Here is a 72,089-nt window from a genome sequence, read left to right on the forward strand (position 1 = left end):
GGAGTGAATGAGTGAAACACTTTACCTCTTATACACTTGTGTGTTGAGTGAAACACTTTACCTAGTGAGGAAATATTCCATAAGCACATGAACATCCATGCTTAATTGATTGATCATTCATGAAAAATAGCATTTGTTGGAATTTAAATGACTTTGTGAACACTAAAGCATGTGCACATCTTGAATTAACTCTTGGTCATAAGTTTGAGTGAAGTTATTACTTATCTTGAAAAGAGGATTTTGAATGAGTGAACCATCATATGAATTGGTTGGAGATGGAGTTACATTTTTTGCTTGAGGACAAGCAAAGTTCTAAGTTTGGGGTTGTGATAACAGTTGAAAAACTGTTATTTTCATGCTTAAAAGTGATACTAAAAGCAACCTTTAGACTTAGAAACTAGCTTGAAATCATGCATTTTGTTTATATTTTCAGAAATAAGAGAGCTGGACAGGTTTATGCTTGATTTGAGTGTTTTTGTGCAGGTTTTGAGGTGAATTTGGTGAAAGAAGTGAAGAATAAGAGAGAGGACATTAGAAAAGACAAGAAAGAGTGCAAAAAGGAGAAGTCGAAGGCACCGCTCAGCGGCAAACTACCGCTGAGCGGCACTCAAGAGGTGCGTTGGAACCGCTGAGGGGCAAATGGCCGCTGAGGGGAAGAAAGAAGACGCGTAACCACCGCTGAGCGGTAAATGGCGCTGAGCGGCACTTTTTGGGCTTGGGCTTTTGTAATCTTTTGTAACTCTAGATTAGTATATAAGGGCTTGCACGTCCTTTAGTTAGGATCTTTGGCAGAAACGAGGCAAACACTCTCTCTTTCACCCCTTTGAAGGAGGATCTTGGATGCTCAGGCTACCTCTTCACCTTTATTGGGTTTATTCTTTCATACTTTCATTGTTATTCATCTAGGTTCACCATGAATATGGTGAACTAAACCTTGTATGTTTGTTGGGGAATCAATGTAATCTCTTGAAGCTCTCATATATGGATTTGTTGAATACATCTTTGAATTAAGACATATGCTTTCTTTCATCATTAGTTAGGGTTTTTCCTCTTTGCTCAATGCTTGCATTGTTTAACTCATTCTAATGCATGATTATTGGTTTTGTTGATACGGACACGTACGGGGAAATCTAGATCCGGGGAATTTCTCCCAATATTTTACTGACAACATTATATTGGTTGCCTTAAGCTCCTGCACTCATGAACTAATCATTAGGAATGCTAGGAATTGTATGAACTATTTGATTAGGGAGAAGCCATCTAGAATGGTACATTAGAGAGTGGCATTAACAATGATGATTTGAAAGAGGAATTCCTAAAATATATGAGAGTGGATGAGATGAAATTGACCCCCAACAACATATTCATTCATTTAATCCATTGAAAGTGTTTATCTTATGTCTTTGCCATTGATCAATTCATGCATACATGTTTATTTTCGTCTTGCATATTAAAATTTCAATTATTGTTTTCTTAAGTCTTAGCTAATCAAGAAATCACATAACTAAACTAGGCCGTGAGTCCTTTGGGAAGAACGATACTTGGTCTTACCAAGTTTTATTACTTGAACGATTCGGTCATACTTGCCGATTGTGAAACAAGTTTGTGACATCATATTTTGGTGCTTACAAATTTGTCCATCAAAGGGCTGGACAGATGGCACATGAGGGTTTAAAAACCTGTGGAGTTGAAAGAAAAAAAGGGGGTTGGACGTGTGAGGAGCTAGCCGCCACCTCGGGGAGATTTATTTTCGCATAGGGAATGAACCCGGAGGGAGGATCTTGATTACTTTTTCTTTTCTTGGAGAAAAGTGGTGCACAGTGATCTTTATTTTGGAAGAAGAAAATTTACTCTTTTGCATTGGAGAAGAAAGGTGTGTGCGCGATAATGGGAGAATGAGAACATAAGGAGATTCTTTTAGTGGAACGGTGCACATGGAGTCACGCTGGACATCCTGGAAGAAGTGCTCGGCCATTCATCCTTGTAGGAAGAAAGAGCACACACTGCCAACCACCCTTTTAAACTGTTTTAATTTGGCCTTTGGAGATATTTAATTGTTTTTGATTCCAACAATGTTACGTCCAGGGAAAGGGATCTCAGTTTTTCTTACTTTGTCTTGCACCAAAAGTCTTTTATATTATATATATAGGAATGCATTTGAGGTTAAAGTAGCTTACTTATTTAGTTTCATTCAGTTTATTATATTGTTCATGCGTTTCTTTTTAGCTTTTCTGTTATCAATAGGATTTCATTTCTTTAGTTTAAGTGTTCCAATTGAATAGCATGCTAAGTGTTTCTTTATTATTTGCTGTATTTTAATTAGTTCACACATCTTGATTAAGGATAGTTCAATTTACTGTTTTCATTAAATATGTTGTCTATTATGTTTGGTTTACTGTTTCCGTTCACTTTAATGACGTGTACTTTGTTCGACGTCTTTATCTTCTTGCATTTCCAATTTTCTCACTTGTTTTAGAAATCGTTCGGTCACAATGTAGGATCGTTTGGTCATCATGCTTTGTTAATTTATTTCAGTGTTTTCAATTATGTTTGGTTGAATTTAATTTCCAGTTTTGTTTTAGTTCATTTTGAATCACAAAAACACTTTCAAAAACCCCCCCACTTCGTGTTTGACCTAAGCCTCGAACCACATTTGGTCCTTGAGAGACGACCTAGGAGTCACTTCCTAGTACTATATTGCATTAATTTTGCAATCAATTTTTGTGTGAGGTGCGACCCTCTTATCAAAATGGCGCCGCTGCCGGGGACCAACGGTTCGGTTTTAGGTCTTTTGTTGTGTTAGTGTGTGTTGTGTTTTGTCTTGTGTTGTGATGTTCTGTTCTGTTTTTGTATGCGTGTCGTATGTGTTTTGTCTGTTAATTTAAAAAAAAATGTGTTGTGTTTTATTTATTTCGTAATTTTAGTATTTTTATTTTTCCATGTCTACTTATTCTAGTTTTGTGAATAGTGCTTATTCTGCCGATACTTATGATTCTCCTTCTGCATGGTACTCTAACTATTCTGCTGATTTCTATAAAGAGAACAATATTGCGCATCCTCTGGTGAGGGGCGTACATGATGATGTTGCCCAGTCTTTATCAGATTTTGAAAGCAAGTTGGAAGGCAAGATTGACTCTCTTGCGAAGTTGGTGACACAGTTCACTACCAACCAGAGATCTACATCTCCATATGCATCTATTGCACGACTATGTGATATTTGTCCTTCCAAAATGACCACTATACAGATGCATGTCCTTCTTTGCAGCAGCCTGCTGCCTTTGATGCACCTCAGGCTTATGCTACGAACATCTACAACAACAGGCAACAAAAACAGCAGCAACAACAACAGATGCAATTTTATGATGCTCCTGCTCAAATAGCTCCTCAGCCTTCTACTTCTAAACCTACATTGAAGGAGTTATTGGAGCAGATGACCATGCAAAATCTTCAGTTCAAGCAAGAAATCATGGAGTTTCAGCAGGAAACACAAGCTGTCATTCAGAGTTTGAATGATCAGATAGGGCAGACGACTACTCAGCTCAATCAAGAACAATCTCATGATTTAGAGGAATCACCATTTCAGACTGTTCAGATTCCTGATGATGATAGTGTCGTCCACATAGGAGATGGGGAGCAGAGTTATGAGCTTACCACTGAGCAACCTACTTTCCTACCTTTAGATGTCCATACTCTTGCACTTGAGGAGACTGATGAATATTTTGAGGAGCAGGCAAGAATAAGCAGTTTTCCTGAACCAGGTAGACCAACTTCATCTTCCCACACTCTAGCAAACTTCAAGGAAGTGGAGGTAAGCATACCTCAGTATGATTATGTCATTGATGATTATGTTCATGGTTATGTTGTTCATGATTATACTGTTGATGGGTATGTTACTGATGATTATAATGTTGATGAGCATGTTCTTAATTTTCCCTCTATGCATGATGAGAACCACTTTTTGATATCACATCCCAATGTTTATTCTCCATGCATTGAACATGAATCTGAGTCTGTTATTGATATTGCTTGTAATTTTGAAATTGACTCATGTTCTGAGGATGTATCTGAAGTTCAACCTGTTACACTAGGATTGGGTGTTATACCTCTGTATTGCACTAACCATGTTGTAGGAGGTACAAATGAATTTGATAAACAAACACCCACAGTGGAAAACAAAGGTGCTAACATACAAAACGACTTGAACATGAATAGACACCTGCTGAATCTGCTCATCAACAATAACTGCTTAGATCCAGTTGTGGAAGACATTTCCTTGCTAGATCAAATCTGGAGGATGAAGCAATTCTTCCTCAAAACTTCTATGCTGGATCCAATAGTGGAAGACATATCCCTGATAATCCAAAATTGGCAACTGCCACCATAACCCAAGGGAGTTTTCCTTTTCCCTCTTCCCTATTTTCCTACTTTTATTGCACTTGTCCATGATCTATTTACTGGTTTTAATTGCCGATCTTATGCTTAAAACACATTGAGGACACTGTGTAGTTTAAGTGTGGTCTATTGGGGGAGATTCTGATTTTTCTTTGTTAGTTTTTGTTTTGCGTGTTAAAATTTTTTCTGTTTTAAGTTGTTTTTGTCGTGTCTTGTGTGCAAATTTTACATGTTTCTCTTAATTTTTGGACTTTGTTTAGATTGTAGATGTGTCTTTCACTTCACTTGACTAATACTTATGGCTTGAAATCTTTGCTTTTCTTTGCGTGGGAAGATGATTATGATATTTGAGAGGTTGAATTGATTGTGACAATTACCCTGTGTGAGATTTGAGCCACTTTATGTTCTTTCTTGTGTGTGATATGTCTCTTGATTGCTTGCACATATGCCTTGGCTTGACTCTTGTTGATAATTCTTGATTGATATGCATGTTTGGAAGTGATAAAGGTAGTTTTGTTTTTGAGCCTCTCTAGCCAAATAAGCTTACCTTGTTCCGATCCTTTGATAACCCCTTTTGAGCCTATACTTTCCTCATTTCTTTGTTTAGAAGCTCATACACTAGCCCTAAGTGAAAAACCATGATTACCTTAACCTTAGGGAATTTTGGAGCTTTGGAAGTGTTTTGGGAACAAGTGTGATCTCCTTGGGGATTCTGATGAATTGGCTAGTTAGTTCCTCTTCTTGTTTTGTTGTTGTAAATATATGTGTATCTTGTCTTTTATAGTTTTGTTCTGAAAAGAGAGAAAAGAAAAATAGACAAGATGAGAAAAGAAAAAAGAAAATTTACAAAAAAATGAGAAAAAAAAATTGTGAATAATGGAGTCAAGAAGAGGATTGAATTAGAGGTTTTGGATGTGAGTTGACTGTGTTTACACTTGTTCCCCATTGCTCCTCTATTTCTTTTGGTTTGTAGCTTCTCATCCATATGTTATCCTCCCTTGTCCTTGGCCCCATTACAACCAGGAAAAGACCTTTTGATTTGAACATGCATATATTTTGAGTGTTGATATTAGAGGCTTGCCAAGTCTGTTGTTGCTTGCTTTCTTGAGTACATTGAGTTGAAACTGTTTATCCTAGACACTTGAGAGAAACACTGATAGTGCATGTGTGAGGTTTTGTTGCTTCTGATTCACCTCTTGAACTGATTGATTATTTTGCCATGCTTGGAAGTGCTTGGATAATTTCATGAGTATCTGTTTTCTTTGATTTTGTGTTGGATATTGTCTACTTCTTTTCTTTGTCCAAATTTATTGAGGACTATGTAATTTTGTTTGTTTCGGTCCTTGTGAGTCTTTGTTTTCTATGGGTTGAGTTTGTGTCGTACCCCTGATGTCCTCTTAACTATTCCTTGATCTGCATCTTGATTTTGCCCAGGAGTGCAAAAGACTAAGTGTGGTCTATTTTGATGAGTCAATATTTTATTGATTTCACTTAGTTTATTGTACCAGATTTAATCAGGGAATTGTGCTTAAATGTCCGGTATTTTTTCGTTTTTGCTAATTGTGCTTAATTTGACCAAAAATTCTTATTTTAATTAATTTGAATTATTTGAGCTAATTATTTTCATTATTAATTGTAGGAAAATTAGTGGATAACATTTGGGACATTTTGGAGGTCAAAAGAAAATGTGACATCAATTTTGTTTAAACTAAAAAGCAAAGAGGAGGTGGAGATTAAATTATATCTTGGACTTCACACACGGACTAGGCACTTGGCTTTTGGTCCAGCAGCTTGGATTTGAGCAGGTGTGTTTGGAGAGAATGGGAGGTGCAGCAAAAGGAGACAGCAGGCCTTCCAGTGGAGTCCAGCAGAGCGTCCAACACGTGGTAGCAGCTAGTCCAAAGAAGTGGAGGTGCACACCGAGAGAAGCACGGCCCAACATGTTTCTTCATGGTCCAGCAGCCACGTTGAGGAGAGAATTCCACGGTCCAGCAACACAGCAGCACGGAAGGAAGCAGCAGTTGCCACCTAAGGAGGAAGTAATCTTTCATTTAAGGCCTTCACACGTCCAGCAAGAAGCACACAAACGGCCCACAAATTGAAGTTTTGGTTTCTTTATTGCCTTCAAGTAGGAGCAGCTTTGGATATACACGTTTTGAAGAGGAACTCACGGGTCCAGCTGGCTGGGAAAGAGAATACCACGGCCCACAATGGCAGCACATCCAACAGCCCAGCAGAGGAAGTCTTCAGCCTTCACACAAGCAGGCGGCCCAGCAGCATGAGAAGGGGTGCACGATCTTCATGTCCAGCAGCAGCACACTCGTCCAGGGGGCTTCATTCACGTCCATACAGCAGGCCTTCACACGTTCACGCGGACAACAGCAGGGGTTCAAGGCATTCATCCATCATTAAATGCACATCTCGGTCCAACAGGCCTTGAAAGGGTGTGACAAGCAGAAATCAACACAGCCCAAGGCTGCCATGTTTTGAAAGCAAGGACACGGACAGCATTTTCTAGTAGCAAGCTGGCCCAGAAAAAGAGCTGACGCACGTCCAGCAGAGTGGAAGGCAGCGTCCATGCTGGATCAGTTGAAGAAAAGCAATGGAAGGTAGCATCCAACAAAGGGCTACACCACGAAACTTCATTTTCTGATTGGAGAAGCGTTGACAGTAGCTTGGTCCAGTAGAAGCCTTCAAGTTCAGCAGCTTGGAGGGAGCGTCCAGCTTTCCAGGAGCATCTCGGTCCAATCCAAGCAGCTCCCGGCCCAGCACAGCAACAAGAAGCAGCAGTCCAGCAGCTTGGCACAAGGGGCCCACGGACAGATTAATCTGGAGCAGCAAGCTTGGGGTGTGCACGGTGGAGAAGCAAGTCCAGCAACACACGTAAGGGCTGGACAGATGGCACATGAGGGTTTAAAAACCTGTGGAGTTGAAAGAAAAAAGGGGGCTGGACGTGTGAGGAGCCAGCCGCCACCTCGGGGAGATTTATTTTCGCGTAGGGAATGAACACGGAGGGAGGGATTTGATTACTTTTTCTTTTCTTGGAGAAAAGTGGTGCACGGTGATCTTTATTTTGGAAGAAGAAAATTTACTCTTTTGCATTGGAGAAGAAAGGTGTGTGGACGGTAATGGGAGAATGAGAACATACGGTGATTCATTTAGTGTAACGGTGCACATGGAGTCACGATGGACATCTTGGAAGAAGTGCTCGGCCATTCATCTTTGCAGGAAGAAAGAGCACACACTGCCAACCACCCTTTTAAACTGTTTTAATTTGGCTTTTGGAGATCTTTAAATGTTTTTTATTCCAACAATGTTACGTCCAGGGAAAGGGATCTCAGTTTTGCTTACTTTGTCTTGCACCAAAAGTCTTTTATATTATATATATAGGAATGCATTTGAGGTTAAAGTAGCTTACTCATTTAGTTTCATTCAGTTTATTATATTGTTCATGCGTTTCTTTTTAGCTTTTCTGTTATCAATAGGATTTCATTTCTTTAGTTTAAGTGTTCCAATTGAATAGCATGCTAAGTGTTTCTTTATTATCTGTTGTACTTTAATTAGTTCACACATCTTGATTACGGATAGTTCAATTTACTGTTTTCATTCACTATGTTGTCTATTATGTTTGGTTTACTGTTTCCGTTCACTTTAATGATGTCTATTATGTTCGACGTCTTTATCTTCTTGCATTTCCAATTTTCTCACTTGTTTTAGAAATCGTTCGGTCACAATGTAGGATCGTTTGGTCATCATGCTTTGTTAATTTATTTCAGTGTTTTCAATTATGTTCGGTTGAATTTAATTTCCAGTTTTGTTTTAGTTCATTTTGAATCACAAAAACACTTTCAAAAACCCCCCCCCCCACTTCGTGTTTGACCTAAGCCTCGAACCACATTTGGTCCTTGAGAGACGACCTAGGAGTCACTTCCTAGTACTATACTGCATTAATTTTGCAATCAATTTTTGTGTGAGGTGCGACCCTCTTATCACCTTCGCCAACAAATGTTCCCCGAGTCTCCTGCTCAACCAACTCATCCTAAACATAAAAAAACCAAGTTACTTAGAAGACATGCTATGATAAATACACAATCAAACAATGTTTAGAATTTGAACTTATAATTTTTTGTGAGATCAAGGCAGCGGAGGAAGACGTCATGTTCCCATCAGATTTAGTCCGAGCAGCCTTCCACAGCTCGTACCTAGCAAGTGGAGGTGTTAGGTCCGGTGACTGAAGCCCCAAGGCATCCGCTCGAGACTTCCTAATTTTCCTCTCCAATTTTGCATAACCACCTCGTGATAATAAGTGTGGTGCATCATTTATCCTTTGCCTTTTTTGGGCGGCTAACCTTTTACCCTGTGAAACCATGTATATTCATAAGTGTAAAATGAAAAGAAAACCCAATGAAAAATTTGTAGATGCTAAGAAACATGCCTTCCATTCCTCAGACTCTCTAGATGCACGAAACTGCATCCACTCCTCCTCTGTGAAGGTATAATGTTGAGATGGATTTTCATGTTGTCTTTCTCCAAAGACATATAGTCATGTCAACCTTGTCTTAAAATCCCTCCATCTTATCGCTATATGCGATAAGACTTTCTTTCTAATCTGTGCAGTGTTAGGAATATCATAATGTTGTTATTTAAAACAAAAAACATGTTAATGACATAATAAGATAAAAGAAATAAGTATATGACAATTCTTTTAAGTAAACATACCTTAATATCTTGCCATAAGAGGTTTTTCTCGACCTTTGGGACATCATCCCATGATGCATGAATGATAGAGACATGGCTTTTTGGTCTTTCAAATATGATCAAATTACATATAAAGTCATTACAAAAGATATCTCAACCTATTAAGATATTGGTTTCTCCCAGATCCCTTCATTATGATCACTACGAATTGCCTGGATGTCATCGACAACGTCATCAATTGAGTCTTCAATGGGTCTTGAAGCAACGGATGTTGTGTCAAATATATCAAGAGAATCTTCATCATCATATCCGTGCATGTTTTTTCCTTCTAAAACCACTGACCATTTTTTATTCGCTGGATCATTTACGTAGAATATTTGTCTTGCTTGACTAGCCATGATAAATGGTTCATCAGTGTAATTCATCTTGTTCAAGTCTACCAATGTGAAACCAAAGTCATCTGTCATGACACCAGAATTGATATCTGATAACAGTTGAAAAACTGTTATTTTCATGCTTGAAATTGATACTAAAAGCAACCTTTAACACTTAGAAACTAGCTTGAAATCATGCTTTTATTCATATTTTCATAAATAAGAGAGCTGGACAAGTTTATGCTTGATTTCAGTGTTTTTGTGCAGGTTTTAAGGTAAATTTGGTGAAAGAAGTGAAGAAGGAGAGAGATGAAATCAGAAAAGACATCAAAAAGTGCAAAAGGAGAAGCCGCAACTGCCGCTTAGTGGCAGGTTACCGCTGAGCGGCACTCAGAAGCTCACGGGGGATCCGCTGAGGGGCAAAATGGCCGCTAAGGGGAAGAAACCAACTCACGCACTTACCGCTGAGCGGTACTTTACCGCTGAGCGGCACACTTATGGGCTTGGGCCTAAATTTTCGATAATTTTAGAATAGTATATAAGCTTTAGGACGTCCTAGGGTTTGTATCTTTGGCAGAAACGAAGCAAACACTCTCTTTTCCACCCCTTGAAGGAAGATCTTGGATGCTCAGGCTACCTCTTTCTCTTTCTAGGGTTCTATCTTTCATTCTTTCATTATTATTCATCTAGTTTCACCATGAATATGGTGAACTAAACCTTGTATTGTTGTTAGGGAATCAACGTAGTCTTGTGAAACTCTCATATATGGAATTTGTTTTTACATCTTATATTTAAGACCTATGCTTTCTTTCATCATTAGTTAGGGTTTTTCCTCTTTGCGCAATGCTTGCTTTGTTTAACTCATTCAATGCATGATTATTGATTTTGTCGATACGGGAACGTACGAGGAAGTCTAGATCTGGGGAATTTCTCCCAATAGTATATTGGTTGCCGTTAAGCTCCTGCACTAAAAGAAATAATTATTAGGAATGCTAGGAATCGTATGAACTCGTAATTAGGGATAGGCCTTCTTGCAAGGTAATTTAGAGAGTGGCATTAACAATGATGAAAAGAATGTTGAATTCCTAAAGTATATGAGAGTGGATAAGATGAAATTGATAACCCCAACAACATACTCATCCATATATTCCATTGAAGTGTTTGTATTTTGTTTTAGCCATTGATCAAATTCATGCATACATGTTTATTTTCTGTTTTGCATATTAAACTCCACTTATTTCGTTCTTAAGTCTTAAATAATCAACGAATCACATAACTAAACTAGGCCGTGAGTCCTTTGGGAGAACGATACTTGGTCTTACCGAGTTTATTACTTGAAACGATTCGGTCACACTTGCCGATTGTTCAACAAGTTTGTGGCGCCGTTTTTCGGTTTCATAAATTTGCCATCAGAAAATGATACTTGGTTTTACCGAGTATACTACTTGATACGATTGGGTCACACTTGCCGAGGGTTAAACAAGTTTTTGGCATCGTTTATTCGGTGTTCATAAATTTGCCATCACCAAGCCATGTGTGGGCGTCTTTCTCAATAAGCCTTTAAATCGATCCCACGCTTGACATAATGTTTCATCCATGCCCTGGTTGAAAGAAGAAATTTCTTGTTTAGTTTGTTCACCTTTGACTGTGTGAAGTATTTGTTCAGAAACTTTGTAACCATGACTTCCCACTCAGTAAAACTATTCTCTGTAAAGGAGTTCAACCACATCTTAGCATTACTTCCCAAAGAGAAAGGAAACAAGCTCAGTCTAATAGCTTAATCTAGCATGCCATTGATCTTCACAATATTGCATATCTCTTTGAATGTAGTCAGATGCTTAGATGGATTTTCATGTGATAATCCATTGAATTGGTTGCTCTTCACCAATTGAATCAAAGCAGGCTTCATCTCCATATTTGCAGCATTAACCCTCAGCCTTGCGATGCTATTAAAATGATGAGGGCCAATGTATGTTGCATAAGCTGCCAGGGTACGTCTATCATTCTGCTCTTCCGCCATATTTTCTGTTTCCTGGTCAAATCTTTGAGGTGAAGGTTGTAAAAGAGTCTTAGGAGAAGGGAAAAGTTCTCTAGACGTCATGTTCCTCCTTTTTTCTTCTACTATTCTCCAGACCTACAAGAAGAGGTTCAGAAACTTTCGTGCTTCTAGTTCGAATTGTATCCTGCATACACTAGACAACGAACCACTAGAGCACCCAATTGATAAGAGTTGAAAATAAGAGATTTGGACATGTGTTATGCTTGATTTCTTTGTTTTTTGCAGGTTTTAAGAAGAATTGAGTGAAAAAAGTGAAGGAGCTAGGAGTTAGATTCAGAAAAGAAAGGAAAAGTGCATTAAAGGAAGAAGCCGCAAGCACCGCTCAGCGCCATTTACCGCTGAATGGCACTTTGAAGACCCGTAGTCACTGTTGAGGGGTAAAACTGCAGCTGAAGGGCAGAATAGAAGTCACGCACTTACCGCTGAGCAGTATTTACCGCTAAGCGGCATTCTTATGGGCTTAGGCTAATTTTTCTGTAATATTTAGAAGTCTATATAAGGCTTTAGTCTTCCTAGGGTTAGTATCTTTGGCTAGAACAAAGCAAAAACACACTTTTTCACCCCTTGGAGGAGGATTTTGGATGCTAGAACCCCTTTCTCACCTTTCTAGGGTTTTATCTTTCACTCTTTCATTGCATTTCATCTAGTTTCACCATGAATATGGTGAACTAAACTTCTTTTGTTGTTGGGGAATCAATGTAATCCTTTTGAAACTCTCATGTATTGAATTTGTTCTTTAATATATATGCTTTCTTTCATTAATTGTTAGGGTTTTTTTTCCTTTTCTTAATGCTTGCATTGTTTAACTCATTCATAGCATGATAATTGATTTTGTCAATATGGACACATACGAGGAAATCTAGATCTGGAGAATCTCTCCCAATAGTAGTATAAACCTAGACATAGGAATATGATGGTTGGTTGCCTTTAAGCTTCTGTACTTTATAGTGCATGAATAATTGCTAGGGAGACAAGACATTGTAAACTAGTGACTATGATTAGGCTTTCTTCGCCAAGACATCGGGTTTAAGGTAATTTAGAGAGTGGCATTAACATTAATGAAGAAAGATGAATTCTTGAATACATGAGAGTGGATAGGATGAAATTGATAAACCCCAACAACATATTCATCCATATATTTCAAAGCATGTGTTTTGTTTCTTCTTGCCCATTGATCAATACATGCATTCATATTTACTTTTCAGTATTTTGCATTTAAACCTACAAGAATTTGGTCACAAGTCTTAGATAATCAACAAATCAAATAACTATCTAGGTCGTGAGTCTTTTGGGAAAACGATACTTGGTCTTACCATGTTTATTACTTGATACGATTCGGTTACACTTATCGAAGGTTAAACAAGTTTTTGGCACCGTTGCTAGGGACTCGTGGTTTAACTAGTCTATTTGTGTGATTATTGAGTAACTTTGACTTGATTTATATTTTTTATTTTTTTGTCTTTGTATCTTTAAGTTTATCTTTTTGTCTTTTGTCTTTTTTATTTTATTTGTTTTATCTTTTTATCTTCTATTTTTTTATTTATCTTTTCTATCTTTTTGTGCTAACAATTGTTTCTAAGAACTTGTCTTCTTGTGTATGCAGGAAGCAATTCGGACGAGAACCAAGAAAAATTCAGAACCTCTTCTTGAAGGCTTGGACGAGAGTAGACGGAGGAGAAGAATCCGTACATCTAGAGAACTATTCCCTCCTCCAGAAACAATTTTACAACCTTCACCACAAAGGTTTAACCAAAGCACTGAAAATATGGCAAAGGACAATAATGGTAGACACACTCTTGCAGATTACACCACTGTGGTTGGCCCTCAACATTTTAACAGTATAGCAAGGTCGAGGGTCAATGCTGCAAACATGGAGGTGAAACCGGCGTTGATACAGTTGGTCAAGAGCAACCAATTTAATGGGCTATCGCATGAAAGTCCATATGAACATCTCACCACCTTCAATAAAATTTGCAACACTATGAACATTAATGGGGTGCCGGATGAAGCAATCAAGCTTAGCTTGTTTCCTTTCTCATTGGAAGGCAATGTTAAGTTATGGTTGAATTCTTTTCCAGAAGGTAGTTTTACTGAGCGGGAAGCAGTGGTTTCAAAGTTTTTAAATAAATACTTCCCACAATCTAAAGTCAACAAAGGGAAGCAAGAGATATCTTCTTTCAGACAAGGCATGGAGGAGACATTAGGTCAAGCATGCGATCAGTATAAAAGCTTGTTGAGAAAGACTCCCACACACGGCTTTGATGAAGCAGCAATAGTCCTACTTTTCCTTCGAGGTCTTGGTTCACAAACCAAGTTGATGTTAGATGCCTCAACTGGAGGTAATATCAAATGGATGACTCCAGAGGAACTAATCGAGTTAATAGAGAATATGGCCACTAATGATAACGAGTTGCACAGTGAAAGAGGAACTCCAATTCAACAGAAAGGGGTTCTACAATTGCAATCTAATGATGCCTTGCTCGCTCAGAATAAAATCATCACTCAAAAGTTGGAGAATTTAACAAAGACACTTACACAATTGCCAAAGGAGGTAAAGGCTGATACATCCTAGGAGATGTGGAGAAGCAGATCCGTGAGATTGGAGGTGCAGGGAGGCTTGAACAGCTTGCGGAAACCAATGGAACAGTAGCATGGGCAGCTGTAGACTTGGAGTTTTGTGAGCAGATTGATGAAGAGTTTTGGATGTGAAGCAGCGGATGTTTGGAGTTTAAGGTGAATGGATATGGAGGCTAGCTTGGAGAGGTGATTCACAACTCAGAAGGCTTCCTAGAGTGGAAGGAAGTTGCAATGGAAATCAAGCTAAGAAGTGACTCTTGGAGAAGGAATTTGCTATGCATTTCAGCAGAAATTCTTTAATACAATCCAAAAGTGATTTACAAGCTTTTCCTATGAGATTTTATAGATTAATCTCAAGGCTCTAAGCACTCAACTTTCACGTGGCAGATCTGAACCCATGTGCTACATGTATAGCGTCTAAAACACGTGAAAATCAAGTTTTATGTGAAGAAAAACAATTACTCATGCAGCCCCATAGAAGGATAAGTACACCCCTTTTGTATAGAAATGTCCTTTTTACCCTTCTCCATGTTTTGGCAGATTTGGCATATCTTCTTGTTCTCCAATTTTCCATCCAAAGATAGCAAATAGTACTTGACCTTGAGGAGAATATTCATCTTGGAGCTTTTTGGCCATTCCTCTTGTGATGGGTCCTATGGTGTTAGACCTTCTTGTATCATCCCCTCCCTCTTGAGAAGGATTTGCCCTCAAATCCAAAAGATCTTCATCTTCACTATCAAATCTTGCAAAAGGTTTAAGATCAGATACATTGAAGGTAGCATGAACACCATATTCAGGAGGAAGATCAAGTTGATATGCATTGTTATTAATCCTCCTGATCACTCTAAAGGGTCCATCTCCTCTAGGATTGAGTTTGGACTTTCTTAGTTGAGGAAATCTTTCCTTTCTAAGATGAATCCAAACTAAATCTCCTTCATTGAAGATTAACTCTTTCTTGCCCTTATTATGTTTCTTGGCATATTTCTCATTTTGTTGTTGAATTTGAATTTTAACCCTTTGATGTAAATCTTTAATAAATTTAGATTTAGATACCCCATCTTGATGAACAAAATCAATAGAATTTGGAAGGGGTATTAAATCCATGGGTGTCAAAGGATTAAAACCATAAACAACTTCAAAAGGAGACAATTTAGTAGTTCCATGAACTACTCTATTGTAGGCAAACTCAACATGAGGAAGATACTCATCCCAAGATTTGTGATTACCTTTTAGAACTACCCTTAGTAAAGTGGAAAGAGATCTATTTACTACCTCAGTTTGACCATCTGTTTGAGGATGGCAAGTAGTAGAAAAAGATAACTTAGTCCCTAATCTAGACCATAAGGTCCTCCAAAAGTGACTAAGAAATTTTGTATCTCTATCCGAAACTATTACCTTAGGTAGACCATGAAGTTTAACCACATCTCTAAAGAATAACTTTGCAATGTTGCTTGCATCATCTACTTTGTGGCAAGGTATAAAAGGAGCCATTTTGCTAAACCTATCTACCACCACAAAGATAGAATCAAAACCCCTAGAAGTTTTGGGAAGACCTAACACAAAATCCATACTTATCTCTTCCCAAGGGGTGGAAGCAACATTCAAAGGAGTATAAAGTCCATGAGGCATTGATTTAGATTTAGCTTCTAAACAAGTTATACACTTAAAACAATGCCTTTGAACATCCCTTCTCATGTGAGGCCAAAAGAATTTTTCTTTCAACGTGCCAAGGGTCTTTTCTACCCCAAAATGTCCCATTAATCCTCCCTCATGTGTCTCTTTAACAAGGAGTTTTCTATGTGAACCTTGGGGAATGCAAATTTTTCCTTCTTTAAAAAGATACCCCTCTTTCACATAGAATCCTCCTTGAGGCTTATTGAGACATTCCTCATAGATATGAGCAAAATCAAGATCTTGTGAATATAATTCAAGAATGTTATTAAATCCAAGAATTTGAGCTCCCAATGTAGCTAATAGATTAATTTTTCTTGACAAAGCATCAGCCACCACATTGGATTTTCCTTTCTTGTATTTAATAACATAAGTGAATTGTTCAATGAATTCCAACCACTTAGCATGCCTCTTTTGTAACTTGTGTTGACTCTTCAAATACTTAAGTGATTCATGATCACTATGAATGATAAACTCCTTGGCAACAAGGTAATGTTCCCAAGTTTGAAGAGCCCTCACAAGTGCATAGAGTTCTTTGTCATAGGTGGGATAATTACAAGAGGCACCATGAAGTTTTTCACTAAAGTATGCAATTGGGTGTCCTTCTTGTAATAATACTGCACCTATGCCAAATCCTGAAGCATCACATTCTAGCTCAAAAGTTTTGGAAAAATTTGGCAAAGCTAGAATGGGTGCTTGTGTGAGCTTCTCTTTGAGTAGCTCAAAAGCTTTTTGTTGTTTATCCCCCCAATGGAATGTAACATCTTTTTTCACCAACTCATTGAGGGGTGAAGCAAGACTAGAGAAGTTAGGAACAAATCTTCTGTAAAAGCTTGCCAACCCATGGAAGCTCCTTACTTCTCCTACATTCTTTGGAGGAGGCCAATCTTGGATGGCCTTTATTTTTTCTGGGTCCACATGAACCCCATTTTTGGTGACCACAAATCCAAGAAATATGACACTATCAACACAAAAGGTACACTTGTCAAAGTTTGCAAACAATTTGTGTGTTCTAAGAATTGTTAAAACAACTCTCAAATGTTTTTCATGAGTTTGCAAATTTTGACTATATACCAAGATGTCATCAAAGTAAACAACGACAAACTTCCCAATGCAATCCCTAAGGACATGATTCATAAGTCTCATGAATGTGCTTGGAGCATTTGTAAGACCAAAAGGCATAACTAGCCATTCATATAATCCAAACTTGGTCTTAAAGGCAGTTTTCCATTCATCACCTTCCTTAATTCTTATTTGGTGATAGCCACTTTTTAAATCTACCTTTGAAAATATTTGTGCTCCATGCAATTCATCCAACATATCATCAAGCCTAGGAATGGGATGTCTATACTTGATTGTGATGTTGTTGATAGCTCTACAATCACAACACATGCGCCACTTCCCATCTTTTTTTGGAACAAGCAACACTGGTACAGCACATGGACTTAGACTCTTTTGAACTAAGCCTTTATCTAGCAACTCTTCGACTTGTGTCTCAATCTCCTTAGTTTCTTGGGGGTTTGTCCTATAGGCTGGCCTGTTAGGAAGAACTGCCCCTGGAATGAAATCAATTTGATGTTCAATTCCTCTTATGGGTGGAAGCCCTTTTGGAATTTCTTGTGGGAATAGATCATCAAATTCTTTCAAAAGTTTTTGAATGGATGGAGAAAGAGTTGAAGTCTTTGAATCACTAGATGTGCATGTAAGTGTTCCTTGACAAAGAAGAAGATATGAAGGTTGCTCAACTTGAAGTGTATTGATTAAAGTCTTTTTGTTTAAAAGGACTTCATGTTGAGTGACCTTAGGTGGCACACTTGTTTCTATACCTCCCTTTCTTTTTGACTTTTTCTTTTGATCATGTTCTTGCTTTCTTAAAATCTTCATTTGTGCTTGATCCTTAGCTACTTGGGTAGGAGTCAAAGGATGAAGCACAAACTTCTTGTCCTTTTGATGGATAGTGATGGTATTGGTTAGACCATGATGGATAGTTTGATGATCAAATTGCCATGGTCTCCCCAATAACACATGACATGCTTCCATGGGAACTATATCACATAAAACTTCATCTTTGAAGTTCCCAATGGAAAATGCCAACTTCACTTGATTCTTGACTATTATATCCCCATCTTCATTTAGCCAATGAAGTTTATAAGGTTTTGGATGGGGTATAATATCAAGTTTCAACTTCTCAACCAACCTTGTGCTACAACAATTGCAACAAGACCCACTATCAACAATGAGAGAACAATGATTTTCTTGAATTTTACATCTTGTGTGAAAGATGTTCTCTCTTTGTGATATGTGTTCAAGACTTGGTTGGTTGCTAAGTATCCTTCTCACCATGAGAAGTTGTCCATCATCAGCATATATTTCCTCTTCCCTCTCTTCTTCCTCACTCTCACTTGTACTAGTTGGGGTGTCACTTTCACTACTATAAATGTCCTTACCTTTCAAAATAATGTTTCTTTTTGTAGGACATTGAGTAGCTACATGACCCCTTCCTAGACATTTGAAGCATTTGATTTCACTTGTTCTTGTGTGTGAGGGTGTCTCTTTCTTGGGTCTCTCTTCTATTTTGGCTAGAGGTTTAAATGGCTCTTTTTCTTTAAAAATTTTCTTTTCAAAAGTAGGTTGAACTTGAATTCTTTTAGAAGAAGATTTTCTCAAGTTTTGTTGTTCTACCTTTATACACATTTGAACAAGATCATTCAAATCTCTATAAGGTAGAAGTTCAACCCTATCTCTTATGTCAAAATTGAGCCCACTTAAAAATCTAGCTAAAGTAGTTTCTGGACCTTCTACTATGCCTGCCCTCATCATATACAACTCCATCTTTTGTCTATATTCCTCAACTGTCATAGACCTTTGTTGTAACCTTTGGAGTTTATCCATGAGCTCTCTATTGTAGTAGGAGGGAATGTGTCTCCTCCTAAGGGCAGACTTGAGATCATTGATGAGAGGGTCGCACCTCCCACAAAAGTTGTGCATAAAAGAATGCAGTATAGTACTAGGAAGTGACTCCTAGGTCGTCTCTCAAGGACCAACTTGGGTTCAGTCTCAGATCACACACGGAAAAAGGGGGGTTTTGTAAAGATTTTTTTTTTGTGATTAGGAACGAACTAAATTAAAATTGGAAATTAAACACGACCAAACATAATTGAAAACATTGACAGAAATGAACAAGGCATGAAAATAGAATGATCCTACATATAGAACGGTTCTACATTGAGACCGAACGATCTAAACACAGCAAAACCAGAATAACTACAGAATTCATCGGATTGAAAACAAAACGCTGGAACAGTAAACACGCAGAACACGTAACAACATCTTAATTGAAATGTACCAATTGAACTTAAACATTAAACGCAAAAGTAAAAGCATCAGTAAAAGCAAACCGAGATTGAAACAACACTTGAAAACAAGATGAAGAGTAAAACACAATGACAGAATGTAGCGATGCAGAAAATAATGAACAGTAAATTACAACAGATAATAAAAATAAAAACACTTAATTAAAAAAGAAGTCCATCAAGGATTCAACACTTAAATTAAAATAAAATGCATGAACAGTAAAGAAATCAACAATTGCAATCGGAGATGATATATCTATTAAAAATGTGTGACAGTAACATAAATTCAATGCAAAAGTGCTTTGGAGCTATCCTAAAATTCATCACCGAATGCACCTCTGCAGCCGTGACCCCACACCTTTCACCTAATCAATTTCTTAATTTCCTAAAGAAAAGAAATTCCAAAAGCTTAGCTACTTTCAGCTCACATTCCCGTGCTTCCACCTGTGCCTCATACATTGCTTCACCAAGCTACTCTTCTTTTCTAAAAGCTTCAACCACCGTGCACACCATTTCTCCCAGGACCCAACTAAATCAGCCGTGACACCACTCTACCTCTAGCCGTAGCCTTCCATTGCAAAAATAAAAATCTCCGTACTTGGTTGCGGCTGGAGCCCCCCCTATATCCTGCCTCTCCGTAACCTTTTCATTCTTCAAAGCTGGACGTGTTCCTCTCTTTCAGCCCATGCTGTATTTGCTTTTTGGACCGCTTGCTGGATGCTTCTCTGCTACTGTGGACAGGTGTTGCTGCTTTGGGCTGTGGACTTGCTTCTTTTCTTTCTCCTCCGTGGCAGCTGGATCGTGGAGCTTGACGTTGCTGGACTACATTCCATCCTGCACCCCCTGGGCCGTGACCGAGTGAAGAGTTGAATGGTACAGGCGGTCACACCACTTCCAGCTCAACGTGGAATCCGCAGCTGCCCGTGTTGCTAGGCGTTGCTGGACTGTGTTGGATGTGTATGTAACCCATGTGCAAGAAATCTGCTCGAACAGGCCAACTAATTTAGCACTTCTTTCACGTCTCATCTCTATGTGCACCCCCAAAAAATGAAATCCACACCCCCTCTCATTTCCAAGCTGCTGCCCATTCTCCGCGTGCTTCTCTTCATGTGGGCCGTGTATGGTTTCTTTCTTCCAGCACCTTGTTTTCACTTCTTTGCTGGACCGAAAACTGTGTGGGCCATGAACGTGAGTGTGCTGCTGGATGCACCCCTTTCTTCCCATGTGAAAGCTGCTGGACTGAGCTGTGCGTGATGTGCAACCGTGAGCTCCAAGGCTGCTGTGTGCTTCCAAAAATACGTGGCAGCACCTCCAGTTCATTTTCTTAGTTTAAAATAAAATTGATGTGGCATTTTCTTTTGACCTCCAAATGTCCCAAATAATATCCAACAATTTCACTACAATTAATAATGCAAATAATTAGTCCAAATAATTCAAATTAATTAAAATAAGAATTTTTAGTCAACTTAAGCACAATTAGCAAAAATGGGAAAATACTGGACAATTAAGCACAATTCCCTGATTAAATTCCGTACAATAAGCTAAGTGAAGTGAATAAAATATTGACTCATCAAAATAGACCACACTTAGTCTTTTGCACTCCTGGGCAAAATCAAGACGCAGATCAAGGAATAGTTCAAAGGACTTTTAGGAAGGTGACACAGACTCAGCATACAGAAAACAAAGACTCAACAAGGACAGAAACAGAATTACACAGTCCTCAAGAAATCTGGACAGAGAAAAGAAGTAGACAATTCCAACACAGAATGAATCAGAGAAAGCAGATACTCATGAAATCATCCAAGCAATTCAAGACATGGCAAAATGATCAATCAGCTCAAGAGGTGAATCAAAAGTAACAAAACCTCACAGATGCACTATCAGTGTTTCTCTCAAGTGTTTAAGGTAAATCAATGTCACTCAATGCACTCAAGAAAGCAAACACAAATAGACTTGGCAAGCCTCTAATATCAACACTCAAGCACATACGCATGTTCAAATCAAAAGGTCTTTTCATGGTTGTAATGGGGCCAAGGACAAGGCAGGATATATCTGGATAAGAAGCTACAAACCATAAGGAACAGAGGAGCAATGGGGAACAAGTGTAAACACATTCAAACACACCCACAACCTCTAATTCCATCCTCTTCTTGACTCCATTATTCACAATTATTGACCCACATTTTTTTTTTTCACTATTTTTCTGCTCTTCTTTTTTTTTTTTTTTTTTCATCCTGTCTCTTTTCTTTTCTCTCTTTTCAAAACCAAAACTGTAAAAGACAAGATACACATATATTTACCAAAACAAAACAAGAAGAGGAACCAACTAGCCAACTCATCAGAAACTCCAAGGAGACCACACTTGTTCCCAAAACACTTCCAAAGCTCCAAAATTCCCTAAGGTTAAGGTTATCATGGTTTTTCACTTAAGGGTGATTAATGAGCTTGAAAACAAAGAACAGGGGAAAAGTATAGGCTCAAGGGGGTTATCAAAGGATTACAACAAGGTCAGCTTATTTGGCTAGAGAGGCTCAAGAACAAAATTGCCTTTATCACTTCCAAACATGCATATCAATCAAGAATCATCAAAAAGAGTCAAGCCAAGGCATGTGTGCAAGCAATCAAGAGACATATCACACACAAGAAAGAACATTAAGTGGCTCAAATCTCACACAGGGTAATTGTCACAATCAATTCAACCTCTCAAACATCATAATCATCTTCCCAAGCAAAGAAAAGCAAGGATTTCAAACCAAGTATCAAGGAAGTGAAGATGAGTCTACAACCTAAACAAAGTCCAAAAGTCAAGAGAAACATGCAAACTGTACACAAGGCACGACAAAAACTACCTAGAAAAGAAAAAATTTAACCAAGAAAACAAAAACTAACAAAGAAAAATAAAAATCTCCCCCAATAGACCACACTTAAACTACACAGTGTCCTCAATGTGTCATAAGCATAAGATCAGAAATCAGAAAAATCAACACATCATGGAAAAGTGCAATAAAAGTAGGGAAAGGGGGAGAAGGGAAAAAGAAAACTCCCCCGGTCATGGTGGCAGTTGCCAATTTTGGACTTGTAGGGAGATGTCTTCCACCATTGGATCCAGCAAGGAAGTTTTGAGGAAGAATTTCTTCATCCTCCAAATTTGATCAAGCAGGGAAATGTCTTCCACAGCTGGATCTAAGAAGTGATTGTTGATGAGCGGGTTCAACAGGTGCCTATTGATCTTGAAGTTTTTGTGAATGTTAGCACCTTTGTTGTCCACTATGGGTGTTTGTTGATCAAATTCATTTGTACCTCCTGCAATGGGGTTAGTGCAATGTGGCTCTATAGAAATTTCATGCAGGGGTATAACACCCAATCCTAGTGTAACAAGCTGAACCTCAGATACATCCTCAGAACATGAATCAATTTCTAAATTACAAGTAATATCAATAACAGACTCAGATTCATGTTCAGTGCATGGAGAATAAACATTAGGATGTGATATCAAAAAGTGGTTCTCATCATGCACAGAGGAAGAATTAAAAACATGCTCAGCAACAATATGATCATCAACATACCTCTCAACAGCATAATCATTAAAAGCATAATCATCAACAGCATAATCAAATTCAGGTATGTTTTCCGCCACTTCCCTAAAGATTGGAAAAGTGGTGGCACATGAAAATGGTCTACCTGGTTCAAAATTACTGCTAATTTCTGCCTGGTCCTCAAGATTTTCATTAGTCTCCTCAGGTGCAAGAGTATGGACATCTGAAGGTAGGAAAGTAGGTTGCTCAGTGGTAAGCTCATAACTCTGTTCCCCATCTCCTATGTGGACGACACTATCATCATCAAGAATCTGAACAGTCTGAAATGGTGATTCCTCTAAGTCATGAGGTTGTTCCTGATTGAGCTGAGTAGCTGTCTGCCCTATCTGATCATTCAAACTCTGAATGACAGCTTCTGTTTCCTGCTGAAACTCCATTATTTCTTGCTTGAACAGAAGATTTTGCATGGTCATCTGCTCTAATAACTCCTTCAATGTAGGTTTAGAAGTAGAAGGCTGAGGAGCTATTTGAGCAGGAGCATCATAAAATTGTATCTGTTGTTGTTGCTGCTGTTTTTGTTGCCTGTTGTTGTAGATGTTTGTAGCATAAGCCTGAGGTGCATCAAAGGCAGCATGGTGTTGCAAAGAAGGACATGCATCTGTATAGTGGTCACTGGAAGGACAAATAGCACATAGTCGTGCAACAGATGCAGAATGAGATGCAGATCTTTGGTTGGTAGTGAACTGTGTCACCAACTTCGCAAGAGAGTCAATCTTTCCTTCCAACTTGCTTTCAAAATCTGATAAAGACTGGGCAACATCATCATGTACGCCCCTCACCAAAGGATGCGCAATATTGTTCTCCTTATAGAAATCAGCAGAATAATTAGAGTACCATGCAGAAGGAGAATCATAAGCATTGGCAGAATAAGCACTATTCACAAAACCAGAATAAGTAGACATGGAAAAATAAAAATACTAAAAATTACGAAACAAATAAAACACAACACATTTATACATGCAAAACGCACACAGAAAACAGAACATCACAACACAAGACAAAACACATACGACACGCATACAAAAACGCACATAACAGAAAACAACAAAAGACCCAAAACCGAACCTTTGGTCCCCGGCAACGGCGCCATTTTGATGAGAGGGTCGCACCTCCCACAAAAGTTGTGCATAAAAGAATGCAGTATAGTACTAGGAAGTGACTCCTAGGTCGTCTCTCAAGGACCAACTTGGGTTCAGTCTCAGATCACACACGGAAAAAGGGGGGTTTTGTAAAGATTTTTTTTTTGTGATTAGGAACGAACTAAATTAAAATTGGAAATTAAACACGACCAAACATAATTGAAAACATTGACAGAAATGAACAAGGCATGAAAATAGAATGATCCTACATATAGAACGGTTCTACATTGAGACCGAACGATCTAAACACAGCAAAACCAGAATAACTACAGAATTCATCGGATTGAAAACAAAACGCTGGAACAGTAAACACGCAGAACACGTAACAACATCTTAATTGAAATGTACCAATTGAACTTAAACATTAAACGCAAAAGTAAAAGCATCAGTAAAAGCAAACCGAGATTGAAACAACACTTGAAAACAAGATGAAGAGTAAAACACAATGACAGAATGTAGCGATGCAGAAAATAATGAACAGTAAATTACAACAGATAATAAAAATAAAAACACTTAATTAAAAATGAAGTCCATCAAGGATTCAACACTTAAATTAAAATAAAATGCATGAACAGTAAAGAAATCAACAATTGCAATCGGAGATGATATATCTATTAAAAATGTGTGACAGTAACATAAATTCAATGCAAAAGTGCTTTGGAGCTATCCTAAAATTCATCACCGAATGCACCTCTGCAGCCGTGACCCCACACCTTTCACCTAATCAATTTCTTAATTTCCTAAAGAAAAGAAATTCCAAAAGCTTAGCTACTTTCAGCTCACATTCCCGTGCTTCCACCTGTGCCTCATACATTGCTTCACCAAGCTACTCTTCTTTTCTAAAAGCTTCAACCACCGTGCACACCATTTCTCCCAGGACCCAACTAAATCAGCCGTGACACCACTCTACCTCTAGCCGTAGCCTTCCATTGCAAAAATAAAAATCTCCGTACTTGGTTGCGGCTGGAGCCCCCCCTATATCCTGCCTCTCCGTAACCTTTTCATTCTTCAAAGTTGGACGTGTTCCTCTCTTTCAGCCCATGCTGTATTTGCTTTTTGGACCGCTTGCTGGATGCTTCTCTGCTACTGTGGACAGGTGTTGCTGCTTTGGGCTGTGGACTTGCTTCTTTTCTTTCTCCTCCGTGGCAGCTGGATCGTGGAGCTTGACGTTGCTGGACTACATTCCATCCTGCACCCCCTGGGCCGTGACCGAGTGAAGAGTTGAATGGTACAGGCGGTCACACCACTTCCAGCTCAACGTGGAATCCGCAGCTGCCCGTGTTGCTAGGCGTTGCTGGACTGTGTTGGATGTGTATGTAACCCATGTGCAAGAAATCTGCTCGAACAGGCCAACTAATTTAGCACTTCTTTCACGTCTCATCTCTATGTGCACCCCCAAAAAATGAAATCCACACCCCCTCTCATTTCCAAGCTGCTGCCCATTCTCCGCGTGCTTCTCTTCATGTGGGCCGTGTATGGTTTCTTTCTTCCAGCACCTTGTTTTCACTTCTTTGCTGGACCGAAAACTGTGTGGGCCGTGAACGTGAGTGTGCTGCTGGATGCACCCCTTTCTTCCCATGTGAAAGCTGCTGGACTGAGCTGTGCGTGATGTGCAACCGTGAGCTCCAAGGCTGCTGTGTGCTTCCAAAAATACGTGGCAGCACCTCCAGTTCATTTTCTTAGTTTAAAATAAAATTGATGTGGCATTTTCTTTTGACCTCCAAATGTCCCAAATAATATCCAACAATTTCACTACAATTAATAATGCAAATAATTAGTCCAAATAATTCAAATTAATTAAAATAAGAATTTTTAGTCAACTTAAGCACAATTAGCAAAAATGGGAAAATACTGGACAATTAAGCACAATTCCCTGATTAAATTCCGTACAATAAGCTAAGTGAAGTGAATAAAATATTGACTCATCAATCATTCCAATAGTGGATGGGAGGGGCTTGATGTCTAAGCCTCTCTTGGACGAAGGCAGTCCACCAATACATTGCATACCCTTGAAAGCTTAGGGTAGCTAGATAGACCTTCCTCTCTTCACTCACTTGGTGGCATTCAAACAATTGTTCCACCTTCATCTCCCAATCAAGATAAGCCTCTACATTGTCCTTCCCATGGAAGTGAGGCAACACAACATTGACTTCTTTAGGGGGTGGGGGTGCATGAGAATTTCTCCTATGCCTCCTAGAAGTAGAAGGCTGATGAGGGTAATAATCACCCAGACTCAAAGACATCCCTCCCTCTTGAGAGTTTTCACTCTGACTTCCCCTAGACTTGCTTTTCCTTATCATTCTCAACTCATCTTGAATAACAGCATTTTGAAGCTCTCTATTGGCTTTCTCTTCATTCATTTCTCTTCTCATTTCCTTGAATTCATTAACTAAAGTTTGAAGAGAAAAATGTTCTTTTTCACTATCACTAATCCTAGGAGAATGCCTTCTAGACATTATGATGGACTTAAATGTTATTCTTGAAGTAAAGACTAGAGATTTTCACTTGAAGCAATATTCCAGGTAAGGGAGGTGATTCACTAGGAATGCTTAAGTACCAAGCCTTTTCCTTGCCAAATATGCTTCTTGCTACTTACTAGAGTCCTTAGATCAAAATCACTCTTAAATCCACTTAAGTCTTAAAGACAACAAAGAAAAACACAAAGCAAAGGAAGGACACAACCTAAACTCTAAATTCGGACCCCTAAGAGAGCTTCCTATTCGCACAAGATATATGTTATCTAGTCGAAAATTGGAAAAACCATTAAAGTGAGGTCTCCTAGGTGAGGCTTAGACTTTGGATCTAAGACACACTCACCGACTACTCAATTTTAGGTTGTGAGACTTCTTTGAGTCTAGTTACAAATGAGGGAAGAGCACTTGTGAACTCTAGCACCTCACTTGCTTGGATTTGGAACTTACAACCAAAGAAAAACAATGGAAGTTACAAAGAAATTTGGTAAATTGGAAAGGAAAAGTTAAAAATAGGCTAAGGGACAATGTATGCAGCTTTGGTTGCTCTCAAAGAACTTGAATCTACTGGATTCCAAACAATTCTCTCAGCTGCAAGGTGCCTAAACCAAGAAATTAATTTTCTGCAGTATAGAATGCTGCTGCAGTCACGGTTTTTCCTTCTTCAAGGTTCAACTTCATTCACTTTTCTTCACCAATTGAACTTCCTTTGATGCTTCCACTTGCAGTGAGCCATTTGAGTTATAGTTCACCTATCCAATAAACCAATTAGTCACAGAAACTACCACCACAATTGCCAGCAAAATCACATCCAAGTGACAGCAACACCAGGACTTTTGTCAAACAGATGGTGTGCAGAGTGTTCAAAATTCAGAAAGCAAGCAATTAAGTGGCTATCAATCACGGTGGCACATCAAAATGATCTTAGGAATGGCTCTAGAACAGAATTAAAACGCAATAAAAGACTTTAAATCAGAATCACACACGAATTGGCTATGCATTGAAAATTGACAAAACTGTTTGATGAAATGCCTGAATGAGTTGCACCAGATTTTTGCACCAGATTTCTGCACCAAATTTTTATACAATTCAAACTTCGAAACTGATGATGCAATGGTCCTAAGTGCCTTTTAACATTTGTAATATCTCTTTTGAATTGTTATCTTAATATTTTAAATGGACCATGGCTTTTACTGCATCTAAAAATGATGAATCAAACAAAGTAATGCAGTGCAGAATTTGACAGAAAAACCAGCATAATATTGCAGCAGAGTCAATTTTTTTTCAATGCAGAAAAATAGACCAAATGAACAGTACTGCACCTAGTTATTTTCCAATGATTCAAACATGTTTTGATGATGATTTATGACTTGTTGGAACTAATTGGATACATCAAAACTATATAAAACAGAAAATCACTACTGCAGTACCATATTTCAGCTAAATTTACCAACTAGCATGGTCAAATTTTGATTCAAAAGTAATTCTGACTTGAAAACAGCAAGGAGGAGTTAGAAATGGTATTTGAAATTTGCACAAATGCAGAAATTCAGTGTTGATGATGATTAGCAATGATCTAATACTAACCACACACAATTAAGCAAAATTGACTCAAGGAAACTCATGCATCTCGGCCAAATGCTTGGACACTCTTGCCACATGACAAACTATTTGGAATCAACTCATTTCATCTTCCAAATGGTTCAGACAATGGATCAACCAACTGCTGTTCAATAGAACAGTAAATGACCATAAAAACAGTGGCAATGCAGCACAAAAACAGAACTGAAATGCTGTCAGGATTTTAAAAAAAAACTGCACAGATTTTGAGTTTGAATGATAGATCTAAACACCTGAGCTCATTTCTGAAGTATTCATTGCTCTTACTTGGTGTAGCCACATTCAAACAACTCAGATTTTTGGTAAAACTTGGTAGAAAAACCAGATTTGATAACAAAACAGCAAAGTAACTAACAAGACTTAAGACAAAAACAGAAATGATGTTTAAATGGTAAAATAGACTCAAACAATTAATAACAGCCGAATAAAATGAAGGAAAACTCAAACAACGACAGCTAGTAGCCAATGAAATTAAGAGTAGATCCTAAACAAAGCAATGATTGATGAAACATTGCAGAATTTTTCAGAAAACAGCAAGACAACCAGGAAATTTTTTGACAGCAGATAAATGGAAGAAAATCTGGACTTATCTCACGGTTCTAGTTAGAACCTTGCTCTGAATACCACTTGATACATCCTAGGAGATGTGGAGAAGCAGATCCGTGAGATTGGAGGTGCAGGGAGGCTTGAACAGCTTGCGGAAACCAATGGAACAGTAGCATGGGCAGCTGTAGACTTGGAGTTTTGTGAGCAGATTGATGAAGAGTTTTGGATGTGAAGCAGCGGATGTTTGGAGTTTAAGGTGAATGGATATGGAGGCTAGCTTGGAGAGGTGATTCACAACTCAGAAGGCTTCCTAGAGTGGAAGGAAGTTGCAATGGAAATCAAGCTAAGAAGTGACTCTTGGAGAAGGAATTTGCTATGCATTTCAGCAGAAATTCTTTAATGCAATCCAAAAGTGATTTACAAGCTTTTCCTATGAGATTTTATAGATTAATCTCAAGGCTCTAAGCACTCAACTTTCACGTGGCAGATCTGAACCCATGTGCTACATGTATAGCGTCTAAAACACGTGAAAATCAAGTTTTATGTGAAGAAAAACAATTACTCATGCAGCCCCATAGAAGGATAAGTACACCCCTTTTGTATAGAAATGTCCTTTTTACCCTTCTCCATGTTTTGGCTGATTTGGCATATCTTCTTATTCTCCAATTTTCCATCCAAAGATAGCAAATAGTACTTGACCTTGAGGAGAATATTCATCTTGGAGCTTTTTGGCCATTCCTCTTGTGATGGGTCCTATGGTGTTAGACCTTCTTGTATCAAAGGCAGTTGCAAAGGTGATGACAAATTTATGAACACCGAAAAACGGCGCCAAAAATTTGTTTAACTCTCGGCAAGTGTGACCGAATCATATCAAGCAATAAACTCGGTAAGACCAAGTATCGTTCTCCCAAAGGACTCATGGCCTAGTTAGTTATATGATTTCTTGATTAGTTAAGACTTGTGAACAAATTCTTGAGGTTTCAAATGCAAAAGACAGTAAGTAAACTGATAACGGTTGAAAAACCGTTATTTTTATGCTTAAATTTGATACCAAAAGCAACCTTTAAGACTTAGAAACTAGCTTGAATTCATATTTTTTCTTTAGTTTTGAGAATAAGAGAGTTGAAAGTGAATTTAATGGTTTTGTGCAAGATTCCCTTGATTTTGTAGGCTAATTGAATGATTTGAAAGAAGAATTGAAATACCGAAAGATTGGAGTGCTGAAAAGTCAACCAGAAACCAGAAAAGTCAACCAGTCAACCAGAAAAGTCAACCAGTCAACCAGAAAAGTCAACCAGTCAACCAGAATGCTGGAAAACCAACCAGAACGCAGAAAAAGTCTGACCGAGTGGCGCTGAGCGGAAAAATACCGCTGAGCGGCACTTTTTGGGTGCCGAAATCACCGCTGAGGGGCAAAACAGCAGCTGGGGGGCAAAATGGATCATGCGCTAGTACCGCTCAGCGGTAAAATACCGCTGAGCGCCATTCTAAGTGGGCTTGGACTGGTTTTCTTTTGTTTTTATGGGCTTGGACTTGTTTTATGTTATTGTTATGCCCTATTTAAGGACTTGCACGTCCTAGGGTTTGTATCTTTGGCTGGGAGGAAGTAGAAACACACTTTTCACCCCTTGGGGGTAGATTGGGAGATGGTGACGGCTCTCCTCTTCTCTTTCTCGGGTTTTTCTATCTCTTTCATTCTTTCATTGTTATTCATCTAGGTTCATCATGAATATGGTGAACTAAACTCTGTATGTTTGTTGGGGAATCAATGTAATCTTTTGAAGCTCTCATATATGGAATCTGTTTTTACATCTTTTAATTAAGACTTATGCTTTCTTTTCATCATTAGTTAGGGTTTTTCCTCTTTGCTTAATGCTTGCATTGTTTAACTCATTCGATGCATGATTATTGGTTTTGTCGATACGGGCACGTACGGGGAAGTCTAGATCCGGGGAATTTCTCCCAATATGATATTGGTTGTCGTTAAGCTCCTGCACTTATGAACTGATCATTAGGAATGCTAGGAATTGTATGAACTCGTGATTAGGGAGAAGCCTTCTAGAAAGGTACTTTAGAGAGTGGCATTAACAATGATGATTTGAATGTTGAATTCCTAAAATATATGAGAGTGGATAAGATGAAATTGACCCCCAACAACATATTCATACATTAATATCATTGAAAGTGTTTATCTTTTGCTTTTTGCCATTGATCAAAATTCATGCATACATGTTTATTTTCTGTCTTGCATATTAAACCCCAAATATTTCGTTTGTAAGTCTTAGTTAATCAAGAAACCACATAACTAAACTAGGCCGTGAGTCCTTTGGGAAGAACGATACTTGGTCTAACCAAGTTTATTACTTGAACGATTCGGTCATACTTGCCGATTGAAAACAAGTTTATGACATCATAATTTGGTGTTCATAAATTTGTCCATCAAGTTTTTGGCGCCGTTGCCGGGGACTCGTGGTTTAACTGGTTAATTTGTGTGATTATTGATTATCTTTGAGTTATTTTTTTTATTTTATTTTTAAATTTCGAATTTTTTTTATTTTATTTTATTTTTCTGTTTTCTATTTTTCTGTTTTCTATTTTATTCTGTTTTCTGTTTTTATTTTATTTTATTTTTATTTGATTTCATTTTATTTGATTTGATTTTATTTTGATTTTATTTGATTTTATTTTATTTTATTTTCTGTTTTTATTTTTTGGTTATTATTTTTTTTTCTATTTTTTTTATTTTCTGTTTTTTTTGTTTTTATTTTCATTTTTTTTTGTTTTGTTATATTTTTTTCGTTTTCTGTTTTTAATTTTTTCGTTTTCTGTTTTTATTTATTTTTATTTTTTTTCTGTTTTCTGTTTTCATTTTTCTATTTTATGTTTTTATCTTCTATCTTGCTATCTTTTATCTTCTTATCATTTATTCTTTGTATCTTCTCTATCTTTTTGTGCTAACAAATATTTTCTAGAGTTTTGTGCCTAATGCTTGCAGGATGCAATTCGGACAAGAATTTAACTATATGGGCACTCAATTCTTCAAGGTCAACAAAGGAAAGCAAGATATTTCTTCATTCAGGCAGGGCATGGAAGAATCACTGGGTCATGCATGGGATAGATACAAAAGCTTGCTACGAAAAACACCCACGCATGGATTCGATGAAGTGGAAGTAGTCCTTACCTTCCTTGGAGGTCTTGGTTCATGATAACAGTTGAAAAACTGTTATTTTCATGCTTAAAGTTGATACTAAAAGCAACCTTTAGACTTAGAAACTAGCTTGAAATCATGCCTTTTGTTTATATTTTCAGAAATAAGAGAGCTGGACAGGTTTATGCTTGATTTAAGTGTTCTTGTGCAGGTTTTGAGGTGAATTTGGTGAAAGAAGTGAAGAATAAGAGAGAGGACATTAGAAAAGACAAGAAAGAGTGCAAAAAGGAGAAGTTGAAGGCACCGCTCAGCGGCAAACTACCGCTGAGCGGCACTCAAGAGGTGACGTTGGAACCGCTGAGGGGCAAAATGGCCGCTGAGGGGAAGAAAGAAGACGCGCAATCACCGCTGAGCGGTAAATACCGCTGAGCGACACTTTTTGGGCTTGGACTTTTGTAATCTTTTGTAACTCTAGATTAGTATATAAGGGCTTGCACGTCCTATAGTTAGGATCTTTGGCAGAAACGAGGCAAACACTCTCTCTTTCACCCCTTTGAAGGAGGATCTTGGATGCTCAGGCTACCTCTTCACCTTTATTGGGTTTATTCTTTCATACTTTCATTGTAATTCATCTAGGTTCACCATGAATATGGTGAACTAAACCTTGTATGTTTGTTGGGGAGTCAAAGTAATCTCTTGAAGCTCTCATATATGGATTTGTTGAGTACATCTTTGAATTAAGACATATGCTTTCTTTCATCATTAGTTAGGGTTTTTCCTCTTTGCTCAATGCTTGCATTGTTTAACTCATTCTAATGCATGATTATTGGTTTTGTTGATACGGACACGTACGGGGAAATCTAGATCCGGGGAATTTCTCCCAATATTATACTGACAATATTATATTGGTTGCCTTTAAGCTCCTGCACTCATGAACTAATCATTAGGAATGCTAGGAATTGTATGAACTATTTGATTAGGGAGAAGCCATCTAGAATGGTACATTAGAGAGTGGCATTAACAATGATGATTTGAATGTTGAATTCCTAAAATATATGAGAGTGGATGAGATGAAATTGACCCCCAACAACATATTCATTCATATATTTCCTTGAAAGTGTTTATCTTTTGTCTTTGTCATTGATCAATTCATGCATACATATTTAATTTTCGTCTTTGCATATTAAACTTCAATTATTGTGTTCTTAAGTCTTAGCTAATCAACAAATCACATAACTAAACTAGGCCGTGAGTCCTTTGGGAGAACGATACTTGGTCTTACCAAGTTTATTACTTGAAACGATTCGGTCATACTTGCCGATTGTGAAACAAGTTTGTGACATCATATTTTGGTGCTTACAAATTTGTCCATCAATCACCAATCTTCTTTGCATTGGTGTAGAATTCTTTCACCACAGCTATGTTGGCAGGTGATGGATAAGTGGCTAGCTTCCCCCAATCATTCCCTAACACTTGCTCTCCAAATTGAGGAGCAAAGTTAGGTATCATTCCAACCTTTCTCTCCATTAGAAGTCTCCTGTCCTGAACCACCCTAAAGTGCTTCTCATGTTTCCTAGAGAGGAACCTGCCATTATGGGGCTGCTCTGGTTCCTTTTCCTTTCTCTTGGTTGCCATGGTTTTCAATCTCTTTCCTGAAGAGGATGCCATTCCTGCATTCAAACATAAATCCAAAACCACAGAACATGATGTTAATCATTAGTAAACACAAAACAAAACTCCTTTTGAAGCTAAACCACCGCTGAGGGCCAGAATTTCCCCTCAGCGCCACCAGTGCCACATTCAAACACGCAACAAACCAGAAAAAGCAAATCTGGCAGAGTGCCGCTCAGCGGTAAATGCCGCTCAGCGGTGATCTGCAGATTTTTGCAAATCTCGTTTTTAAACTGTCCTAACTCCACCCAAATGCAATTTTCAGTTTTCCAGTTCATAATCAAGCAGTTTAATCGGTTCAAACATCAAATATATCATCAAATCATGCATAGAAATCAAAACCCCTAAATATTCATGCTTTGACAATCACAGTCAATTTCAAGAACCCTAGAATGAACAAAATGCATTTTACTTACTTGGGTGGAGATGCTAGATGATATGAGAATGCTTCCAAACTAGAATGCTCTCTTCCAACCCCAAACTTTGATAGCACACTAGTGTAAAAGTGAGTGGAAGAGAAATTTTCTAAAGAGGGAAGAGTAAAAAGATGTGGGAAACCTAAGAGGAGATATGTGGGAGTCTTAGTGCAGAGAAGAGCTTGAAAGAATATAAAAACGCGCAGCTTAGGGTTTAAAAATACCCCAATGGGCTCGGGTTCCGCTAAGGGGAACTTAAGCCCATCTGCGATAGTACCGCTCAGCGGTAATTGCCGCTCAGCGGCACTTTCGTGATGTGCCCTTCTCCTTCTTTTCTTGACCTACGTGCCTTCCTAGCATACCCCTCATAGGTTCCCTGCAATTCAATGTTAAAAATGCTTATGCAAATCCTAAAAATAAACAAACAGAAAACAATCAATCAACTGGGTTGCCTCCCAGGTAGCGCTTGTTTAACGTCACGAGCCTGACCCAAAATCCACCAACACCCATCAGTAGGTGTTTCAAACTTACCAGCACCCATCAGTAGGTGCAAAATCTTCTCACCAACACCCATCAGTAGGTGTTACAAACTTAGTATCCTTCAGTAGATACTTAACCACCTAGCATCCTTCAGTAGATGCTAAATCCAACAAAATAATGTCCAGAATAATGTTCACAAATTACAAATTATAAAACAAAATCAAAAGTTTCACTAGTGGAAAAATACCTTTCTATAACGAAGCTATTATAACGTATAAAAATTATCCGTCATACTAGGTTGACCGGTGGCAAGATGGTAATAAAAATAGGACATATTATAACGTAGTTTTGTAAATCAGTTATAATATGAAACGCGGTGGCAAACTTGTAAATAAGTGTCAAACATATTATAACGTAGTTTTAAAAATCCGTTATAATATAAAATGCGGTGATAAACTTGTAAATAAGTTCAAAACCTATTATTGATGTATTATAACGGAGTTTTAGAAATCAGTTATAATATCTCTTCCTCTTTAATTTTTCACATTTCCCTCTCGCTAGATTTCATTCAAGTTCACTCTCATTCTTTTCTTCCGCTATTCGTCTCATCCCCCTCACTTGCATTTCTCGGCATCTCCGTCATCAGCCACATCATTTTCAGAACTTCAGCCACGTTGTGGAGCGTATTCCTTCGCTCGCTGTCACGCTTGGAGGTCTCATTTCATTTCCTCTCGCGCATTCGAGAGAGCACTTTCATTTCTCACATCAGAGAGCCTCACTCTCATTTCTCTCCATTTCGGTTTCCTGGCGTCTTCCTTCTCGAGAGACATCTCCTCGTCGCACGTCGTTCATCATCACGGCAAGGCTTCTTCACTCACAGAATCATCTCTATTTCCTCTATCCTTCATTTTTCACCGAATCATTCATAGAGCTAAACCCTCTATTGGGGTTTCTTCTCCTTTTCACCATTTCCCTTCGATTCCACCGATTAAAACCTTGTTTTCACCATTAGAAACATTTTCCACCGATTCAACTTTGATTTACACCGATCAATCGGTCCAGAATAGGTTTCCTTCTTCTTCTAGGGTTTCTATCAAGTTTAATCCTTTGTTTCATGTTCTTCTTCGAGTTTTTGTCATATTTTCGCTACGTCTTCTCTTTGGAAGAAGCTTCGAGGATTCGCGTCGCACCTACAGTCATCTTCTCAGAGCTGCTCTTCCAACCGTAGTTATAGTTCACATTCTTCTCTGTAACACTTTTCCCCTCTTTACCCTGTTAATTTAGTTTTCATATTTATAGAAATTTTAATAAAACATGTTTTCTTTTATTATCATATTATGTAAAGTAATGAATGCTATTTTCACTGTTTTTATCTTTGTTTTAATTTTTCCATCATTTGCAGACCCCTACTTGAACACTGATGCGGGGACAATGTCTCCTTTCGAGCATGCGGAGGTTTTCGTCTTAGATGATAGCGGAGAGGTAAGCAAATGAAAATTTTCTACAACAAGATGACAGTCATTAGATTTTTTATTTCCTTCTAAATTCAATGGAAGGTTGAGGTTGTATGTTATGTTATACTTTCCCCTGCTCTTTTCATTTTCTCATTTTACTTCATAAGTGCAAGCTAAAACTTTTTGAGTCGTAGTAAAAGAGGATATCTGCAGTTTGTTTTCCTCTGAAGTTTTAGATTGCCATTTTCATTATTTTTTTTGTTTGTGGAAGCTTGAACTTGATCTTGGGAACTACGAACGATTTTTGGACATTAAATTAACTGGCGACAATAACATCACTACTAGAAAAATGTATCAGGTGAGCCAGATGTTTCTAATTGTTTTGTTTTGGATGTTTATAGTTTGTTATTGAGAAGGAGAGAAGAGGAGATTATGAAAGAGGAGAGGTCAAGCTCGGGCAGCCTTGGGGGAGTTTGTTGAGGTGGGGTGGCTTACTCGATCTTAGTATTTGTAAATTTTTTTGAAGTTTACCCAATTCGCATTGCTGATTGGAATTTATTTATTTATTTTTTAACCTGGGTATTTTAGTTAATCAATGCTTCATGTTAGGTATGTCCCATTGACACCCACCCTTAATGAAATGGATCTCTTCTGGTACAGAAAATGAAATGATCTTGAAATCTGGTTTTTACTTATGTTTGATTTGACTTATAAGGAGTAGAAACTTGATTTGGTTTAGGCATTAACACTTGGGTCAAATATGTATTGTTTAAGCAAAACTAGTGCAGTTGTCAAGACTTATGTAGAGCCATGTTAAGGAACTGTTTGACTAGTGATCTTATTATATATATAGTTGAAAAGAAGGTGATTGAAATTTTCAGTTACTTAAGTAAGATCTCACTTGAATCACTTTTTATTATAAATGATTTTCTTGCACACATAACACTTAAGTAAGATCTCACTTGAATCGCTTTATTATTTTTCTGAGTAAACACTTTCTTTTACAGGGTTTAGCATTATCTTCAATTGGTGAATATAAGAAAGTTGAGGATGCACATCTAAAATCACTTCAAATTGATAGAAATTTTCTTGAAGCATGGGCACACTTGACTCAGGTATCTATCAACCTTATTGTACTGATAGATTGTTGGAACATTTAGTTATTAACTTAGCTGAAAGCTTTTTCTGAAAATCCTGAGTCATCTGTGTGCATATTATTTTATGGTTTGAAATGTAATCTATTGTATCAATGGATTCTCTTTGGTCTCTAATAGTATCTTTCCTCACTTCTTTCATTCATAACATTTCTTTCCCGTATACTACTAACTCATTCTACTTGAATTAAAGTTTTCATTTAATGTCAGCCAAGTAACTTAGTTTACATTTGCATTTTTCCTTTAGTAACTTGTAGGTTTAACTCTACAAAACAGGTTTCGTCTTTCATGCCTTTTAATGGTGGCTTTTCTGTTTGATGACTTTGTTACTAACCCTGTTCTGAATGTGTGATGGTAGTTGATCAGGATCTATCAGTGTGTGATTTATAAAATTATCTATTAACTATGGGACAGAGTATTTGGCCTTTCATTTTATGTTATAGGAAAAGCTTTTTTTTAAATTATTTTGGCTGCTAGATTTAATATTATATTTCGATATCCATTCAATTATTCTAAATTAAGATATAACTTTTTCAATATTATATTTCTATATCCATTCAATTTTTTCCCATATTTAATTCTAAAGATTATGGGTTAGATGGAAATTGAAAACTAAAAATTAAAAATGAATTATACTTAGCAAACAGTGGGAGAAAATAATATTCATATCCATATTTTTAATACTATATTCTAAGGCAACCACCAAGTTTCTTCTCACTTGGTGGTGGGATCGGCTATATTTTAAAGCAACTAATTTACAATGACTTTTCTTTCATGCAGGGGATATTGAGTCCATGCCTTTTATTGAAGCACTGCTGGAACCGTATTTATGTAGTTTAATTTGTTAATTTCATGGTTTTGATGGTTTTCTTTTTTTCTTTTTTCTTTTAAAATTGAATTTCATACTTTTGCATTTTAAGTGGTTTAAGTTCATGCAATATCCTAAACCTTTTGCTTTGAATTTATCCTAAAGTGTTTGGATATAAAATATATTGCAACCCTCTGACGATTGATTAAAATATATTGCTGCAGGATCCTGAGGCATATAAAGTTGCATGGAATCTTTTAAAGGTATTCCTACTATTTAGACTAAACATATTTATTCCATTTTCAGATCTTTAATATTGATATATATGTTAAAATCTCATATAGTGATATATTATTTATTGGTTTTCTGTAATTGGACTTATTTTGCAGGGCATTGATGGTGTTCTAGTTTCAAGAGGTTTTGGTGATGGAGGAATGCAAGGGAAAATTCTTGCGACTAAGTATGCCCGAGAACATAGTGTTCCATTTCTGGGCATTTGTTTGGGGATGCAAATTGTTGTCAATGAGTAGAGATTTGTTCATGGGTAGACGATGTGAATCAACTACTACTGAATCATTTAACACAAGTGTATATGAATCATTTAAATATGTATAATATAAATGATGTATTAAATATTACACTATTTAATGTTTGAAATGAATTTTATTTTGTTAGTTTCATTAAATATTTTTATTTGAAGCTATATTAACTATAAATTGATGGAATAAGATGATAATACAAGTATATTATTATAATTTTTAAATGTAATAATTAATTTTTTTTTTAAAAAAAACATATATTATAACGTACTAAACCATGTACGTCATGATACGTTGATCACATATTATAACGTACAAAAATATATACGTAATAATAAATCACATATTATAACGTACAAAAATTTCTACGTCATGTTACCTTCCACTTATTATAACGGACAAACGAAAATTTGTCATAATAAACTACGCATATTATGACGGATTTTAGAAACTACGTTATAATATGTTCAACATATTATAACGTAAATTTCTGCTACGTTATAAAATGCGCAGACTTACTATATCGCCCAGAACTATGTCCCCAGTAACTACGTTATAAAAGATCATTTTTGTACGTTATAAAATGTCATTTTTCCACTAGTGTTTGTAAATCTACTGGGTTGCCTCCCAGCAAGCGCTCTTTTAACGTCATTAGCTTGACCCAGTAAAGTTCAAGTTCCTTCTTCTTTTTCTTCTTTCTACTGAACTTCTTCAAAAATTTGATCAAACCAGGAACCTGTTGCAGTGTCACAATCATAGGAACTTTAATCTCCAATTTCTTGAAGATTTCCATAAAGCACTTGAATTTCTTTTCCTTCCTATGATTCTTCTTTAGATAAGGATGTGATTTTTCATATGATTTCTTCTTCTTTCCTCTCATCTTCTTTTTCTTCCTTTTTCTCTCCCTAAATTTTCTCTTTTTCTTTTCTTTTATTTTTTTCTTCCCTTTTCTTTTTCTCCTCAACTTCTTTATTTTCACACAAATTTTCTTTCTCTCTTCTCTCTCAACCACTTCTTTTTCTTTTTCTTCATCTTTATCTTTCTCACTCAACTCTTCTTTCTCTTTTCTCTCTACCCTTTCCTCATCTTCCTCTAATTTTTCTTCATCAAGAATCTTGTCACTTTCAGTGATAATGACTTGCCCTTCCTCTTTAAGGTTAACTTCAATATTAACATCATCATTTAATCTCTGACTAATGTGACGAAGTTGTATCTCCATTCTTTTACATGATTCTTCAATGCTTTTCTGAGTAGAGTCGGAATTTTTCAAAAATCGTTGAAGGGTGTCCTCCAACCTATCCAAACTTCTTGATAGAAAGGGTTGTTGCTGCCATTGCTGTTGTGGTTGGTTCTCAAATTGTCCAGCAGCTTGCCAAAATTGGCTTTGATCCATGCTTGAGTGAGGTTCCCACCAGTGGTTGAGATTACTTTGGTGGAATTGAGTGCCCATATAGTTAAATTCTTGACCAAATTGCATTCTGCAGACATTAGGCACAAAACCCTAAAAACAATTGTTAGCACAAAAAGATAGAGAAAAAAAAAATCAAAGGATATAATTGAAAAGATAAGAAGATAGGAAATAAAAACAAAAAAATAAAATAAAATAAAATAAAAACAGAAAAATAAAATAACATAAAATAAAATAAAAACAGAAAATAAAATAAAATAAAATAAAATCTAATCTAAAAAGATAAAAAGATAAAATCTAATAAATAAAATAAAATCTAACCTAAAAAGATAAAAAGATAAAATACAATAAAAACAGAAAAATAAAAACAAAAATTCAAATTAAAGTCAAAGATAATCAATAATCACACAAATTAACCAGTTAAACCATGAATCCCCGGCAACGGCGCCAAAAACTTGATGGACAAATTTGTAAGCACCAAAATATGATGTCACAAACTTGTTTCACAATCGGCAAGTATGACCGAATCGTTTCAAGTAATAAACTTGGTAAGACCAAGTATCGTTCTCCCAAAGGACTCACGGCCTAGTTTAGTTATGTGATTTGTTGATTAGCTAAGACTTAAGAACACAATAATTGAAGTTTAATATGCAAAGACGAAAATTAAATATGTATGCATGAATTGATCAATGACAAAGACAAAAGATAAACACTTTCAAGGAAATATATGAATGAATATGTTGTTGGGGGTCAATTTCATCTCATCCACTCTCATATATTTTAGGAATTCAACATTCAAATCATCATTGTTAATGCCACTCTCTAATGTACCATTCTAGATGGCTTCTCCCTAATCAAATAGTTCATACAATTCCTAGCATTCCTAATGATTAGTTCATGAGTGCAGGAGCTTAAAGGCAACCAATATAATATTGTCAGTATAATATTGGGAGAAATTCCCCGGATCTAGATTTCCCCGTACGTGTCCGTATCAACAAAACCAATAATCATGCATTAGAATGAGTTAAACAATGCAAGCATTGAGCAAAGAGGAAAAACCCTAACTAATGATGAAAGAAAGCATATGTCTTAATTCAAAGATGTACTCAACAAATCCATATATGAGAGCTTCAAGAGATTACTTTGACTCCCCAACAAACATACAAGGTTTAGTTCACCATATTCATGGTGAACCTAGATGAATTACAATGAAAGTATGAAAGAATAAACCCAATAAAGGTGAAGAGGTAGCCTGAGCATCCAAGATCCTCCTTCAAAGGGGTGAAAGAGAGAGTGTTTGCCTCGTTTCTGCCAAAGATGCCTAACTATAGGACGTGCAAGCCCTTATATACTAATCTAGAGTTACAAAAGATTACAAAAGTCCAAGCCCAAAAAGTGCCGCTCAGCGGTATTTACCGCTCAGCGGTGATTGCGCGTCTTCTTTCTTCCCCTCAGCGGCCATTTTGCCCCTCAGCGGTTCCAACGTCACCTCTTGAGTGCCGCTCAGCGGTAGTTTGCCGCTGAGCGGTGCCCTCGACTTCTCCTTTTTGCACTCTTTCTTGTCTTTTCTAATGTCCTCTCTCTTATTCTTCACTTCTTTCACCAAATTCACCTCAAAACCTGCACAAGAACACTTAAATCAAGCATAAACCTGTCCAGCTCTCTTATTTCTGAAAATATAAACAAAAGGCATGATTTCAAGCTAGTTTCTAAGTCTAAAGGTTGCTTTTAGTATCAACTTTAAGCATGAAAATAACAGTTTTTCAACTGTTATCAGTGATTATCCAGCTGAGAATTATTTGGGCTATGTTAGAGGCCATGCTATCAGGTATGATCCTGACTCCATCAATAACTTTCTGGATACTGTGTGGGCTGGTGAGCAATGCCAGTTTGCTCTTAGCATGGAGGAAGGTGCTGACTTTGAGGATGTTGAGAGAGTATTGTGCATACCTGGAGGACACTTCCAAAGGAATAGATCTGGCTCAGTGGTTAATATTAGGAGGACAGATTTGACTCCTCTTGCAAAGTATTGGATGGCATTTTCTCATGCCAACATTCAGCCATGTTCACATGTGTCAGATATTACTCTCAGCAGGGCACTCTTCATCTACTGTGCTATCAGAAACTTGAATGTTAATATTGGGCAGGTGATAGCTGATGAGATTAGTGTGTGTGCTAACACCTCAAACAACAAAGCACCACTGGGACATCCTTCTTTGATCACTCACCTTTGCAAGCTAGCTGGGGTGGACACTTCTGTTCCACCATTTGAGAGGCCAAGAAAAGCTATAGATGAGGCCTATTACAGACAGTACTGTGGAGGTGAGGAGGCAGCCCAGCCAGTGCCACCACGCCAGGCTCGTAGAGAGAGAAGGCCAGCACAGAGCAGGACTTCTGCTGATACTCATGAGGCAGAACCATTCCAGATGAGGGACATGTATATGTCTCTTATAGGTGCTCAGTTGTAGTCCATCCACAGAGGGCAGGTGGCCACGGCTGAGATGATAGTGGGGATGTATGATACCCCTCCAGCACACAGGTGGACTATGGATGAATTCCATAATGTGGTAGCTTGGCCAGAAGAACCATGGCATGGAGGAGCTGAAGCAGCTGAAGCTTCAGCCCGAGACATGGATGAAGATGAAGCTGAGGAGGAGGATGCATTTGATGAAGATGATGATGAAGAGGAAGAGGAAGATACAGAGAGCTCGGACTGATGAGGAGCTGAGATAGCATTTACTAATGAATGCTATCATATGATTATGCTTTTGTGGTTTAAGTTTTCTGAACTTATTTGTTTTTGTTTTTAGATTAGGGTTTGATGTACTCTATTGAAAACCTGGTTCCTTATGATGGTTTGCTATTAACTGTGATTGTGTGATAAGTAATGATTGAATGATGCTTATTGATTGATTAATGTTGAGATGATGTGCACATTAAAATGCTTATACAGGTGATTCACAAGCTTTGTGAACAAATGCAGGGTATCATGATTGTGATTGTGAAATTAAGCAGGATGTGTATGTCAAATGTGAATGAGCTTATATGTGAGGTTTTGAGCTCCAGAGTTGTTATTGTTGAATGCTATTACTTTGAAAGCATGAATGACTTTGCCCAGGTTTTCTATGAGTGAATCAATTGCTTATTTTGCATCATATGATCAAAGGCCGTGTTTTTGAAACCCTTTTTATTGGCCAAATTCATAAAGTTAGCCTTCTAAAAGAGAACACGTTGTGTTCTATCCTTTGAACCCTTAGCCTTAAATATACACTGAACACCCTTGATTGAAAATCTTTACCTTGAGTTAAGTAGAAGATCTTGTGTGGTATTGTTAAATGTTCAAGTTTGGGGTTATTGGGGAAACATGAAAAAGGAAAAAGCATTGAGCTAACAGCTAAAAAGTAAGAATATGCAAAGAAAAGAAAAGAAAAAGAAGCAAAGCTCAATGCAAATGCAAAAGCAAAGGCAAAAGAAAGTTGGGAATGAATAAGAAGATTGTGTTGTTATGATTCTCTTAACTCAAGGATTTTGTGATCCAGAAAAACCAATTTTCTTGTTAGCCCAGCCACATTATAAGCCATTGAAAAGTCCTTGTGATGATGCATGCTTGTGAATGTATTTGATTGTGGTTAAATGAAAGGCAAAGTTGATTCATGTGACATTGTGATAGTGGAGTGAATGAGTGAAACACTTTACCTCTTATACACTTGTGTGTTGAGTGAAACACTTTACCTAGTGAGGAAATATTCCATAAGCACATGAACATCCATGCTTAATTGATTGATCATTCATGAAAAATAGCATTTGTTGGAATTTAAATGACTTTGTGAACACTAAAGCATGTGCACATCTTGATTGAACTCTTGGTTTTAAGTTTGAGTGAAGTTATTACTTATCTTGAAAAGAGGATTTTGAATGAGTGAACCATCATATGAATTGGTTGGAGATGGAGTTACATTTTATTTGCTTGAGGGCAAGCAAAGTTCTAAGTTTGGGGTTGTCATAACAGTTGAAAAACTGTTATTTTCATGCTTAAAGTTGATACTAAAAGCAACCTTTAGACTTAGAAACTAGCTTGAAATCATGCCTTTTGTTTATATTTTCAGAAATAAGAGAGCTGGACAGGTTTATGCTTGATTTAAGTGTTCTTGTGCAGGTTTTGAGGTGAATTTGGTGAAAGAAGTGAAGAATAAGAGAGAGGACATTAGAAAAGACAAGAAAGAGTGCAAAAAGGAGAAGTTGAAGGCACCGCTCAGCGGCAAACTACCGCTGAGCGGCACTCAAGAGGTGGCGTTGGAACCGCTGAGGGGCAAAATGGCCGCTGAGGGGAAGAAAGAAGACGCGCAATCACCGCTGAGCGGTAAATACCGCTGAGCGGCACTTTTTGGGCTTGGACTTTTGTAATCTTTTGTAACTCTAGATTAGTATATAAGGGCTTGCACATCCTATAGTTAGGATCTTTGGCAGAAACGAGGCAAACACTCTCTCTTTCACCCCTTTGAAGGAGGATCTTGGATGCTCAGGCTACCTCTTCACCTTTATTGGGTTTATTCTTTCATACTTTCATTGTAATTCATCTAGGTTCACCATGAATATGGTGAACTAAACCTTGTATGTTTGTTGGGGAGTCAAAGTAATCTCTTGAAGCTCTCATATATGGATTTGTTGAGTACATCTTTGAATTAAGACATATGCTTTCTTTCATCATTAGTTAGGGTTTTTCCTCTTTGCTCAATGCTTGCATTGTTTAACTCATTCTAATGCATGATTATTGGTTTTGTTGATACGGACACGTACGGGGAAATCTAGATCCGGGGAATTTCTCCCAATATTATACTGACAATATTATATTGGTTGCCTTTAAGCTCCTGCACTCATGAACTAATCATTAGGAATGCTAGGAATTGTATGAACTATTTGATTAGGGAGAAGCCATCTAGAATGGTACATTAGAGAGTGGCATTAACAATGATGATTTGAATGTTGAATTCCTAAAATATATGAGAGTGGATGAGATGAAATTGACCCCCAACAACATATTCATTCATATATTTCCTTGAAAGTGTTTATCTTTTGTCTTTGTCATTGATCAATTCATGCATACATATTTAATTTTCGTCTTTGCATATTAAACTTCAATTATTGTGTTCTTAAGTCTTAGCTAATCAACAAATCACATAACTAAACTAGGCCGTGAGTCCTTTGGGAGAACGATACTTGGTCTTACCAAGTTTATTACTTGAAACGATTCGGTCATACTTGCCGATTGTGAAACAAGTTTGTGACATCATATTTTGGTGCTTACAAATTTGTCCATCAGTTCACAAACCAAGATGATGCTTGATGCCTCAGCAGGAGGAAACATTAAATGGAAAACTCCAGAGGAAGCAACAGAAATTATTGAAAATATGGCTACTAGTGATAATGAGCTCAACAGTGAAAGAGGAGCTCCTATGCAACAGAAAGGAGTTCTACAGTTACAAACCAATGATGCCTTGCTTGCACAGAACAAGATACTAACTCAACAATTGGAGAATCTCACAAAGATACTTGCACAACTGCCAAAAGAGTTAAAGACTGTTGCACAGGTTCAACCACAGATGTGTGAATTATGTGGTGATGACCACATAAATGGTCAATGCGCCTTTCCAGTGGAAGCTTTAGAGGATGTTAACTTCATGGCCAATCAATTTCCATGCTGTCAGGGGAACTTCAATCAAGGGTGGAAACCACACCTAAGTATTGGTCAAGGACAAAGTAGGAAAGCTGGACAATCAGGGCCATTTCACAAGCAACAACCGACCTTATGGCAACAAATGTCTACACTTAATGAAAGATCAACAAGGTTGGAAGAAACTCTTCAGCAATTCATACAGAAAACTGAATCTTCTCAAAAGAGCACTGAAGCCGCTATTAAGAACTTGGAGATTCAAATGGGTCAGATTACCAAGCAATTGGAAGAAAGGCCTGACAAAAATTTTGGGGCTAATACTGAGGTTAACCCTAGGGAAGAGTGTGAAGTGCTAGTGATTGTAAATGTTGAAAAAGTTGAGTTGGAAAAAGAAGAGAGAGAAGAGAGAAAAGAGAGAGAAGAGAAAGAAGAAGAGAAAATTTGTGTGAAGATTGAGAAAGTGAGTAGAAAAAGAAAAGAAAAAAAGAAAGTGAGAGAAAAGAAAAAGAGGACGAGAGAAAAAAAGAAAGAATCATATGAAAAACCTCTTCCTCATCCAAAGAAGTATCATAGGAAGGAAAAGAAATTTAAGTGCTTCATGGAAATCTTCAAGAAATTGGAGATTAAAGTTCCTATGATTGAGACACTGCAACAGGTTCCTGGTTTGATCAAATTTCTGAAGAAGTTCAGTAGAAAGAAGAAAAAGAAGATGGAACATGAGCTTTATTGGGTCAAGCTAGTGACGTTAAAAGAGCGCTTGCTGGGAGGCAACCCAGTGATTTAAGAACTTTTAATTTTTGGTTTGGTGATGTAATTTTGAACTTTTGGTTATTTTTGTTTTTGTTATAAGTTTGTTACAGGGTTTACATCTACTGATGGATGTTAGGCGGAAGAGTATCTACTGAAGGATACTATGTTTGTATACACCTACTGATGGGTGTTGGTAAGAAAGATTTGCATCTACTGAAGGGTGCTGGAGGATTTTGGGTCAGGCTCGTGACGTTAAACAAGCGCTACCTGGGAGGCAACCCAGTTGATTGATTTTATCTGTATTATTTGTTTTGATTCTGCTTTAGTTGCATGATAGGGATTGAATGTTTGAGTGATTTGAGAAATTAATTGCAGGGAGCAAGTGAGGGGCATGAGTAGAAGGCACCTAGGGTAAGCTAGGAAGAAGAAAAGCACAACACGAAAGTGCCGCTGAGCGGTGGTATCATAAAAGGGGCTTAGGTTGCCCCTTAGCGGAACCCGAGCCCATTAGGGTATTTTTATACCCTAAGTCACGCTTTGGCCTTTATTTTTAGATTCTTCTCTGCACACACACTCCTAAACATTTTTCCAAAGGTTCTCTACATTTTTCCTTTCATTCCTCTTTAGAAAATCTCCCTTCCACTCACTTTCTCACTAGTTTTCCATCTAAGTTTGGGGTTGGGAGAGAGCATCATTGATGGGGCTGAGTTTTTCAAAGCACTAAAGTAGGATTTGTTTTATCAATCACTTTTGTTTTTAGAATAGGATTTGATGTACTCAATTGGAAACTTTGTCTGTTATGATGGTTTGCTTATGATTGTTGTTTGATAAGTCATGCCTGATGATGCTTTGATATTGATTGATGTTGAGAATGTGCACATTATATGCTTATACAGGTGGTTCACAAGCATTGTGAACAAATGCAAGATGTTATGATTGTGATTATGATTCTAAGCAGGATGTTATATGTGGAATGTGAATGAGCTTATATGTGAGGTTTTGAGCTCTAGAGTTGTTATTGTTGAATACTATTACTGTGAAAGCATGAATGACTTTGCCCAGGTTTTCTATGATTGAATTACTTGCTTGTTTGCATCATATGATCAAGGCCATTTGTTGATAACCCTTCTATTAGCCAAATTCATAAATTGAGCCCACTAAAAGAGAACACTATGTGTTATATCCTTTGAACCTCTAGCCTTAAACATGATTTGAAAACCCTTGTTGAAAAGCTTTACCTTGAGTTAAGTAGAAAATATTTTGTGGTATTGACAAATGTTCAAGTTTGGGGTTGTTGGAAAATAGAAAGGGAAATTGAAAGCATTGAGCTAAGAGCTAAGAATTAAGTATGTGAAAAGAAAAAGAAAAAGAGAAAGAAAAGAAAAGAAAAAGCAAAGCTCAATGCAAAAGAAAGTTGGGAATAAATAAGAATGATTGTGTTTATATGTTTCTCTTAACTCAAGGGTTTTGTGATCTTGAAAAACCAATTTTCTTGTTAGCCCAGCCACGTTATAAGCCATAGAAAAGTCCTTGTGATGATGCTTGCTGATAAGTGTTTTTGATTGTGGTTAAATGAAAGGCAAAGTTGATTCATGTGATATTGTAATAGTAGAGTGAATGAGTGAATATCTCCTATACACTTGTGTGTTTGAGTGAAACACTTTATCTAGTGAGGATACATTCCATGAACACATAAGAACATCTTTTCTTAGTTAATTGATCATTCATGAAAATAGCATTTGTTGGATAGTATGTGTTGAGTGATCACTAAAAGCATGTGCACATCTTGATTGAAGTCTTGATGATGAGCTAAATTGAGTATTTACTTGTCTTGAAAGAAGGATTTTTGAATGTGGTGAACCATTATATGGATTGATGGAAGATTGAGTTACATCTTGTTTGCTTGAGGACAAGCAAAGTTTTAAGTTTGGGGTTGTGATAACGGTTGAAAAACCGTTATTTTTATGCTTAAATTTGATACCAAAAGCAACCTTTAAGACTTAGAAACTAGCTTGAATTCATATTTTTTCTTTAGTTTTGAGAATAAGAGAGTTGAAAGTGAATTTAATGGTTTTGTGCAAGATTCCCTTGATTTTGTAGGCTAATTGAATGATTTGAAAGAAGAATTGAAATACCGAAAGATTGGAGTGCTGAAAAGTCAACCAGTCAACCAGAAAAGTCAACCAGTCAACCAGAATGCTGAAAAACCAACCAGAACGCAGAAAAAGTCTGACCGAGTGGCGCTGAGCGGCACTTTTCGGGTGCCGAAATCACCGCTGAGGGGCAAAACAGCAGCTGGGGGGCAAAATGGATCATGCGCTAGTACCGCTCAGCGGTAAAATACCGCGGAGCGCCATTCTAAGTGGGCTTGGACCGGTTTTCTTTTGTTTTTATGGGCTTGGACTTGTTTTATGTTATTGTTATGCCCTATTTAAGGACTTGCACGTCCTAGGGTTTGTATCTTTGGCTGGGAGGAAGTAGAAACACACTTTTCACCCCTTGGGGGTAGATTGGGAGATGGTGACGGCTCTCCTCTTCTCTTTCTCGGGTTTTTCTATCTCTTTCATTCTTTCATTGTTATTCATCTAGGTTCATCATGAATATGGTGAACTAAACTCTGTATGTTTGTTGGGGAATCAATGTAATCTTTTGAAGCTCTCATATATGGAATCTGTTTTTACATCTTTTAATTAAGACTTATGCTTTCTTTTCATCATTAGTTAGGGTTTTTCCTCTTTGCTTAATGCTTGCATTGTTTAACTCATTCGATGCATGATTATTGGTTTTGTCGATACGGGCACGTACGGGGAAGTCTAGATCCGGGGAATTTCTCCCAATATGATATTGGTTGTCGTTAAGCTCCTGCACTTATGAACTGATCATTAGGAATGCTAGGAATTGTATGAACTCGTGATTAGGGAGAAGCCTTCTAGAAAGGTACTTTAGAGAGTGGCATTAACAATGATGATTTGAATGTTGAATTCCTAAAATATATGAGAGTGGATAAGATGAAATTGACCCCCAACAACATATTCGTACATTAATATCATTGAAAGTGTTTATCTTTTGCTTTTTGCCATTGATCAAAATTCATGCATACATGTTTATTTTCTGTCTTGCATATTAAACCCCAAATATTTCGTTTGTAAGTCTTAGTTAATCAAGAAACCACATAACTAAACTAGGCCGTGAGTCCTTTGGGAAGAACGATACTTGGTCTAACCAAGTTTATTACTTGAACGATTCGGTCATACTTGCCGATTGAAAACAAGTTTATGACATCATAATTTGGTGTTCATAAATTTGTCCATCATAAACATGTATGCATGAGTTTTGATCAATGGAAAAGAGGAACAACCCTAACTCATGATGAAAGAAAGCATGTATCTCAAATAAGATGTTTAAACACAAGTTCCATATATGAGAGCTTCAAAAGGTTACATTGATTCCCCAACAACAATACAAAGTTTAGTTCACCATATTCATGGTGAAACTAGATGAACAATAATGAAAGAATGAAAGATAGAACCCTAGAAAGATGAGTAGGTAGCCTAAGCATCCAAGATCTTCCTCCAAGGGGTGGAAAAGTCAGTGTTTGCTTCGTCTTCAGCTAAAGATACAAACCCTAGGACGTCCTAAAGCTTATATACTATTCGAAATATTACAGAAAAGTGGGCCTAAGCCCAAAAGACCACCGCTCAGCGGTACCAGCGCTTAGTAAATTCTCCCCTCAACTGCACTTTCACCCCTCAGCGGAGCCAACGGGTGTTCCTGAGTGCCGCTCAACGGTAAACTGGCACTGATCGGTACTTGCGGCTTCTCTTCTTTTGCACTTTTTGTGTCCTTTTCTGATTCCATCTCTATCCTTCTTCACTTCTTTCACCAAATTCACCATAAAACTTGCATAAAACACTGAAATCAAGCATAAACCTGTCCAGCTCTCTTATTTCCAAAAATATGAACAAAAGCATGATTCCAAGCTAGTTTTTGAGTGTTAAAGGTTGCTTTTGGTATCAATTTTAAGCATGAAAATAACAGTTTTTCAACTGTTATCACAACCCCAAACTTAGAACTTTGCTTGTCCTCAAGCAAACAAGATGTAACTCAATCTTCTACCAATCAATACAATGGTTCACTCCATTCAAAAATCCTCTTTTCAAGATAAGTAAGTACTTCAATTAAGCTCATAACAAAGACTTCAATCAAGACATGCACATGCTTTAGTGTTCACAAAATCACCTAATATCCCACAAATGCTATTTTTCATGAATGATCAATCAATTAAGAAGGGATGTTCATGTGCTCATGGAATCTTTCCTCACTAGGTAAAGTGTTTCACTCAAACACACAAGTGTATAAGAGGTAATCACTCATTCACTCTACTATCACCATGTCACATGAATTGACTTTGCCTTTCATTTAACCATAATCAAATACATTCACAAGCATGCATCATCACAAGGACTTTTCAATGGCTTATAATGTGGCTGGGCTAATAAGAAAATTGGTTTTTCTAGATCACAAAACCCTTGAGTTAAGAGAATCATATAGACACAATCATTCTTATCTATTCCCAACTTTCTTTTGCATTGAGCTTTGCTTTTTCTTCTTTTCTTTCTTTATTCTTTTTCTTTCCTTTTTTTCACAGATTTAAGCTCTTAGCTCAATGCTTTCAATTTTCCTTTCATAACTTCCCAACAACCCCAAACTTGAACATTTATCAATAGCACAAAATATTTTCTACTTAACTCAAAGTAAAGCTTTTCACAAGGTGTTTTCAAATCATATTCAAGGCTAAGGGTTCAAAGGATAGAACACATAGTGCTCTCTTTTGTGGGCTAAACATGCATTTGGCTAATAAAAGGGTTACCAACAAATGGCCTTGATCATATGATGCAAACAAGAAATTGATTCAATCATAGAAAATCTGGGCAAAATCATTCATGCTTTCAAAGTAATAACATTCAATCACAAAAAATCTAGAGCTCAAAACCTCACATATAAGCTATTCACATTCGACTTACACATCCTGCTTAGTATCATAATCACAATCACAACATCATGCATTTGTTCACAAAGCTTGTGAATCACCTGTATAAGCATGTAATGTGCACATCTCAACATCAATCAATATCAAAGCATCATCAGGCATTACTTATCAAACAACAATCAACAATCATAAGCAAACCATCATAACAGATAGAGTTTCCAATTGAATACATCAAACCCTATTCTAAAAACAAAAACAAATAAGTCCAGAAATATAAAACCACACAGAAACATAACTCCTGCTCTAGTGCTGACAGCATTCATCAGTAAATGCTATCTCAGCTCCTAATCAGTCTGAGCTGTCATTTGTATCCTCCTCTTCTTCCTCATCTTCAACATCCTCAAATTCGTCATCTTCATGATCAGCAGCATCATCTTCATCCATCTCCATAGCTGAAGCTTCAGCTGCTCCAGCTCTGCCACCTTGGACCTGCTCCTCTGGCCAAACTATCACATTATGGAACTCCTCCATAGTCCACCTATGTGCTGGAGGTGTATCATACATTCCAACAATCATCTCAGCAGTGGCCACCTGCCCTGTGTGGATAGACTGCAATTGTACACCTATAAGAGACATATACATGTCCCTCATTTGGAAAGGTTCTGCTTCATGTGTCTCAGCAGATGCTTGACTCTGTGCTTGTCCTCTTTCTTTATGAGTGCGGCTTGGTGGAACTGGCTGAGCTGCCTCCTCACCTCCACAATATTGTCTGTAATATGCCTCATCAATTGCTTTCCTTGGCCTCTCAAATGGTGGAGCAAAAGTATCCACCCCAGCTAGCTTGCAAAGGTTTGTGATCAAAGAAGGATGTCCTAAGGGTGCTTTATTATTTGTTGTGTTAGCACACACCCTTATCTCATCAGCTATTACCTGTCCAATATTGACATTCAAGTTCCTGATCACACAGTAAAGGTGGAGTGCCCTGCTAAGAGTGATCTCTGACACATGAGAACATGGCTGAATGTTGGCATGAGAAAATGCCATCCAATACTTTGCAAGAGGATTCAATTCAGTCCTCCTAATGTTCACCACAAAACCAGTTCTATTCCTCTGAAAATGTCCTCCAGGTACACACAAAACTCTCTCCACATCATCAAAATCAGTGCCTTCTTCCATATAGAGATCAAACTGGCACTGCTCACCAGCTTATATAGTACTGATGAGTCGATATTTTCTTCACTTCACTTAGTTTATTGTACCGGATTTAATCAAGGAATTGTGCTTAAATGTCCAGTATTCTCCCATTTTTCTTAATTGTGCTTAATTTGATCAGAAATTTTTATTTTAATTAATTTGAATTATTTGAGCTAATTATTTGCATTATTAATTGTAGGAAATTGTTGGATAATATTTGGGACATTTGGAGGTGAAAAGAAAATCCCACATCAAATATATTTTAAAATAAAATGAAAGAGAGGTGTGGGTTTCAATTTTTGATGCACATGGGAGTGGTGTATGCATTGGATAAAGGGTGTGACACGCAGCAAGTCTGGAATCCAGCAACAGCACAGGTGTGTGCTTGGAGAGAATGGGAAGTATGAAGAAGTGGCACGACAATGAAAGGGCACGTTGATGGCTAGATGGATAGCAAATTTTATTTACTTTGCATACTAAAAAAAATCAAACAAGGCTACGGTTTTGGATGAGGGAAACAATTTCCTATTCTATTTTTTTTATTTGAATTTTTACTGTTCCAATTTCATTTTCATTGTGTTAATTTCATTTTACTGTTTTAGAATTTGCTTCGCCATTTTTAATTCAGTCGTATTTAATTTCCAGTCAGTTTAATTTAATTTTATCCGCACAAAAACAATCTTTCAAAATCCCCCCACTATGTGTTTGATCTGAGGCTGAACCACAATTGGTCCTTAAGAGACGACCTAGGAGTCACTTCCTAGTCTATACTGCATTCTTTTATGCACAACTTTTGTGGGAGGTGCGACCCTCTCATCAAAATGGCGCCGTTGCCGGGGACCAATGGTTCGGTCTTAGGTTTTTGTTGTGTTTGTGTGTGTTGTGTTTTGTCTTGTGTTGTGATGTGATGTTCTGTTTTGTGTGTGCGTGTTGCATGTATAAATGTGTTGTGTTTTATTTGTTTCGTGATTTTTAGTATTCTTCTTTTTCCATGTCTACCTATTTTGATTTCGTGAACACTGCTTGTTTTGCTAGTGCCTCTGATTATGATTCTCCTTCTGCATGTTACTCTGATTGTAATTCATATTCTGCTGATTTCTATGTTGAGAACAATACGACTCATCCTCTAATTTCTGAGAGTGCTCTTTGTGAGCCGATTTCACTTAAGGAGGATGATCTTCATTGCGATCTCACCCCTGGACTGATACATTTGCTGCCTAAGTTTCATGGTTTTGCAGGAGAATGCCCACACAGACATTTGGAGGAGCTCCACATCATGTGCTCTTCAATGAAGCCTCCAGATGTCCCTCTTGATTACATTTTCTTGAGCGCATTTCCGCATTCATTACAAGGAGCAGCTAAGGATTGGAAAGACTCTCTTCCTCTGAGATCCGTTACTGATTGGGGATATCTTGAGCATCAGTTTCTGAGCAAATTTTCCCTTGTGCAATATGTTTACAGCAACGGTCTTGGATGGAATGACCCTACCTTGGAATGGTATAATGCTCCACAGCATCATTATCAAGAACCACCATTCCAGAGTACTTGTACGCCTCCACCAGTCCAGCAATACCAAAGTCAGCAATATGATGCTCCTGCCCAAATAGCTCCTCAGCCTTCTACTTCTGAGCCTACATTGCAGGAGTTGTTGGAGCAGATGACCATGCAGAACCTTCAGTTTCAGCAAGAGAACATGTAGTTCCAGCAAGAAATAGGAGCTGCCATTCAGAGTATTGATGGACAAATTTGTAAGCACCAAAATATGATGTCACAAACTTGTTTCACAATCGGCAAGTATGACCGAATCGTTTCAAGTAATAAACTTGGTAAGACCAAGTATCGTTCTCCCAAAGGACTCACGGCCTAGTTTAGTTATGTGATTTGTTGATTAGCTAAGACTTAAGAACACAATAATTGAAGTTTAATATGCAAAGACGAAAATTAAATATGTATGCATGAATTGATGAATGACAAAGACAAAAGATAAACACTTTCAAGGAAATATATGAATGAATATGTTGTTGGGGGTCAATTTCATCTCATCCACTCTCATATATTTTAGGAATTCAACATTCAAATCATCATTGTTAATGCCACTCTCTAATGTACCATTCTAGATGGCTTCTCCCTAATCAAATAGTTCATACAATTCCTAGCATTCCTAATGATTAGTTCATGAGTGCAGGAGCTTAAAGGCAACCAATATAATATTGTCAGTATAATATTGGGAGAAATTCCCCGGATCTAGATTTCCCCGTACGTGTCCGTATCAACAAAACCAATAATCATGCATTAGAATGAGTTAAACAATGCAAGCATTGAGCAAAGAGGAAAAACCCTAACTAATGATGAAAGAAAGCATATGTCTTAATTCAAAGATGTACTCAACAAATCCATATATGAGAGCTTCAAGAGATTACTTTGACTCCCCAACAAACATACAAGGTTTAGTTCACCATATTCATGGTGAACCTAGATGAATTACAATGAAAGTATGAAAGAATAAACCCAATAAAGGTGAAGAGGTAGCCTGAGCATCCAAGATCCTCCTTCAAAGGGGTGAAAGAGAGAGTGTTTGCCTCGTTTCTGCCAAAGATGCCTAACTATAGGACGTGCAAGCCCTTATATACTAATCTAGAGTTACAAAAGATTACAAAAGTCCAAGCCCAAAAAGTGCCGCTCAGCGGTATTTACCGCTCAGCGGTGATTGCGCGTCTTCTTTCTTCCCCTCAGCGGCCATTTTGCCCCTCAACGGTTCCAACGTCACCTCTTGAGTGCCGCTCAGCGGTAGTTTGTCGCTGAGCGGTGCCTTCGACTTCTCCTTTTTGCACTCTTTCTTGTCTTTTCTAATGTCCTCTCTCTTATTCTTCACTTCTTTCACCAAATTCACCTCAAATCCTGCACAAGAACACTTAAATCAAGCATAAACCTGTCCAGCTCTCTTATTTCTGAAAATATAAACAAAAGGCATGATTTCAAGCTAGTTTCTAAGTCTAAAGGTTGCTTTTAGTATCAACTTTAAGCATGAAAATAACAGTTTTTCAACTGTTATCACAACCCCAAACTTAGAACTTTGCTTGTCCTCAAGCAAATAAAATGTAACTCCATCTCCAACCAATTCATATGATGGTTCACTCATTCAAAATCCTCTTTTCAAGATAAGTAATAACTTCACTCAAACTTAAGACCAAGAGTTCAATCAAGATGTGCACATGCTTTAGTGTCCACAAAGTCATTTAAATTCCAACAAATGCTATTTTTCATGAATGATCAATCAATTAAGCATGGATGTTCATGTGCTTATGGAATATTTCCTCACTAGGTAAAGTGTTTCACTCAACACACAAGTGTATAAGAGGTAAAGTGTTTCACTCATTCACTCCACTATCACAATGTCACATGAATCAACTTTGCCTTTCATTTAACCACAATCAAATACATTCACAAGCATGCATCATCACAAGGACTTTTCAATGGCTTATAATGTGGCTGGGCTAACAAGAAAATTGGTTTTTCTGGATCACAAAATCCTTGAGTTAAGAGAATCATAACAACACAATCTTCTTATTCATTCCCAACTTTCTTTTGCCTTTGCTTTTGCATTTGCATTGAGCTTTGCTTCTTTTTCTTTTCTTTTCTTTGCATATTCTTACTTTTTAGCTGTTAGCTCAATGCTTTTTCCTTTTTCATGTTTCCCCAATAACCCCAAACTTGAACATTTAACAATACCACACAAGATCTTCTACTTAACTCAAGGTAAAGATTTTCAATCAAGGGTGTTCAGTGTATATTTAAGGCTAAGGGTTCAAAGGATAGAACACAACGTGTTCTCTTTTAGAAGGCTAACTTTATGAATTTGGCCAATAAAAAGGGTTTCAAAAACACGGCCTTTGATCATATGATGCAAAACAAGCAATTGATTCAATCATAGAAAACCTGGGCAAAGTCATTCATGCTTTCAAAGTAATAGCATTCAACAATAACAACTCTGGAGCTCAAAACCTCACATATAAGCTCATTCACATTTGACATACACATCCTGCTTAATTTCACAATCACAATCATGATACCCTGCATTTGTTCACAAAGCTTGTGAATCACCTGTATAAGCATTTTAATGTGCACATCATCTCAACATTAATCAATCAATAAGCATCATTCAATCATTACTTATCACACAATCACAGTTAATAGCAAACCATCATAAGGAACCAGGTGTTCAATAGAGTACATCAAACCCTAATCTAAAAACAAAAACAAATAAGTTCAGAAAACTTAAACCACAAAAGCATAATCATATGATAGCATTCATCAGTAAATGCTATCTCAGCTCCTCATCAGTCCGAGCTCTCTGTATCTTCCTCTTCCTCTTCATCATCATCTTCATCAAATGCATCCTCCTCCTCAGCTTCATCTTCATCCATGTCTCGGGCTGAAGCTTCAGCTGCTTCAGCTCCTCCATGCCATGGTTCTTCTGGCCAAGCTACCACATTATGGAATTCATCCACAGTCCACCTGTGTGCTGGAGGGGTATCATACATCCCCACTATCATCTCAGCCGTGGCCACCTACCCTCTGTGGATGGACTGCAACTGAGCACCTATAAGAGACATATACATGTCCCTCATCTGGAATGGTTCTGCCTCATGAGTATTAGCAGAAGTCCTGCTCTGTGCTGGCCTTCTCTCTCTACGAGCCTGGCGTCGTGGCACTGGCTGGGCTGCCTCCTCACCTCCACAGTACTGTCTGTAATAGGCCTCATCTATAGCTTTTCTTGGCCTCTCAAATGGTGGAACAGAAGTGTCCACCCCAGCTAGCTTGCAAAGGTGAGTGATCAAAGAAGGATGTCCCAGTGGTGCTTTGTTGTTTGAGGTGTTAGCACACACACTAATCTCATCAGCTATCACCTGATAGCATGGCCTCTAACATAGCCCAAATAATTCTCAGCTGGATAATCACCAATCTTCTTTGCATTGGTGTAGAATTCTTTCACCACAGCTATGTTGGCAGGTGATGGATAAGTGGCTAGCTTCCCCCAATCATTCCCTAACACTTGCTCTCCAAATTGAGGAGCAAAGTTAGGTATCATTCCAACCTTTCTCTCCATTAGAAGTCTCCTGTCCTGAACCACCCTAAAGTGCTTCTCATGTTTCCTAGAGAGGAACCTGCCATTATGGGGCTGCTCTGGTTCCTTTTCCTTTCTCTTGGTTGCCATGGTTTTCAATCTCTTTCCTGAAGAGGATGTCATTCCTGCATTCAAACATAAATCCAAAACCACAGAACACGATGTTAATCATTAGTAAACACAAAACAAAACTCCTTTTGAAGCTAAACCACCGCTGAGGGCCAGAATTTCCCCTCAGCGCCACCAGTGCCACATTCAAACACGCAACAAACCAGAAAAAGCAAATCTGGCAGAGTGCCACTCAGCGGTAAATGCCGCTCAGCGGTGATCTGCAGATTTTTGCAAATCTCGTTTTTAAACTGTCCTAACTCCACCCAAATGCAATTTTCAGTTTTCCAGTTCATAATCAAGCAGTTTAATCGGTTCAAACATCAAATATATCATCAAATCATGCATAGAAATCAAAACCCCTAAATATTCATGCTTTGACAATCACAGTCAATTTCAAGAACCCTAGAATGAACAAAATGCATTTTACTTACTTGGGTGGAGATGCTAGATGATATGAGAATGCTTCCAAACTAGAATGCTCTCTTCCAACCCCAAACTTTGATAGCACACTAGTGTAAAAGTGAGTGGAAGAGAAATTTTCTAAAGAGGGAAGAGTAAAAAGATGTGGGAAACCTAAGAGGAGATATGTGGGAGTCTTAGTGCAGAGAAGAGCTTGAAAGAATATAAAAACGCGCAGCTTAGGGTTTAAAAATACCCCAATGGGCTCGGGTTCCGCTAAGGGGAACTTAAGCCCATCTGCGATAGTACCGCTCAGCGGTAATTGCCGCTCAGCGGCACTTTCGTGATGTGCCCTTCTCCTTCTTTTCTTGACCTACGTGCCTTCCTAGCATACCCCTCATAGGTTCCCTGCAATTCAATGTTAAAAATGCTTATGCAAATCCTAAAAATAAACAAACAGAAAACAATCAATCAACTGGGTTGCCTCCCAGGTAGCGCTTGTTTAACGTCACGAGCCTGACTCAAAATCCACCAACACCCATCAGTAGGTGTTACAAACTTAGTATCCTTCAGTAGATACTTAACCACCTAGCATCCTTCAGTAGATGCTAAATCCAACAAAATAATTACAAAAATAATGTCCACAAATTAAAAATTACAAAACCAAAATAAAATCAAAAGTTCTTAAATCAACTGGGTTGCCTCCCAGCAAGCGCTCTTTTAACGTCATTAGCTTGACCCAAGCTCAAGTTCCTTCTTCTTTTTCTTCTTTCTACTGAACTTCTTCAAAAATTTGATCAAACCAGGAACCTGTTGCAATGTCTCAATCATAGGAACTTTAATCTCCAATTTCTTGAAGATTTCCATAAAGCACTTGAATTTCTTTTCCTTCCTATGATTCTTCTTTAGATGAGGATGGGATTTTTCATATGATTCCTTCTTCTTTCCTCTCATCTTCTTTTTCTTCCTTTTTCTCTCCCTAAATTTTCTCTTTTTCTTTTCTTTTATTTTTTTCTTCCCTTTTCTTTTTCTCCTCAACTTCTTTATTTTCACACAAATTTTCTTTCTCTCTTCTCTCTCAACCACTTCTTTTTCTTTTTCTTCATCTTTATCTTTCTCACTCAACTCTTCTTTCTCTTTTCTCTCTACCCTTTCCTCATCTCCCTTTAATTTTTCCTCATCAAGAATCTTGTCACTTTCAGTGATAATGACTTGCCCTTCCTCCTTAAGGTTAACTTCAGTATTAACATCATCATTCACTCTCTGATTGATGTAACGAAGTTGCATCTCCATTCTTTTACATGATTCTTCAATGCTTTTCTGAGTAGAGTCGGAATTTTTCAAAAATCGTTGAAGGGTGTCCTCCAACCTATCTAAACTTCCTGATAGAAAGGGTTGTTGCTGCCATTGTTGTTGTGGTTGGTTCTCAAATTGTCCAGCAGCTTGCCAAAATTGGCTTTGATCCATGCTTGAGTGAGGTTCCCACCAGTGGTTAAGATTACTTTGGTGGAATTGAGTGCCCATATAGTTAAATTCTTGACCAAATTGCATTCTGCAGACATTAGGCACAAAACCCTAAAAACAATTGTTAGCACAAAAAGATAGAGAAAAAAAAAATCAAAGGATATAATTGAAAAGATAAGAAGATAGGAAATAAAAACAGAAAAATAAAAACAGAAAAATAAAATAAAATAAAATAAAATACAAACAGAAAATAAAATAAAATAAAATAAAATCTAATCTAATCAAATAAAATAAAATCAAATAAAAACCGAAAAATAAAAAACAGAAAATAAAAACAGAAAACAGAAAAACAAAAAACAAAAAAAAATAAAATCAAATCAAATAAAATACAAACTGAAAAATATAAACAGAAAAATAAAATAAAATAAAATAAAAAAAATACAAAATTCGAAATTTAAATTAAAAATAAAAAAAATAAGTCAAAGATAATCAATAATCACACAAATTAACCAGTTAAACCAGAGTCCCCGGCAGCGGCGCCAAAAACTTGATGGACAAATTTGTAAGCACCAAAATATGATGTCACAAACTTGTTTCACAATCGGCAAGTATGACCGAATCGTTTCAAGTAATAAACTTGGTAAGACCAAGTATCGTTCTCCCAAAGGACTCACGGCCTAGTTTAGTTATGTGATTTGTTGATTAGCTAAGACTTAAGAACACAATAATTGAAGTTTAATATGCAAAGACGAAAATTAAATATGTATGCATGAATTGATCAATGACAAAGACAAAAGATAAACACTTTCAAGGAAATATATGAATGAATATGTTGTTGGGGGTCAATTTCATCTCATCCACTCTCATATATTTTAGGAATTCAACATTCAAATCATCATTGTTAATGCCACTCTCTAATGTACCATTCTAGATGGCTTCTCCCTAATCAAATAGTTCATACAATTCCTAGCATTCCTAATGATTAGTTCATGAGTGCAGGAGCTTAAAGGCAACCAATATAATATTGTCAGTATAATATTGGGAGAAATTCCCCGGATCTAGATTTCCCCGTACGTGTCCGTATCAACAAAACCAATAATCATGCATTAGAATGAGTTAAACAATGCAAGCATTGAGCAAAGAGGAAAAACCCTAACTAATGATGAAAGAAAGCATATGTCTTAATTCAAAGATGTACTCAACAAATCCATATATGAGAGCTTCAAGAGATTACTTTGACTCCCCAACAAACATACAAGGTTTAGTTCACCATATTCATGGTGAACCTAGATGAATTACAATGAAAGTATGAAAGAATAAACCCAATAAAGGTGAAGAGGTAGCCTGAGCATCCAAGATCCTCCTTCAAAGGGGTGAAAGAGAGAGTGTTTGCCTCGTTTCTGCCAAAGATGCCTAACTATAGGACGTGCAAGCCCTTATATACTAATCTAGAGTTACAAAAGATTACAAAAGTCCAAGCCCAAAAAGTGCCGCTCAGCGGTATTTACCGCTCAGCGGTATTTACCGCTCAGCGGTATTTACCGCTCAGCGGTGATTGCGCGTCTTCTTTCTTCCCCTCAGCGGCCATTTTGCCCCTCAGCGGTTCCAACGTCACCTCTTGAGTGCCGCTCAGCGGTAGTTTGTCGCTGAGCGGTGCCTTCGACTTCTCCTTTTTGCACTCTTTCTTGTCTTTTCTAATGTCCTCTCTCTTATTCTTCACTTCTTTCACCAAATTCACCTCAAATCCTGCACAAGAACACTTAAATCAAGCATAAACCTGTCCAGCTCTCTTATTTCTGAAAATATAAACAAAAGGCATGATTTCAAGCTAGTTTCTAAGTCTAAAGGTTGCTTTTAGTATCAACTTTAAGCATGAAAATAACAGTTTTTCAACTGTTATCAAGTATGACTGATCAGATAGGGCAGATGGCCACTCAACTCACTGAGGAACAGTCTCAAGATTCAGAGTTACCATTTCAGACTGTTCAGATTCCAGATGATGATGATAGTGGCATCAACATAGAAGATGGGGAGAAGAGTCATGAGCTTACTACTGCGCGACATACTTTCCCACCTTCAGATGGTCCCACTCTTGCACCTGAGGAGACCGAGAAAGATTTTAAGGACCAGGCATATATGAGCAACATTTTTGAGAAAGGTAGACCATCATCGGCTTCCACCACTCTTCCAATCTTCAGGGAAGTGGAGGTAAGCATACCTCAGTATGATTATGTCAGTGATGATTATATTGATGATTATGTTGTTGAGAGGTATGCTGATGATTATATTGTTGTTGAGTCTGATTTTAATTTTCCCTCTATGCATGATGAGAACCAATTTTTGCTGTCGCATCCGAATGTTTATTCTCCATGCATTGAACATGAATCTGAGTCTGTAGTTGATATTGCTTGTGATTTTGAAATTGATTCATGTTCTGAGGATGTATCTGAGGTTCAGTCTGATAAATTGGGATTGGGTGTTATACCTCTGCACGTCATTTCTTTGGAGCCACATTGCACTAACCATGTTGCAGGAGGTACACATGAATTTGACCAACATGCACCCACAGTGGAAGGAAAAGGTGCTTACATACACACTAGTTTCAACAGCAATAGGCACCAGCTGAACCCGCTCATCAACAATCCCTGCTTCTTAGATCCAGCTGTGGATGATATCTCCCTGCTAGATCAAATCTGGAGGATGAAGCAATTCTTCCTCAAAACTTGCTTGCTGGATCCTGTGGTGGAAGACATCTTCTTGAAAGTCCAAAATTGGCAACTGCCACCATGATCAGGGGAGTTTTCCTTTTCTCTTCTCCTCCTTTTCCTACTTTTATTGCACTTGTCCATGATGTGTTGATTGTTTTGATTTCTGATCTTATGCTTATGACACATTGAGGACACTGTGTAGTTTAAGTGTGGTCTATTGGGGGAGATTCTGATTTTTCTTTGTTAGTTTTTGTTTTCCGTGTTAAATTTTTTTTTCTTTCTAGGTAGTTTTTGTCGTGTCTTGTATACAGTTTTGCATGATTCTCTTCATTTCTGGACTTTGTTTGGGTTGTAGACTTGTCAGTTTTCCTTCACTTCATTGATACTCTGGTTTACTAGATTCCTTGCTTTTCTTTGCTTGGAAGATGATCATGATGTTTGAGAGTTGAATTGATGGTGACAATTACCCTGTGTGAGATTTGAGCCACTTTATGTTCTTTCTTGTGTGTGATATGTCTCTTGATTGCTTGCACATATGCCTTGGCTTGACTCTTGTTGATAATTCTTGATTGATATGCATGTTTGGAAGTGATAAAGGCAGTTTTGTTCTTGAGCCTCTCTAGCCAAATAAGCTTACCTTGTTCTAATCCTTTGATAACCCCTTTTGAGCCTATACTTTCCTCATTTCTTTGTTTTGAAGCTCATACACTAGCCCTAAGTGAAAAACCATGATTACCTTAACCTTAGGGAATTTTGGAGCTTCGGAAGTGTTTTGGGAACAAGTGTGGTCTCCCTGGGGATTCTGATAAATTGGCTAGTTGGTTCCTCTTCTTGTTTTGTTTTTAGAAATATGATTTATATCTTGTCTCTTATAGTTGTGTGCTAAAGAGAGAAAAGAAAAGAGATAGGATGAAAAAAAAAAGTGCAAAAAAATGAGAAAAATAAAAAAAAATTGTGAATAATGGAGTCAAGAAGAGAATTGAATTAGAGGTTGTGGGTGTGTTTGAATGTGTTTACACTTGTTCCCCATTGCTCCTCAGTTCCTTATGGTTTGTAGCTTCTTATCCAGATATATCCTGCCTTGTCCTTGGCCCCATTACAACCATGAAAAGACCTTTTGATTTGAACATGCGTATGTGCTTGAGTGTTGATATTAGAGGTTTGCCAAGTCTGTTGTGTTTGCTTTCTTGAGTGCATTGAGTTGAAATTCTTTACCTTATACACTTGAGAGAAACACTGATAGTGCATCTGTGAGGTTTTGTTTCTTTTGATTCACCTCTTGAACTGATTGATCATTTTGCCATGTTTTGAATTGCTTGGATGATTTCTGTGAGTATTTGTTTTCTATAATTTTGTGTCGGATACTGTCTATTTCTTTTCGTTGTCCAGATTTCTTGAGAACTATGCAATTCTGTTTCTTTCCTTGTTCGTCTTTATTTTCCGTGTGCTGAGTTTGTGTCATTTCCCTGATGTCCTCTGAACTATTCCTTGATTTGCGTCTTAATTTTGCCCAGGAGTGCAAAAGACTAAGTGTGGTCTATTTTGATGAGTCGATATTTTCTTCACTTCACTTAGTTTATTGTACCGGATTTAATCAAGGAATTGTGCTTAAATGTCCAGTATTCTCCCATTTTTCTTAATTGTGCTTAATTTGATCAGAAATTTTTATTTTAATTAATTTGAATTATTTGAGCTAATTATTTGCATTATTAATTGTAGGAAATTGTTGGATAATATTTGGGACATTTGGAGGTGAAAAGAAAATGCCACATCAAATATATTTTAAAATAAAATGAAAGAGAGGTGTGGGTTTCAATTTTTGATGCACATGGGAGTGGTGTATGCATTGGATAAAGGGTGTGACACGCAGCAAGTCTGGAATCCAGCAACAGCACAGGTGTGTGCTTGGAGAGAATGGGAGGTGCATATGGAAAAAAGATCCACCAAGGACGACTTGGGCTGGAAAGAAGCAGCACACACTACTGTGTCACGGGAGTCTCCACGCGTCATTCATCTTTCATTTTGGGAAGCTCTAGCCACTACTCTCTGGACACTCGGATACAACACATAGAAAAAGCTGGCTAGAAGAGGAGGCATCGTTGGTGTCTGCGTTCACGTCTAGCGAGGTCCACCACGGTCCAAGAGAAAGCTCACGGTGGCATGAAGTAGAAGCGCTGAACACGTCCAGCAGTCACGCTCCCAGCTAATCCAACAACTTCCGTCCAGCTAACTTTGAAGAAATCACTCATGGAAGAAAGAGGATGCACGCTGAGGAAGAAAACAAGGGCTGAATTCATTCTTCTTGCTGAACGGTGATTTCATTTGGCAGAGGAAGCGGTGATGCTGGCTGGAATGCTTGAACCGAGGGGGTGTTGATTCCAGAAGCACGTTGAGATGTGGTGATCCAGAAACGAACCAACGCTGCCAGCAGGGAGCAACACAGGCTGATTCACATCCAGCAGAAGTAAGCAAGCCAAGCTATCTTCACCTTGGTCCAGCATCTTAGAGCTTCACGGAGGTGAAGGAAGGAGAATGAGCAGCCACCGAGAGCAAGAAAGAACACAGCTCCACCATCCAGCACGTCCAGCTGCCACCGAGAGGGAGATCTTCATCCATCGGCTGGAGCACCAGTCCAGAATCCTCCACCGTTCCAGCACCGTGAAGCTTGATGGAATAAGGGTGTCAGGGAGCAACACACGCTGATTCACATCCAGCAGAAGCGGAAGCTGTCCAGCTTCGTCCAGCAGGATGTTGCGTCCAGCAAAGAAGAGATTCTCGGTCCAGCAAGCACAGCTACAAACGGACAAGCAGCTTGGAAAGAGCAGTTCACGGCCTGCACAATCCAGCAAAGAAGACAAAGTCCAGCAGCTAGGAAGCATGGGGAGGCTACGGACGTGTGAAGGAAAGCAGCACCTTGGAGTGTGGGCACCACGGTTTGTTCAAAGGAATTTGGCAACATCCGGAGGGGAAGTAGAAAAAACACACGGCAACACAATTGGAGGGCCCACCTTTGTTTACTTTTAGCATAGATTGAAGAAAAAAACAAAGGTACTAGGGAGACAAACACACGGAAAAGCTGCTGGAAAAAGCACAATTTTATTTCTTCTTTCTTTGAAAAGCACATGTCAGGAATGAAAGAGGGGTACACAGTATGGTCTAAGTTTTGGCAATAAAAGGAGGCCAGTTCCAGCAGAGTAGTTTACGTTCCAAGTAGTAGGAGTAGTGTAGTGTAGCTAGTGTAATGTACAGAGAGCAAGAGAGTGACGTTCCAGCCAGGAAGTAGAGGGCCGTGAGGTGAGACTGCAGAGAGCTGGACAGTGGACCGTGAGGAGGTGCAAGAACAGTAGAAGCTTGTGACTGAGAATGGAGGGCTACGGTTGAAGGCTCACTTCCAGCAACTATGAAGCACACGGACCTTTTCATTTTCTGCTGGAGAAGCATATCTTTTCTTTTCCTTTGAGTATGAAGCTGGATTCCAGAGAGCACAGTCAGTGAAAGTGGTGATTCATTTTTCTTTCCAATTGCTTTGGAGTGTTGAATTTACTGTGTTATTGAAAAGAGTGCTCATTCATTGTTGAAAAGAAAGCATTGTCACGTCTGGTCTCGTTTTTTTTTTCTTCATGCTTGAACTAGAATTCACTTTTATATTCTATAAATTAAAGTGTTGTTTTGCTGAGGAGAAGCGTGATGAATTTTGGAGCAGCTGCACGTTGACTCAAATAAGATTTTGGTTTTATTTCAGAGCACAATTTTTCTTAGTTTATTCTCTTTCTTTAGAAAACGAGTAGCGGTGATTATGTTGGGTGAAGGAACACGCGGACGGAGATGGTTGGAGACGCAACAACACGTTGGGAATGGGAAGTATGAAGAAGTGGCACGACAATGAAAGGGCACGTTGATGGCTAGATGGATAGCAAATTTTATTTACTTTGCATACTAAAAAAAATCAAACAAGGCTACGGTTTTGGATGAGGGAAACAATTTCCTATTCTATTTTTTTTATTTGAATTTTTACTGTTCCAATTTCATTTTCATTGTGTTAATTTCATTTTACTGTTTTAGAATTTGCTTCGCCATTTTTAATTCAGTCGTATTTAATTTCCAGTCAGTTTAATTTAATTTTATCCGCACAAAAACAATCTTTCAAAATCCCCCCACTATGTGTTTGATCTGAGGCTGAACCACAATTGGTCCTTGAGAGACGACCTAGGAGTCACTTCCTAGTCTATACTGCATTCTTTTATGCACAACTTTTGTGGGAGGTGCGACCCTCTCATCAAGTACCCAAGAAGTTGTTGATAGAGTCAGAATCATACCTAATAGCGTGGCCTCTAACATAGCCTAGGTAATCCTCAGCTGGATAACAACCAATCTTCCTTTCATTGGTGTAGAATTCTTTCACCACAACTATATTGGCTGGTGCAGGGTATGTGGCTAGCTTCCCCCAATCATTTCCCAGCAATTGCTCTCCAAATTGAGGAGCAAAGTTAGGTATCATTCCAACTTTCCTCTCCATAAGGAGCCTCCTATCTTGGACCACTTTAAAATGCTTCTATGTTTGCGAGATAGGAACCTAATAGATTGGGGTTGTTCTGGTTCCTTTTCTTCCTTTTGGATTCTATGGTATTCACTATTTTGCTCGAAGAAGATGTCATTCCTACATCAAACACAGATTACAAAACCACAAGACATGTTGTTAAGCATTAGTAAACCAAAAACAACACCCTAATTCCATGCTAAACCACCGCTGATGGTCAAAATCACCCTTCAGCACCACCAGTGCAGCAATCCAGTACACAATTCAGCAAAAATATAATGTCTGTCAGAGTGTCGCTCAGTGGCAATTTACCCCTGAGTGGTGATTCTGTAGATTTTTGAAAAATACACTTTTAACCTTTCCTAACTCCACCCAACTCCATCCACATGCATTTTTCAATCTTCCAGATCAAAATCACTCAGTTCAATCGGTTCAAACATCAATTAATTCATTAAATCATGCATAGAAATCAAAACCCCTAAAAATTCATGCTTAAACAATCAAATTCATGCTCAAGAACCCTAGAATGAAAAATGCTTGACTTACTTGGGTGGAGATACTAGATGAGTGGAGAATGCTTTCAAACTATGAAGAACAATGATGCTCTCTCCCAACCCCAAACTTAGATGGAAATCTAGTTAGAAAGTGAGTGGAAGGGAGATTTTCTCAAGAGGAATGAAGGGAAAAATGTAAAGAACCTTTGGAAAAGTTTGTAGGAGTGTGTGTGCAAAGAAGAATCTGAAAATAGAGGACAAGGCACGACTTAGGGTATAAAAATACCCCAATGGGCTCGGGTTCCGCTAATGGGCAACCTAAGCCCATTCTACGACACTACCGCTCAACGGCAGTTTCGTGAAGTGCTTTTCTTCTTCCTAGCTTAACCTAGGTGCCTCCTACACATGCCCCTCACTTGCTCCCTGCAATTAAATTCTCAGATCACTCATGCAAATCCCTATCACGCAACTAAAGCAGAACAAAACAAACAATACAGATAAAATCAATCAACTGGTTGCCTCCCAGGTAGCGCTTGTTTAACGTCACGATCCTGACCCAAAATCCTCCAGCACCCTTCAGTAGATGCAAATCTTTCTTACCAATGATGACAAATTTATGAGCACCGAAAAACGGCGCCACAAACTTGTTTAACAGTCGGCAAGTGTGACCGAATCGTATCAAGTAATAAAACTAGGTAAGACCAAGTATCGTTCTCCCAAAGGACTCACGGCCTACTTAGTTATATGATTTCTTGATTAGTTAAGACTTGTGAACAAATTCTTGAGGTTTCAAATGCAAAAGACAATAAGTAAACATGTATGCATGAGTTTTGATCAATGGAAAAGAGGAACACAAACACTTGAACGAATTAGATGGATGAGTATGTTGTTGGGGTAATCAATTTCATCTTATCCACTCTCATATACTTTAGGAATTCATCATTCTTTTCATCAATGTTAATGCCACTCTCTAAATCACCTTGCAAGAAGGCCTATCCTTAATTACGAGTTCATACAATTCCTAGCATCCCTAATAATTAATTCTGAATCACAGAAGCTTAAAGGCAACCAACCTTCATATTCCTATGTCTAGGCAATATGCTATTTGGAGAATTTCCCCGGATCTAGATTTCCCCGTACGTTCCCATATCGAAAAAACCAATAATCATGACATTGAATGAGTTAAACAATGCATGCTTTGAGCAAAGAGGAAAAACCTTAACTCATGATGAAAGAAAGCATGTATCTCAAATAAGATGTTTAAACACAAGTTCCATATATGAGAGCTTCAAAAGATTACATTGATTCCCCAACAACAATACAAAGTTTAGTTCACCATATTCATGGTGAAACTAGATGAACAATAATTAAAGAATGAAAGATAGAACCCTAGAAAGATGAGTAGATAGCCTGAGCATCCAAGATCTTCCTCCAAGGGGTGGAAAAGTGAGTGTTTGCTTCGTCTCCAACCAAAGATACAAACCCTAGGACGTCCTAAAGCTTATATACTATTTGAAATATTACAAAAAAGTGGGCCTAAGCCCAAAAGACCACCGCTCAGCGGTACCAGCGCTTAGTCAATTCTCCCCTCAGCTGCACTTTCACCCCTTAGTGGAGCCAACGGGTGTTCCTGAGTGCCGCTCAGCAGTAAACTGGCGCTGAGCGGTACTTGTGGCTTCTCTTCTTTTGCACTTTTTGAGTTCTTTTCTGATTCCATCTCTATCCTTCTTCACTTCTTTCACCAAATTCACCATAAAACCTGCATAAAACACTGAAATCAAGCATAAACCTTTCCAGCTCTCTTATTTCCAAAAATATGAACAAAAGCATGATTCCAAGCTAGTTTGTGAGTGTTAAAGGTTCCTTTTGGTATCAATTTTAAGTATGAAAATAACAGTTTTTCAACTTTTATCAACAAGGTCAACAACTTTTTGAACTATGTGGTGGTGACCATATCAATGGTCAATGAGCTTTTCCAGTGGAGGCTTTGGAAGATGTAAATTTCATGTCCAATCAATTTCAATATCGCCAAGATAATTACAACCAATGGTGGAAACCTCACCCAAGTATGGGTCAAGGTCAAGGACAAGCTGGACAAGCTAGACAAGCTAGGCAATCAAGGCAATTCAATAGGCCACAACAACAACCATTATTATGGCAATAAGTGTTTACACTCAATGAAAGATCAACAAAGTTAGAAGAAACTCTTCAACAATTTATACAGGTGACTATTTCCAACCACAAGAACACTGAAGCGGCCATTAGAACTTGATGATGCAATTTGGCCAAATAGCTAAGAAGATGGAAGATATGCCTAATGATGAACAAATTTTCAATCCCCGAAAACGGAGTCAAAAACTTGTTAATCCTCGGCAAGAGTAATCGAATCGTATTAAGTAATAAACATGGTAAGACCAAGTATCGTTTCCCAAGAGACTCACGACACTAAACAGTTATGTGATTACTCAACTAATTAAGACTCTAAAGAACATATTTTTTGGTTTTGAATGCAAGTGAGATAAAATAAACATGAATGCAATTTGATCAATTGAGGCTAAACACAAGAATGAATTAATGAAGTTGATGATATTGTTGTTGGGGTTTAGCTTTCACCTAATTTACTCTCATGTATTCAAGAATTCATCTTTCTACATTAATGCCACTTTCTAAATTACTTTAAACCCGATGTCTCGGCGAAGAAAGCCTAATCATAATCATTAGTTTACAATGTCTTGTCTCCCTACCAATTAATCATGCATTATAGTGAACAGAAGCTTAAAGGCAACCAACCATCATACTCCTATGTCTAGCTTTATACTACTATTGGGAGAGATTCCCCAGATCTAAATTTCCCCGTATGTGTCCATATCGACAAAATCAATGATCATGGCATCGATTGAGTTAAACAATGCATGCTTTGAGCAAAGAGGAAAAACCCTAACAATTAATGAAAGAAAGCATGTATCTTACAGAAGATTTTGAAGAACAAATTCCGTACATGAGAGTTTCAAAAGATTACATTGATTCCCCAACAACAATGAAGGTATAGTTTTACATCGTCATGGAAAAATTAGATGAACAATGGAATGAAAGAATAAAAGAGATAGAAACACCCGAGAAAGAGAAGAGGAAAGCCGTCACCATCCTCAAGTCTACCCCCAAGGGGTTAAAAGTGTGTTTTTGGGCTTAAGCCATCAAAAGATACAAAACCTAGGACGTGCAAGTCCTTAAATAGAACATAAAAATAACAGAAAACCGGTCCAAACCCATAAAAATAGCATAAAATCAGCGATAAGTGCGGCACTGGCGCTCAGCGAAATTTGTGCACTCTGGTTGACTTTTCTGCATTCTAGTTGACTGTTCTAGTTTCTGGTTGACTTTTCTGCATTCCAACCATTCGGTACTTTAACTCTTCTTTCAAATCATTCCATTAACCTACAAAATCAAGGGAATCTGGCACAAAACCATTAAATTTACCTTGAACTCTCTTATTCACAAAACTAAAGCAAAAACACGAGTTCAAGCAAGCTTCTATGTCAAAAAGGGTTTTTTTAATATCAAAATTAAGTATAAAAATAACGGTTTTTCAACCGTTATCACAACCCCAAACTTGAAACTTTGCTTGTCCTCAAGTAAAACAAAACCTGGCTTAAATAAAATACTGATACTACAATGGTCTAGCACACTAAAAAGCATTTTTTTCTTAGGACAAGTAAATCACTCATGAATGCTCTTCATAGAAAGATTAGTCAAGATACAATGATGCTTTAGCCAATAAAGCTTCAACTATGGTGCTCACATAATTAAGACATATGCAACAGATGCAATCCTCACCAACAACCAAGCAAGAATGTTGTCATAAACTGTATGGAACTATTTCTCACCAAAGATAGTGTTTCACTCAAGCACTCAAAAGTGTTTCACTCAAACACTCAAAAGTGTTTCACTCAAGCACTCAAAAGTGTTTCACTCAACTCAAAGGTGTATAGTGAGGTGACACTCTTACACTCTACTATAACAATGTCACATGAATCAACTTTGTCTTTCATTTAACCACATATCAAACACACTTACAAGCAAGTTATCATCACAAGGGCTTTTCAAGGCTTCTATTGAGGCTGGGCTAAGAAGAAAATTGGTTTTTCTAGATAACAAAATTCCTTGAGTTAAGATAGTGTATAATTCATTCATTCACATTAACAATAATCTCTCTTTCTCCTTTTTTATGTGAGAAACCAATATTCAACTCATTCCCAAACTTTACTTGCACTGAGCTTAACCTTTTCTTTTCTTTCTTTTCTTCTCTTTTGCTTTTTGCTTTTGCTTTTTGCTTTTGCCCAATGCTTTTTAATGAATTTCACAAAGTTCTTTCTGGTTTCTCACCACCCCAAACTTGAACCATTCTCCATTACCACAAAACATACTCTACTTAACTCAAGGTAAGGATTTCAAAAGGGTTTTTCCACTTTTCAAATTTAGGCTCAAGGTGCAAAGGTTAGAGAAAACATTGATCTTTATTGGGTTCACCTATAATCATTGGCTCTAAGGGAGAAGAAAAACATGGCCTTGATCATTTGTAACAAGCAAGCAAGTGGTTCAATCATAGAAAATTAGGCAAAATCAATCATGCTTCCAAAGTAATAGCACTCAATCAATCAAAAACTCTGGAGCCTAATCTCTCACAGGGTAACTCAAGTTCCACAATTTGATAAATATCCTTCCCAGCATATTAAACACAATTGAAATCATGCATCAATTTTAACAATACTATGAGCAACCACCATCTATGCTTAAAAGCCTCACCAATCATTAACTTACATCATAAAAATATTGAGCAAACACAAGAATATTACTCACCACAAACAATTTATCACATCATACCAAACCATTGCAGCACAACTCATTAAACCAAGTACATAAGAAAAAAATAAAAATGAAACAAAATTCAAATAAAATAAAGCGAAAACATAAAATCCTGATCCGGCAGCATCCATTAGTAGATGTTGTCAGTAACATCCATCAGTAGATGTCTAGTAGCATAGCATCCATCAGTAGATGCTCTCAGTAGCATC

At 37.7% G+C, this 72,089-nt stretch overlaps 2 protein-coding genes, 2 long non-coding RNA genes and 1 other non-coding gene across 5 annotated transcripts; 2 read left to right on the plus strand and 3 right to left on the minus strand.

Moving 5' to 3' along the window:
* The first annotated feature begins 10,991 nt into the window (after window positions 1-10,991).
* On the plus strand, window positions 10,992-11,097 carry LOC124822412 (small nucleolar RNA R71). The gene has a single exon (XR_007027566.1). It is a non-coding gene; the product is annotated as a small nucleolar RNA R71 (small nucleolar RNA).
* An 8,251-nt stretch (window positions 11,098-19,348) lies between these two features.
* Window positions 19,349-20,306, minus strand: LOC148205255 (uncharacterized). Its single transcript, XR_015785089.1, has 2 exons — window positions 20,185-20,306; window positions 19,349-20,105 (listed from the first exon to the last, which is right to left on the minus strand). It is a non-coding gene; the product is annotated as an uncharacterized LOC148205255 (long non-coding RNA).
* A 1,577-nt stretch (window positions 20,307-21,883) lies between these two features.
* LOC148205256 (uncharacterized) lies at window positions 21,884-23,790 on the minus strand. The gene is made up of 2 exons (XM_088104113.1): window positions 22,882-23,790; window positions 21,884-21,910 (listed from the first exon to the last, which is right to left on the minus strand). Exons 1-2 carry the CDS (start codon window positions 23,620-23,622, stop codon window positions 21,884-21,886), a joined length of 768 nt encoding a protein of 255 aa, XP_087960239.1. The 5' UTR covers window positions 23,623-23,790.
* Window positions 23,791-24,357: 567 nt separating this feature from the next.
* Window positions 24,358-25,667, minus strand: LOC148205257 (uncharacterized). Its single transcript, XR_015785090.1, has 2 exons — window positions 25,275-25,667; window positions 24,358-25,195 (listed from the first exon to the last, which is right to left on the minus strand). It is a non-coding gene; the product is annotated as an uncharacterized LOC148205257 (long non-coding RNA).
* A 9,112-nt stretch (window positions 25,668-34,779) lies between these two features.
* Window positions 34,780-38,312, plus strand: LOC148205258 (uncharacterized). Its single transcript, XM_088102911.1, has 6 exons — window positions 34,780-35,070; window positions 35,614-35,693; window positions 35,937-36,023; window positions 36,673-36,780; window positions 37,852-37,890; window positions 38,017-38,312. The coding sequence occupies exons 2-6, from the start codon at window positions 35,643-35,645 to the stop codon at window positions 38,155-38,157; spliced, it is 426 nt and encodes a 141-aa protein (XP_087959037.1). The 5' UTR covers window positions 34,780-35,070; window positions 35,614-35,642; the 3' UTR covers window positions 38,158-38,312.
* Window positions 38,313-72,089: the final 33,777 nt, after the last annotated feature.

The sequence above is a fragment of the Vigna umbellata genome, chromosome 1 (assembly GCF_029865625.1).
Source record: "Vigna umbellata cultivar VRB3 chromosome 1, Vumbellata_1.0, whole genome shotgun sequence".
Classification (NCBI taxonomy): domain Eukaryota; kingdom Viridiplantae; phylum Streptophyta; class Magnoliopsida; order Fabales; family Fabaceae; genus Vigna; species Vigna umbellata.

Coding starts and splice junctions, on each gene's coding strand:
- LOC148205256 (XM_088104113.1), bottom strand. CDS start 23,622: ATGTCTACTTATTCTGGTTTTGTGAATAGTGCTTATTCTGCCAATGCT. Junction 21,911..22,881: donor CTACTTTCCTACCTTCAGAT/GTCCATACTCTT, acceptor GACTTTGTTTAG/GTTGTAGACTCATCTTCACT.
- LOC148205258 (XM_088102911.1), top strand. CDS start 35,643: ATGTCTCCTTTCGAGCATGCGGAGGTTTTCGTCTTAGATGATAGCGGA. Junction 35,694..35,936: donor TCTTAGATGATAGCGGAGAG/GTAAGCAAATGA, acceptor TGTTTGTGGAAG/CTTGAACTTGATCTTGGGAA. Junction 36,781..37,851: donor CATGGGCACACTTGACTCAG/GTATCTATCAAC, acceptor ATATTGCTGCAG/GATCCTGAGGCATATAAAGT.